This window comes from Ictalurus punctatus, chromosome 25, assembly GCF_001660625.3.
Source record: "Ictalurus punctatus breed USDA103 chromosome 25, Coco_2.0, whole genome shotgun sequence".
In the NCBI taxonomy this organism is placed as follows: Eukaryota; Metazoa; Chordata; class Actinopteri; order Siluriformes; family Ictaluridae; genus Ictalurus; species Ictalurus punctatus.
This window is the reverse complement of record NC_030440.2, coordinates 8,059,276-8,128,288: the sequence shown is the minus strand read 5'-3', so window position 1 is coordinate 8,128,288 and position 69,013 is coordinate 8,059,276. Positions and strand designations below refer to the sequence as shown.

Sequence of the window (69,013 nt, the reverse complement as noted above, 5' to 3'; positions counted from 1 at the left end):
CCTCCCTCTCCCTCTCTCTACCCCCCCCCCCTCCCCTCTCGCGCTCTCTCTCCCCTCTCGCTCTCTCCCCTCTCTCTCTCTCTCTGCGCTGTCATTTGTGATGCTTATCTGTCTGAATCGCAGGCGTCACGCAGGAGCGCAGTTTGTGCAGGATGGCGCGCGCTTTCACTCTGACCTGTGAGGATAGTGAAAGAAAAGCGACCAAAAAAGATCGCGAAGGACAAATGATGTGAGTGACGTAGCGCCTTGTGCCGCTCCGTGGGGACGCGGTGTCCGTGTGAACAGATGTCCGTCTCGCCGCTGCTCACACACAAGGATGTTCTCTCTCATGCGGGAGGGGGAGTGAGAGTGTGTGTGTGTGTGTGTGTGTGTGTGAGAGAGAGAGAGAGAGAGAGAGAGTGGAGCCAGAGAATCCTCACATGCACCTACACACGGCGATCTAACACTGTTCACTACCAGCGCACCTTTTTTTTATTTCCACCTGAGATGATGAGTGCAGGAGAAGAGCATCCCTACAGCCTCCATAAAACATGCTGCTCATTAACGATGGCGCAATCAGTGGAGAGGATCATTGCTTACAGGAGCTCCTGCATTTCATTGTCGGGCTGAGATTTATTCCAGCTGTCTATCTGTGTGTGTGTGTGTGTGTGTGTGTGTGTGTGTGTGTGTGTGTGTCTTTGAAGCATCAAATGCAAGCACTAAAATGCGTAAATGCGCAAGTGACAGGCAGGGATGGAGAACTACTAGTGTATCCACGGAGGAGCGCTTCTGCTCGCTCGGGTTAAATCAGGTGACTATATAAAAGCAATGAACAAATGAATCCAAGGCAATGTGATCAGAGGCCTCTCAGTGGAAAGAAGGCAAAACCAATACAACCAGAAGTCTGTTTAAACAGCTACTAAACTTGAAACACCTCGGCGCAGCTTACCTCCACACTTGTCCCATCTGCAGGATGTGGATGAGCGTCTGCCAGACCCAGACAGAGATGCGGCAGCACTTGCCGCGTCTGCGGGAACTCGTCGTGGCTCTCCGGCTGCTCAGCCCTTCTACAGAGCCCAAGCCGCCTCCCGTGTAATCCTGCACGAACCACCTGAAGCTCAGTATCTGCACGAGCACAGATGGCACCAGCACGAAGAAGAGCGTGAGCCCGAACCAGAGGTAGTCCTGCTTGGCGTAGTAGTCCGCCGCCAGCCACAGGTCGGTGCCCACGTCCCAGAAGTAGACGACCAGTGCCAGCACGATCCACAGGCAGTCGAGCCAGAGGCGCTCCTCCCGCGCTGGCCGCGCGCCCTCCCGCCCCTTGCCCAGCAGGTAGTGCAGGCACGCGCTCCGGCAGCCCCAGTAGCACGAGGACGTGTTGCAGCAGTGGCAGATGTGCAGCGAGCTGCCCTCCCGCGGGTAGTCCTCACTGCAGCCGCCGCCCGCCGCCTCGTCCAGGTTGTGCAGCTGGGCAAAGCCGGTGGCAGTGGCGAGCCCCCGACCGTCGGATTTCGCTGCCATCTTGCTCTCCCAAACGCCCGCCTCCGGCTTCCGCGGCTTGTGACGTCACTTCCCCGATACCTGTCTTGCGCGAGCGCGCCTAACGAGGTAGCCATCTAGGTCCGGGGTGACCGTGGCGCAGCATCGACCAATGCCAGCTCTCTGCACCGCCGCGTCCTGACACAGCACAGGACGAGCATTTTCTTTCAGCTTGAGTTGAGCCTGCTTTATGGCCTGATAGATGTACCACGACGCACCTGGTATATGGCTTTGATATGAACACAGGTTGGAGAATAAGCTCCAAGCCAACCCCCACCCCCCACCCCCCACCTCCCCACAAAACAACAACAACAACAACAACAAGCAAACCACGATGTGTTGGCAGGACGCAGTGTTCCTCACCTGCGCAAGTGTCCCTGTCGCGATGCACAGAGCACCCGGTCTTCTCCCTGAGCCGCACGACACGAATGGCAGGACTGTTCTTCACTCCAGCTCCCTTAACCAAGACGCGGTTCCCTGCCCATTGATGATGCCACACAGTGATACGCTTTAAACCCTGAAACTCTCTCTCTCTCTCTCTCTCTCTCTCTCTCTCTCTCTCTCTCACTCTATCTCTGTGTGTGTGTGTGTGTGTGTGTGTGTGTGTGTGTGTGTGTGTGGAGGGGGCGCTCTCTGAATGATGTAATGCTGTAGTGAGCACGCCGCTCGTATTTTTGTTAACCCTTTACAGATGTAGGAAGAAAATCATGAGGTTTGTGATCTCTGGCACTTTATAGGCATCTTCACCACAGAAAGCCTAATGTCTCCTTCTCATTCAGCCAGATGTGTCTTGTCCACTGACGTTTCTGGATACTCTCGTGTGTGTGTGTGTGTGTGTGTGTGTGTGTGTGAGTGTGTTTGTGTGTGAGCGCGCGCAAGCGTGTGTACTGTTATATCTCCTGGTGATGAATCAGCTGTTTAACTGAGCTGACCGTGGTGCTGAAGTCCCTCAGTGACTCTGGATTGAACAACAAGGGGAAAGTGTGTTAGTGGATAATCAGATATCAGATCTCTATGTGTTTTTGAGCACGAGGAACCGTGTGGATGACATTTGGTGCCACTGTAGTAGAGTGAAAAATAAAATAAAAAAACAGTCGTCATGATGAGTAGAGTGAGCAGCTGTGCGTGGTTTACTTACAACTCACCAAAATGTACAGGCATGTGGAGTCTTGCTGTGTTTCTGTTATACAAGGACAGTGTGTGTGTGTGTGTGTGTGTGTGTGTGTGTGTGTGTGTGTGTGTGAGAGAGAGAGAGAGAGAGAGAGAGAGAGAGAGAGACCCCAGATAAAGTAATAATGTGTCATTTATTCTCTGATTTTGAGACAAGACATGCTCTCTGTTTCCCAGTTCATCAGCCAAGAACGTGGCAACATTGTCCATTCCACTTTCTCAGTCTCGTAATTCCTCAACACCTGTGCCTCCACTGGGGAGACGTTAGCCGGATTAAAACTATATAACTGTTGCATTGCAGAGACCAGATTCATCCCTCTGACTGTCAGTAGGCTTACACCAAGCTGAGTCATAAATGCCATAAAGTAATAAGTTTAACTACAGCAGTGTTGTATTAATGAGTGTGTTGGTTCAGCCTGCAGTTCACTGGCCTCTAAATTCACTAGAAACTTTGTCACCCTTATTCATTCATACCACTGAATCAGCTATAATATGATTAAGATTAATAAGGAAATGATTCGATATTTGGTGAATGTAATACAACCCCAGTTGCAAAAAAGATGGGACGCTATATATAAACTGTCAATAAAAACAGAATGCATTGATTTGCAAATCTCGTAAACCCACGTTATTCACAACAGAACATAGAAAACATATCAAATGTTTAGACTGAGGAAATGTACCATTTAAATGAAAAAAAAAATAATGTCATTTTGAATTTGATGGCCGCAACACATCTCATAAAAGTTGGGACGGAAGCAACAAAAGGCTGGAAAAGTAAGTGTTACTGAATCACATTGCACCATTATGAAAGTTATTATATTTATTTAGCAGTTTTGTTATAGTTATTAGTTTCAATAACTTAAGAACTAGTAGGCCTATAAATAATATCAAGTTAGGCCACTTGTGTTCTGTTGGTGCGTGCATGTGTGTGTCCGTAGTGTGTGAATGGCTGCGAGTGTGTGTGCGATTGTGCCCTGTGATGGGTTGGCATCCCGTCCAGGCTGTCCCTCATCTTGTGCCCCAAGTCCTCTGGGATAGGGTACCCTTACGACCCTGTGTAAGATAAGCGGTACAGAATATGGATGGATGGATGGACTGAATGTAAATATATATATATATATATATATATATATATATATATATATATATATTAATGATTAGGTTAATTTAGCACACCATATCGATGCATATTGTAGGTGCAGATATTGCAGAAAGCTGGATACTGTAAGCAGTGGTCTGCAGTGCAGGCAGTTGCTGAGGACTGCATCACAATAGAACGGTTTAATGGAGACGGTGTGCTCACTCTGTCAGTGTCAGCTGGAGCTTTTTTGTGTGTTTCACAGCAAAGAAAATCTTGTGATGATGTTTGATTGAAAGCATTAATTAACCTGGAATAACCAGCATTGCTGGGCCATTTCAGTGATGAGGGCCTATCAAAGCCCCAAATACAGCGAAGCAGCATGTGTGAGATGAAGAGTGTCAGTTCATCACGGCAAGTCGGGTGGCCCGTCAAATGCACTCTGGCACTGCTTCATGGCCTTTGGGCTCTGACAAGACAAGAATGTTACAAAACACTTTCAAGGATCCAGCCAGGTCAACCATTTCTGGACCTCCGCATTGTCATGCTTCTGTGTAGGTAACTGATATAGTACCATGACCCAAGCTGATCTGGTTCCTGTCTGTATCTTCTGCACCCCACCTCCGCTGACATCCACCCAGCTACATCTGCTAAAATATCAGTTCTTAGTCAGGAAAATCTGTTTCCCTACCAAACTCTATAAATTTTTAATGAGAGCAAATGGATCCACATATTTTTGGGGGAGTGTTGGATTCATGACACACATGTAACTCAAGCTAAATAATGCAATGTGTGTAATTGCAGCTGGCTCCCTCGAGGCTCCAGATGCTTCTATCACTGCAATCAACAGGGCGCTTTGCCACTTATCAAATCCTGATTCGAGTGCATCAGACAACCAGGCGAGTCTCTAGACCATATTTAGGATCTATTATTCTATTATAAATATTATAAATGATAACTAATTCTATGTGTTCATTTATAATATTTTTCACCTCATTCCTTTCAAATATTCGGTCTGTCTTTCTGTAATTCAGTTTAATTGCTTAGAACAACCTACAATTCAGCGAAGTACGCATGCATTTAAAGTCCTGCTGTGTTTCTGTTATACAAGTGGTGCGTGTGTGTGTGTGAGTGAGAGAGAGAGGGAGAGAGAGAGAGAGAGAGCAAGAGAGAGAGAATCTCTTTTTTCTCTGTGTGATTGTTAACACTTTTTTTAAAGTGTAAAAATAAAAAAATAAAAAATGTCTTCTTGTTTGTGATAGCACAAACACAGAGCGGAGGAGGGAGGAGGCGAAATGAGAGAGAACAAGATGAAGAGGCTGGAATTGCATAGAAATGCATAGAAAGAGAGGAAGTACTTACACTTGTAAGTAGCCTGCCTGAAAAGTACCAGAAGCTTATCATCATAGGGAGTGTCACACACACACACACACACACACACACACACACACACACACACACACACACACACACACACACACACACAAGAAGGAAAAAACATTTCAATAATGATAATAATAATCTGAATGAATGAGAGGTTTTCACAAATGTGCCATGATCATTCATTCATCTTCAGTAACCTCTTTATCTGAGAGCACTGGGTGTAAAGGGGAATACATACTGGGTGGGACACACACTCATTCAAACCTAGGGTCAATTTAGAGACACCAATCTACCTACTAGCATGTTGGTTTGGGAGGTAGGAGGAAAATAGAGAACCCCGAGGAAACCTGTGTAATGGACAATTCAGTGGAATTGAAATTGTATGCACTTGTGAATGAGGACTTTATTAAGATTCACATTTGTTGAACAACTGATCTCTGAACACACTGCCCCTATAGGTGAGCTGCTACTGATCACCATCCACCATTATGAAAATATTTATTTTTTATAATTTTTTTTGTTATAGTTATTAGTTTCCTGGTGAATGGGTTTAATCCAAACTTCAATAACTTAAGAACAAGTAGGCAATAAATAATATGTAAAATGTAAATAATATCAACTTATGCCACTTGTGTTCTGTTGGGGTATGCGTGTGTGCGTGTGTGTGTGCGTGTGTGTGTGTGTGTGTATGTGTGTGCGTGTGTATGTGTGTGTGTGTGTGTGTGTGTGTGCGTGTGTATGTGTGTATGTGTGTGTGTGTGTGTGTGCGTGTGTGCACGTGTGTGTGTGTGTGAGTGTGTGTGTGTGTGTGTGTGTGTGTGTGTGTGTGTGTGTGTGTGTATGTGTGTGTGTGTGTGTGTCAACTTGGACCACTTGTGTTCCGTTGGTGCATGTGTGTGTGCGTGTGTGCGTGTGTGTGTGCGTGTGTATATGTGTGCGTGTGTGTGTGTATCAACTTGTGTTCTGTTGGTGAGAAGTTGAGGAAGTATAAGCTCCATGGATTTAACAAACAAACAAACAAACAAAAAATTAACCATTGTAGGCATTTAAATAATGCTCATGAAATAATTCTGTACTGAGGGAGTCTGTGGAATATTTTTAATTATTTTCATTTATTTTACAGTTAAAAAGGTTTCAGACTGCAGAATGTTTGACAGCCCTGGTGGAAAAGCAGGATAGTGCTTGTTGCAGAACCAAAAGTCCAGAGGACCTGGTCCAACTCCTCCTATTAGCCTAACTCTAATCCCTAACCCCTTATCCTAATCCAGAGGACACTGTATAACAACATCAAATCCACGTATCCAAATAAAGGTATATTCACACATACAGCGAATCGCGATAATTCATTTGCACTGAGAGCTGGTGACTTCCAGCGACATGAGCGACAGCATCCGTTGGCGACTAGATGTGTCCAGTGATGCGACAAAGTTGAGAAATGTTCAACTTTAGGCAAATTAGGAGCACCTTGGTGCCGTGACTACCAATAGGTGTGAAGACAATAGAGTGCATATTATCCTTGATCCACCGTGCTGCCTGCGAGTCTCGATCAGTTCCCTAGGTGGTGACTTAGTATGTTGTGTACATGAGTTCGGTCCCTGGTACAGACCATGGCTCACTACACATTAGGACACTAATAAGTCAATTTCCCGCGACGTGATTATGTACTCGCTGTAAAACGTCACCAAAAATGAAAAACTAAAACATACTTAAGTTTTACATGTCATATAAATTGACAGTTAAAAGTCGCTAACGTATGTAATCATTTGAAAGCTACAACAGCCATAACAAGCTGCTTACATTTGTAGACGAAGTTGGCTGAGAGTTTTCCATTTTTATTTATTTATTTATTTTCCGAGCTGAGAGGCTTCAGAAAATATGACATCATTTACAGTAAGGGAACATAGTGACCGTCGATGCTCCCTGGTTTTTGCGGGATTGTTTTAGGGAGCAAACGTTCAGTTGCACTGGAAGGATTTTGCGATTGAGACAGCCCTTAAAATGGCCAACTCATCACAATGCGCATTCAGCCAAAGCCCTCTTCGATTGACAAGCGTCAAACATGAATACAGCCAAAAGGTCTCATTTACCAATGAACATCACCGTGAAATCAATTTCATGCAACTGCAATTTCGCCAGTTCAAGAGGTTTTCCGCAAAAAAAAAATCACGCAAAAAACTCACTGATCAGTGCACTGACTACTGAACTAGGGAACTGATTGAGACATACCCCAAATTGTTTCATGATCCTAGACAGTCCAGCTTGCTCTTTCTCAGAAGATAGATGGCCTCCGTGGAAAAGAGCACACACCTTCATCTCAAAGGACATGATGCATATATATATATATATATATATATATATATATATATATATATAAAACATATATAATATAATGTTTAATTACAGCTCCAAGAAAACTGCTTTGTTGACCAAAGTGGAATGCTCATTGCATCATCTATCCTTTCTATACCGCTTATCCTACAGGGTCATGGGGAACCTGGAGACTATCCCAGGGAGCATCGGGCACAAGACGGGGTACACCCTAGACAGGGTGCCAGTCCATCGCAGGACACAATCACATATACACTCACACACCTTCACATACTACGGACACTTTGGACATGCCAATCAGCCAACCATGTATGTCTTTGGACTGGGGGAGGAAACCGGAGTACCCAGAGGAAACCCCCCCGGCATGGGGAGAACATGCAAACTCCACACACACAGAGGCAGGAATTGAACCCCCAACCCTGGAGGTGCGAGGCAAACATGCCAACCACTAAGCCACCGTGTCCCCCCTAATGCAGTATTCCAAGAGATATTTAAAATGTATGGAGTTTTGAAAGTGTTCTTTATGAGCTTCATGATTAACACACAGTATGTTGAACGGCTGATCTGGACGAGCTGCCATTGGGATAATCATTAGTTAGTTAGCAAGAAGATATGGCTTCAAGATCATAAGACATTTTCTTGACCACAGTAATCAGACTTCACAAAGGCTCACACTGGACAGCGGTGGGAATCAAACCCCCAACCCTGGCAGTGTGAGGTGAACCTGCGCCCCTCATTGCACCACCCACTGATAAATGTTACTGTGACAACCAGTAGTAGGAACACCTACTGGCGACTTCATAGTACAGCGACTGGCGACTTGTGAACTCAACTTTATCCAGTGTGAAACACGCAGAGTACGCAATGTTCCTCCATGCCCTGGACCTCTCCATGCCTCTAGGTGGCGATGTAACGCTCACTTGCTCGGTGATCCACTCCGTAAAATCCAAAAAAATAAAAAGAGCTAAGGGGAAAAAAGCAAAACAGGAAAAGGCGTCAGGTGGATGAAGCGTAAGAAATGTCATTGCTGTGTTTTATTTCTCCATTGATATTAACAGAGTTGTGTTTGACAGTACTGTAGAATCGGCTTGTTGCTTTGCTGTAGTACAAATCTGTACTCATGTCTCGGTGCTTTTTATTTACTGCATTCACCAACCAAAATACTAAATCAGGCTAACAGGCTAATCAGGATGCAGTGATATAGATTTTAAAACGCTGTATGAATAGTACCTTAAATGCGTCTTAGGGGTTTTCCCCTCTATCTCTCCGTCATAACGCTCGAGTTTTTATTTTCCTCTCTCTTAATCTGTAATTCACCGTTTTGTTTTCGTCTAGCAGCGTGCTAGTGAATGTCACAGGCCGAATGTGGAGATTTATATGCACCCAAACATGAGGCAGGATGGACTGGGAACCTGACTGTGTCTGTGTTTGATCTTTAGTTTGTGGTTTTGCTCTTATGATAGCAAGCAGCGATTATGACCAATAAAGTGATTTATTTGCTGTTGAACTGTGACATGTGATTGGTTAGGAGGTGTTAATTTTCTGTAACAGTAATAGTTGTAGACAATAGTACGGTATCAAACCTTAGGCTTCCAAACGATACGATTTAGATTCATAAAGAATCGATTCGATGTTTGACAATAGCAAATTATTTTGATTCATGAATCGTTCAATTCATATTGAAGTTTCGATTCAGTATTTGATGATGCTGTTGAGTTTGCTATGACACGAGATGATTTAGATTCATTAGGCAACGACTCCACTGAATCTACTACGATATATTATGATTTAGATTCATAAGGAAAAGATTAAATATTTGACAATACCACTGAATCTACTACGATACATTACGGTTTAGATTCATAAGGAAACAATTCGTTATTTGACAATGCCACTGAATCTACTACCATACATTACGATTTAGATTCATTAGGAAATGATTCGTTATTTGACGATGCCACAGAATCTACTACCATACATTTATGTTGAGCCTTGTTCAGCTTTATTTTTCACCTTAAACGATATTGATATGTCCTGTACAATGCACTATACTGGGTTGGGGGAGATGTAAGCCATTATTCGGTACACAATTTAGCACACTTATATAGGGATTAGACAGTAATGTTGTGCTTATATCGTATCATTTGCTTATGTTCGGCCTCTAGCGTTTACCTTCTGTTCTCCAGTGCCAGTGTTCCCTGCTCTTATCTGAGAACCAAGCCGTTTTTGTCCCCTCACCAGACTCTTCCTACAGCACAGAATGGAGTTTGCGGAATTGATAAAGACCCCCCGGGTGGATGGCGTGGTCCTACACCGGCCCTTTCTGCCCACCGTGGAGGGAACTCTGTGCTTAACTGGCCACCACCTCATCCTGTCCTCACGCCAGGACAACACAGAGGAGCTCTGGCTGCTCCATGCGAACATCGATGCTATTGAGAAGAGGTAGGCTCACTGTACACCAGGTGGGAGTCCAGTGTCTCTAGTTTGCTAGTTTCCTTGCGCTTGTATTTAAACACCTGATTCCTTTAACACAGAGGAGTGTCTTTTTGTCAGAAAGTATTTAGAACACAACCCAGACAGGGTTATTCCAATACAATTTTATTTGTCTCACACAACAATATGCAGAACAACAAGTAGGGAAATGCTTTATGGGAATAAAGCAAAAACATTTCTGCACCATTTTGAAAACGTATGATTTTTTAAAAGTAAAGGTGGCACAGTATGTTATAGGCCGAATCCAAATTTTCAGTCATCATATTTCTAGGGACATGCTATGGGTTTTCCCAAACCACTACACAAACATGTTAAACAAAGGTCCAAGAAGATGAGCCTTGCCAACAATGAATAAGAAACACTGTTTCATTAAGTAGAGCAAAAAACAAACAAACAAACTCATGTATTATTTATTGCTTTTATGAGTGGTTTACCTAAGAACAAGAAATGGAGCATTTGTCAGTGTTGTTGTTATTCCTGTGGCAGAGGAAATGAAAGTGACAGCTAAAAACAGAATTGCTGCACACCAGACTGACATCAGTACCACAGGAGAAACGTCTGAGTGCCATTTAGGATTACTGTTAGATGGGTAGAAAAGGCAGTTGTTAATGGTGACACATCCCTGAAGGGAATAATAAACTGTTAATTTTCACTTAAAGCTGCAGTACTGAACTTTTCAGTCTCTATCGCCATCTCTGTTTGAAATATAAAATTGCTAGTTACTTATAGAGTTGTTGTTGTTGTTGTTGTTTTTAATGTGGGTTGTGCTTCGGTACTCCCCCTCTCGGTTGATAAGGCTGATGGCTTGAGGTGTTCCTATGGGTTGTATATGAGCTCCAATACTTAACAATGGAGATGGCGCAGATATGGTTTTCTTGGAGTAGATGTGAGTTGCTCTCTCTCTCATAGCTTAAAAAACAACAAGTGTGCTAACGTTAGCTAGCTACCTATTGAGCCACTGAACTATCTGACCTGTATCTTCAGCAGAAGAAAAGCCATCTCTGCGTCAGTCTTCAATCCCGTCAGATCTCGGTGTTTTCACACATCTCAAAAGTCATGCCGATATTACCGGTTCCCTTTTTGACCGCAGGCTCTCCTCAGTTCGAGGCTTCTTGGTTTTGACAACAGCTAATTCTCCAGATGTTAATCATGATGATTGTGTTTAGAACGATCCAGATTAAAAGCATCCATCTAGATGACAAGTTTAAATTCTAAGCAGCCGTTGTAAGAACAAGCTTCAAACACTCCACCATCCTCAACACCCACACATGTGATATAGTAGCTGGGTCTTCTTCATTCTGTTTACGGACGTGACGTAACCACGCAAAGACGAACGACGTCAAGCTGACGTTTCCAGCTCAAATAATAAATCATTATTATAAGCTTAACGTTGAGAATGGGGGTAAGGTAAGAAGACAGTTTTGAACACTAATTTTTTATGTACTTACTTTTACATTTACATTTATTCATTTAGCAGACGCTTTTATCCAAAGCAACTTACAATTGAGGGAATACAAGCAAAGCGATATATCAATCGGAGAACAATATAAGTAGTGCTACCATACAAGATTTTTTTAATTGAGCTCTAGAAGAGCAAAGTGTGCAGAGTAGTGGTGTAAATGCCAAAGTGCCAAAGTTTTACTTGCTCAGTAAATAGATTTTTGTTCATTTGTAAGAAAAAAAAAGTTCTGTACTGCAGCTTTAACATTTGGATCATAATAAAATACAGACCTGACTGTATTACAAACATTGTACAGGGTTTTCCCCTAGGTTTTCAAAGGGCTTGGGTGCTGTTGTATAAAATGTTAAACCTAGAACTGGTAACGGATTCAGGACGAAAGTAGGGGCCTCATTTGATATCCTCTGTCTTGATTTCTCCTCTCGTAGGTTCGTCGGCTCTCTTGGCTCAATTATCGTGAAATGCAAGGACCTGCGGATTATTCAGTTGGACATACCTGGCATGGAGGAGTGTCTCAACATTGCTAGCTCCATTGAAGTGTGTTTCTTTATTTGTTTGGATACTGTGATCTCATTAGAATTCTTTTTCATGTTCAGGCATGTATGAATATGCAGCCTCAATTGAGATTGATTATTCTTAAGTTTGCTTGGTTTAAGACCTTGCACTCATTTCATTGTACATATTAGAGGTTGACCGATTTTACCGATACCAATAACTAAGTACCTGCAGATAACCGATTAATCGACCGATAGTGTTTTTTAATTGATACCGAATGAAAACACAACCCTCAAAGTGAAACATTGCTGAACTTTATTACAAAAATAAACGATACTGACTATACCATGAAAATGTCCGGTACTTTTCAAAATGAAAAATGTCAATATTAATATATATTTACTATTTATAAATATTAAAATAAATAAAAGCAATACACCCAAACTGAACCAAAAATTAACACTCCACATAACAAATAAAAATGGAGATATCCGGAATGAATAATATTAAAAAAAAACACTTCAAATAACACAAGAAAATTGGTCAGCGATAGTTTTTATTTCGCCTCTAGAGGCCGCTTTCGTACTGTATAACAGCAGCAGACTCTTCTCAGCCACTCCTGCAATGGACGCAACCGGGAAAAACTATAAGTGTGGATTTTTCCTGATAACCGATAGTTCAAAACCGATTAATCAGTCGACCTTTAGTACACGTGCTTTTAAATGTGGTTAACACTTTATGCTTAACCTTCTGTATTTAGTTTGGGTGGTTCTAGAAACAGGGACACGATAGTACATGATAGTATTTTGTGATGCCTCAATTCTCAAATGTGATTGATCAGAAGGTGTTAATGAATATTTTTTGATACATTTTTGTTAGATATTTGAAGAGGTTAATGTTCTATAGTAACAGCTAATAGGCAGGGCAGATTATATGGCTGACACTCAACATATTCTCATTCACATAAGCAATAAAGACATATAATCATTAAAATGGTAAAGTTTTCCATAATGAGACGTTTATGTAACGTTTATTAAAGTCTTGTGTGTCAGTACCTTACAGCAGTCAGTAGGTTTTCTTCTTCAGGATGTAAAAGAAGCATAAAACACTCTTTAGATATTGCTGTTATAGGAGAAGAATGGACTTTAGGTTGTTACTCACACGATTTGATTAGTTTCCTATAACAGCACACCTGTTGTGATTTATTCCTTACATAATTCTCTTTGCAGATTGTAAAGGTTTATGATTCAATATTAATACATTGGCAGTTCACAATCAGTGTGCTTTTATTTTAATTAAGCCACAACTTCCCCTTATTAAAGATGTTGAAATTATGTGAATGTCCAAGCTTTCACATTCTCAGTCATATAGTATATAGTCATATAGTCTGTTGCAATAAAAATGGCAGGTTATACCAGGAGCTTCAAGAGCAACCAAACATGGCTCATTTTAATGGGTCGAAATATCTGGTCTGTCACTGGTAAAGACATCCTTGGCATGAAAATCTGAATCTCGGAACTAACACTCCCCTTTTTTTAGGCGTTATCCACACTCGACTCAGTCTCCCTGATGTATCCTTTCTTCTACCGGCCCATGTTTGAGGTCATTGATGATGGGTGGCACTTGTTCTCACCAGATGAGGCTTTCAGAGATCTGGAATCGATGGTATGTGCTCACTTTTGTGCACAGTGACTATGCTATATTTAGAAGGTTGTAGACTGCTGGCTGAGTGTGTTTTGTTTATGGTTCTTTGACAGACAGATGAGTGGCGACTTAGTGAAGTGAATAAAACCTTCATTGTTTGCCCCTCCTACCCTTCATTGGTGGCTGTACCCAGGGAAATAGACGACGACACTCTGTGCAAAGCTGCTGCGTTTCGACACGGCGGACGCTTCCCGGTGCTCAGCTACTACCACAAGAAGAACGGCATGGTCAGCTGTTCACTTTGGGGAGTCTTGTACTGTATAATAGGTGTATTTTGATCATGATTAGGCGTGTACTTAGTGTCTGTGTCCCCAGGTGATGATGCGAGCAGGGCAGCCTCTGACTGGAACAAATGGACGCCGCTGTAAGGAAGATGAGAAGTTGATCAATGCTACACTCCGTGCAGGGAAACGTGGGTACATCATCGACACGCGCACTGTTGCGGTAGCGCAGCAGGCTAAGGCCCGCGGAGGTGGGTTTGAACAGGAGGTGAACTACCCGCAGTGGAGGAGAATCAACAAAGCTATTGAGAGGTGAGTGAATACTAGAATCCTATTTCATATGAAGACCACAATGAAAAAACGATCAGAGTCACAAAACTGTATTTTTGGAGTTGTGCATCTACGGCTGTTGATTGGGCATTGAAGAATGATCTCATAAATGTACTTGGATGATAGAAAGATCAAGGTCACAGAATTTCCCATTTAAAATAAAGCCATGCTTTGGAAAAATGTTCACAGTCCAATCACATAACTGAAATCAGCCAATAGGCTTTGAGTAATTGCGGATGCCCAACTGAGTGAATTTCATTAACTTACTGTCAAATTTATTCAACATATCACATTAGTAATTGCTCTAATATTAATTTAATAATAATAATAATAATAATAATAATTAATATTAATAATAATAATCAAGTTGAGATTGATGTATAATGTCTATTCTGTGATTCTGTGTATTAAGTGATGTTGATGATGCTCAGTTGAATAAATTAGTATAAGTTCATCACTGTATTACTGTGAATACCCACGAAAGAAAGATCAGACTCGGCGTAAGCATTTTTTCATGCTTCAATTAACACAATGTAAACAATAATGGCTAATAACTTTTGGTGTCTTCATAAAGACTATGAATGGGTCTAGTGAAAATATCATCAAGATTTTCTCTGTTCTGAACTATTATGACATAAGAAGTTTCTGAACTTTTAAATTCAAATTCTGGAATTCAAGCACAATGTGACTCTGATCGTTTTATCATTGGTGCCTTCATATGTTACAAAATTTGGACTCAATTTTAGCAGAAAAACTGAATTATGTAAACAGCAGTGAAACAATGCAGATAATAAATGTCCATAAAACATTTATAGAGAACAAGGTACTATACAAACCAATCCTGTGGCTGAGTGAAAATAGCTCACGTTTTTCATATTCTATTCAAAAAGTCTGCTTTTAATTTAAGTTAATTTCCTAGTTATCTCTTTGGAGCATTCAAGAAGGATTAAAAGCAAGAGGCAAAACATCCCTGTCCATCTGGTTTTCATAGCAAACAGACCAACAGTGCTAAACAGATTGGCAAGCTCTGTTTATCTTTAAAAATGTTCTGCCATCATCGTGATTGTTGTCATGATCTGTGTCTCAAATTGTAAACCCTCACTATACATTCAAAAGTATTTACTAATCTACAAAATCTTGAAGACTTGTACTCAAAACAGACCGTTTTGTAGGTTTTTAAACTTCAAACTCTAACTGCAATAGGAAAAACGGTTGGTGTGAGTACTTAATACTTAAGTCTACAATAGTACATACAAGTATACGAGTATTTGAGACAATGTTAATTTGTATACTCGGTTGCGGACACATTGCTTTACATTACAGAATCTTGTTTATACCAGAGTACCACGAGGGAATGGAAAATGTTGGGAAACTTCCCTGGTTCTTTATTAGATCTGTGCTGTATGCCATAGCCGTTGTTTTAACAAGTGAAATTATCTGTCCCAGATCCAACATTCTACAAGAGAGCCTGATCAAGCTGGTGGAGGCGTGTAATGACCACTCAAACAGCATGGACCGCTGGCTTAGCAAACTGGAGGCCTCTAACTGGCAGAGCCATGTAAAAGAGATCCTCACCACTGCCTGCCTGGCTGCTCAGTGCATTGACAGGTCAGTTTTTGACCTGTGTTCTTCTCTCAGTGTTTAATTCCCTGTGCTCTGTCTCACCTCTTCTTTCTCTGTCTTGGACAGATGTGCTCCCAAACCCTCTTAATCATTACAGAAGATAGCTGTGTGTAACTAGTTTACGGCTGTGTTAATTACTGTTTTCTCACTGGCTGTTGCATTCTGAGCTAATTAAAGAGCGTTTGCCTTGCTTCGTGTTACACTTGTTGCAAAGCCCATTTGAGTAATAACGGTTAGCTAGTTTCTAGCCTGCAATCATCATTAAGTTCATAAAACACTTGTACAGCTGTGTCTCATGCTGCTGTTTGTGTACAGCTCATTAATGTACTTTGTGCTGCAGTGTCTTTAAATATAGAGTCATTTCTGGGCTTGGTTATGAGCTGATTTCTCTAAATTCTACATTTTTCTATTCTTCCATGACATTTATGTGAGGAAATACGAACATCATTTGTGGCGTCAAAGAGAATATAGGCATAAAGCAATAATGTACTAAAAATCCGTCCTGTCTGTGATTTAGTAAAGAGTAATTCATTCCGATTGACTGGCAGTGGCAGGTGTGCAGTAACTCCTTATATGGCAATGCATGCAAAGAAAATCTTGTTAAAATGTAAGCACAGTTGAATTTCAACACTCCACATGCTATATACTTTATAAGCATCTTGGAACGTAACCTTCTACCACATGGCATTGTCATTTAGAAGTGGGTTTGAGGTCCCATCACACTCCTAAGTGACCTAGATTTGAACGTTTTAATTTGTATGGAAAGCACATTCACATCCCCAAAAATCCCTGTAGACTAGAATATTAAATGAATAATATAATGAATTGGCTGGGTTTTTTTTTTTTTAAGTCATTGTTATAAATAAGGAAAAAGTACACATTTTTAAATGGTGGCAAGTGACCACAGTATTCATGAGAACGCAGCAGATAAATCAATATATATTTTTAAAAATCTTGACAGAAAATACATAAAAACATATGTGTGGTTGCCTGGAAACACTCCTAGGGACATTTACCTGGTATATATTGCTCTTTATACCATGGTCTGTCTGAATACTCGATTCTGATTGGCTGGAAGGTGTGCGTTCAAACCGTATAATGCACATGTATTTCGAGTCAGTTTATTCACCGTTCAAAAAATCATGTGCTTCCTATAAACAACTGTAACCATAGTAACATACATTTACAGTAGCATACAGTAGTTAAACTCACAGCTTCATTATTGGTAGAAACGCAGCACAGATGCAGGTAATTCACACACGCACAATCTCTCTCACAATCTTAATAAATATCATAATTCATTTACATAAATGTAATCTTATTGCACTACTTTATCTCTGTGTATGATTTAGAGCAGGCGGAAGTCTAGATCTAACGACGCGTACATAAAATCACTAACGAACATTAACCGTTATTTTATCCTTTCAGTCAAATTTTGCAACGCAAACATCACTGCCTGCTTTAACGTGTCAATGCTGGCAAGTGGCCATGGTAAAAGCGGGATAATCCACTGCTAGGTGTGTGTTACACCATTTTAATGCGTGGAAGCGAAGAGCCTTATGTAAATGACTTTAGTTACCCCAAATAACTCTGGTTACCCCAAGAGCGAAAAGTGAGATTGCAACCCGAATCGATGAGGATTGTGTCTGTTTCAAGACATCTTGTATCTATCCAACAACTGGTTAAAAGCCTAACATTCACTGTGTGAATAAATCTCACGTAGCTAGCAAGGTTTTAACCGTGGTCGTTGCAGGAAGATAGCCTAGGCAAGGTTACAAAGTAAATTTTTATAAATAATAAAGTAGTAATCAAATGTCTGTTGTTTCAGTGACATTTGTGGGGGGTTTTAAAGTTGGAAAGTAAAAGTATATTAGGTAAGAAAAAGCATATTTTAGCCTAATCCTGAGTTTTATTCATAATATTTTAGCTGTGTGCCAAAATCCAGCTACAGGAACATACGATGGGTTTTCCCAGACTACCACATCTATTACTAATATATGTAAAATCGTGTTTGCCAGATTAGCTAGGCTCACTGCATTTACAAAGGAACTGTTTTTTTGTTTTTTTTTTTCTATTGCAAACCCATTATGTATATTTTAGCATTCATAAATGAACTATTTCCTTCCTGAGGTATGTACCCTTACAGTGACAAAAAAAAAAAGAACAATCAAAAAATTCTAAGCGAGTTTATTGACTTGTGTTTGTCCCAATGTTTGCCAATCTGGCTTTGTGTCTTCAGAGAGGGTGCATCAGTGCTGGTCCACGGGACAGAGGGCACTGACTCCACACTGCAGGTCACTTCTTTAGCCCAGATCATTTTGGATCCAGGCTGCAGGACAGTCCGTGGCTTCCAGGCCCTTGTGGAGCGTGAGTGGCTGCAGGTGAGACACACTGCTGGGGACACTTAAGCTGCATTTACACTGCAGGTCTTGATGCCTAATTCCGATTTGCTGACTATATCCTGATTTTTTTCATTATTATTATTTTTTATTTCTTTTTAACGAAAAGAAGTTACATCTTCTTCTTGTAAAAGTGACCCATATCCAATATCTTCATTTACACTGTACACTTCATGAAACAACCCGAGGTAGACGTCACCGGAAAAGCTTAGGCAGAAAGGGAAGTAAAAACGGCGCAATTTGCAGTGGACACAGGCGAAAATATAATACAAGCTTTTGCTTTCTGCACTATGTTTAAAGGCAAGCAAAAAAAAAGAACAAAAAAGAAGAGAGCCCTCATTGCAGCCTGGGCGTATGTAGCAGTGATTGGTGTAGCTACGTGTAGAAACGTGTAGCAACGGTTGGTGTCCATCTGAGTTGACGTCATTCGCCACCGTCGCCTTTTCAATGAGGTACGACTCACATTGACAGGAATATCAATCTGTCCACTTACATGGCAGACACAAATGCACGTATCCGATTCATATCAGATTTATTTCCACATATGAATGAGGCCTGAAACGGATATGAGAAAATCGGAATCCATGTGCTTTTTTCCTGCTTACATATTCATCGGTCATATCCGATCTGTGCTACATAGGAGGAAAAAATCTGAATTGGGTCACTTGAACCATGTAGTGTAAATGCGGCCAAGAGTTTTCAAATTTTCAGCAGTTTTAGGCCTGTGCCCACTGTAGCCTCAGCTTCTTGTTCTTGGCTGTCAGGAGTGGAACCTCATATGGTCTTCTACTGTTGCAGTCTATCGGTCTCAAGGTTTGACGTGTTGTACATTTCGAGATGCTTTTCAGCTGTTCATGGTTGTATAGAGCAGTAGTTTTCAAAGTGGGGCCAGGGGGCGCCCGGGGGGGCCTCAACAATTTGGTCAGAGCCACCTAGCCCATTCCTTCCACTAGTATGTTTTCTCTTTCTCACTCTCAGACAGCCACACATACACACAATCAATTCCTAGTGTAATATAATGTAAAAATTTAAGATGTAATTATTAATAAAAAAAAAGGGGGGGATATATTCAGAAGTCTGTATTTTTAATGTGTTTTATAGACATCTTGCAAAAGGGGGACCTCGGTCAGATTTTAATGCCATTTGGGGGGCCCTGCCCTGGAAAAGTTTGGGAACCCCTGGTATAGAGTGCTTATTTTAGTTACTGGAGCCTAGACCCCACTTATCAAAACGGCATTTCCGCCCACAGAGCTGCCACTCCCTGGCTGTTTTTTGTTTGCAACACCGTTCTGTGTAAACTCTAGAGACTTATGTGTGTATGTGCATGTGTGCATGTGTGCGTGCGTGCGTGCGTGCGTGCGTGCGTGCGTGCATGCGTGCGTGCGTGCGTGCGTGTGTGCGTGTGTGTGTGTGTAAATTCCTGGAAATCAGCAGTTTTCAGTTTCTGAAATACTTAAACCAGAACAAAGTCACTGGGATCACATTGTTCCCATTCTGATGTTTGATGTGAACATTAACTGAATCCTACCTCTTGACAACTCTGCATGATTTTATGCATTGCACTGCTGCCACATAATTGATGGATTGGTAATTGCATGAATGAGCAGTTGTTCCTATTAATGTGCCTAATTAGTGTGGATTAACCAATCATTTTTAACATTTAAAAGTGCTTATACGCCTATAATAATCATATAATTGAACCTTAAATATTGTGATTCACAGTATTGCCATGCAGTCTAACACAAGCTCCAACCCCCAACCAGTGAGGAAACTCCTCAAGTAGTAGTTTCAACAAATAGGGAGGGAAATGGATGAAGCATTTCAAATTCACCTTCAGGATATGGTTCCAGAAATTACAAGCTGTTTTTTCATCATTGTCTGACTTTTTATTTTTAAATTTTTTCTCCTTTGTGTGCAGGCGGGTCACCCGTTTCAGCAGCGCTGTGCCCAGTCTGCATACTCCAACGGGAAGCCGAGGAGTGAAGCACCTGTGTTCTTGCTCTTCCTGGACTGCGTGTGGCAGATCCTGCGCCAGTTTCCTTGCTCCTTCCAATTTAACGAACACTTTCTGGTCACGCTGTTCGAACATGCTTACGCCTCCCAGTTTGGCACTTTTCTGGGAAACAGCGCTGCAGAGAGGTCGGTATCTCACTTACACTCATCTGCTTTAACTTTTGCTGATGAAGCTGAGCTGTTTCTTGTGAAATCTATAGTATTGCAGAAATATAGCATTAATTCTGTCTTTTGTTTTCTCTTTATTGCTATACTTCACAATCCCACAGTAGCACAGTACACTTTATCCATACATGTGTGTATATATACAGACAAACTATTCAGTGAGGTCAAAACTAAATTCTCACTATTCTAAAGTATGCGTTTAGTTAATGTGTGGTGTAATAAAAATGGCTCTCAATAAATGCATATTTTTTGTCATACCTTTATTTATTATAATTGTTTTATCAGTTTTTAAAGGAAGTCAAACAAAATTCTGTTTTCGAGTGATATCACGTGTAGCTAGTTGACCATTTCCGACAGACACTTTGCTCTTTTTTTTTCTGTAGATGAAAGTGAAATTGCATTCTACTAGGCTTATAGTGTACTATCATTATCGCTTATGTAGTGAGCATATATATAGTACATATGGGATGGATATAGTATAATCTCTGCATTCACTACATATTGTAAAATCACTGCTAATGTTCACTTTGTGCATTAATGATATATACCACATATTATACCAGAAAGATATATTAATGTTAGTGATCAACCATAGCCCTTATGGGGTTACCTAGTGTAGACAATAAACATTAAATTGAAGGGTACTTGATATATGAGGATGTTCAGTGAGTGCTGACTTGGTAATGCATTTGTTGTTGCAATCTTTGCAGTCTCTGTAGAAACTGCAGTCATTGAACCTTTTGTATGTGTAATAACGGCAGGGTGACGTTGGAGCTCTGTCAGAAGACGGTGTCCCTGTGGTCATGGATGAATAGGCCTCAGGAGCTGGAGCGCTTCCTTAACCCTCTCTATGAGGCCAACAGTCTTGTGATCTGGCCATCTGTAGCTCCACAGAGTCTGCTGCTTTGGGAGGGTGAGAACACATTTAATCTCAGTGTAAACTTTTTCACCTGTTACATCTTAGTACTTCCAGTTTCCTTATGGTTTTCTTTTATGTCTGTTTTCTTCTCTCTCATCTTATTTCTGTTTGGTTTCCTTTCTTGCTCCTTCTACACGCACACCTGGATGTATTAGACTTCTCTATAGCACTGATAGTTTTAACTTTACCATTAATAACATTTCCTTCCTTCTCAACCATACCTCCTCCTTGCTAAAGCTAGTGGTTTGCCATCTATATTCTTAAGATATCACAGGAGGTCAGTACCTGCTTTTAATACCTAAAGCTTAATAACAGTATTGTATGTACACTCACGGAACATTTTATTAGGAACACCGGAGATACGGGCCACCAGCTACGGGTAATGTTCACGTCATCAGAATGGGGGGCCCTGATCTCAGTGATTTTGACTGTGGCATGATTGTTGGTGCCAGACGGGCTTGTCTGAGTATTTCTGCCACTGCTGGTCTCCTGGGCTTTTCACACACAGTAGTCTCTAGAGATTACTCAGAATGGTGCTGTTTTGAGAGCAAAAGGAGGCCCTACCCAGTATTAGTGTCATGTTACTAATAAAATGTCTGAGTGTATATGATGTATAGTGTTCTCTTGTATAACCATTAGAGGGCAGCAGTGTATTTATGCTGTGTGACTGATTTCTTTTGTGCAGTTTAATACAGGAAAGATTCTGTTCCAGAGGAAAAAGTAACCGCACCCGTGAAAAAACATGAAACACAATACGCAAACTATTAATTTTCATTAGCGTCGTGCAGAAAACATAGCGCACTAATAAGGAAAGCCTTCACTGCGTCACTTTTACATTACTCAATAATGAAGAACAAATCAGCAGGGGATTGCTTTCTAAGAATTAAATCCTGAAGTTGTGTCAAGGGAATATGATCCACTCACGCTGCTGCGTATATAGAAAACTCAAGCACACTTGTGAAAACAATGCGTAAAACAGTAAACCTAGCATTAAAGCTGCGTTGCGTTTTATTAGTTACACGTGGAAACCATTTCATGCTGAAAAGCAAAACGTGACATTATTTCACTTGTTTTTTTTGTTTGTTTGTTTGTTTTTTTAAAGTAAATTTGATTTGATGTCACCAAATCTGCTACACAGTTTAAATGCTGAAGCTGAGCTTCAGTTCTCTACATTGACATTGACAATGCTTTCATATGTTCGGTATGTAAATTAGTAGCTGCAAACCTTAAATGTGCAATAGTTTGTTGTTGTTGTTTTTCTTTTTTTTTTCAATTTTATTTCTTCCAGGTAAAATAACTTTTAAAATATGATGAAGGTTGAACTGGTGGTTTCAGAACATGTGTATTAAGTGGCATTTGGAAAATTGAATGCTTGTAAGTGTTTGGATAAGCCTTCTATTAGTCAGCCACTGTAACTTCATGAATATGGGTGGGAATGGCCTGGTGAGCTTACGGAGTGAAAAAAAAAAAAAATTCTAATGTCGATTCCACCTACTTAAGTATATCTTGAAGGAAAAAAAATGACTGACAAGAGCCAGTTCAATTGTTCAATATTACCTGGTATAATTCCAGTTAATGTTTCAAGATTTCTTTGTATTTTAGCTTGGCAGGTTTCTGAGAATATAAACCAGCAAGGTGGCTTAATATAATCCTTATTGGACGTTTTTTTCTTCTGAATATAATGGCACCGGTTCAAAGCAGGGTTACATTAGGTTGTTCAAATGGCAACAAGATTGGGGCTGCAGTAGTGCTGGCTAGAACTGGTTCTTAAAATAATGGTACCACATGCTTTAAAGCCCAGAGTATACTGTATAATGGGGCATACTCTAGTTTTAAAAAGGAGAGGTTATTAAAAACCCGTTAATGTTATGATAAACGTATTTGTATGATTAACATAATAAAAGTTGCAGACTAAGTGCACACACAAATTTTATAAGGTCCAAAGAAACAACAGTGGCATTCCTTTCGATACACACTCTTCTTAAAAATCATCTGCAACGTATACAAAGTGAAATTTTGAATTGAAAATGAAACTTGAAAATTGTGGACTAACTGATCCATTCATTCGCAAGAAATTAGATTAATTAAGGCTTTTATTCATGCTGAAATGTGATCATGTATGTTAAAACTGGGCTTTCGTGTCCTGTTCCTTTCTCTGACAAATGTCTTTCGTGGTCACTGAATTCAAGGGTTCCTGAACATACTCGGCACATGAGGAGGCTCTCTAAACACCTCTCTAAATAGCAGTCAGAGACACAGGGCAGTTTGTATCCAATACAACCATTGAATATGTTTTTGAAATGTTTTAAAGTGTATGAGCACCTGTACTTTGTGCTGTGACTCAGTGTCCTCACGGATTTGCTGGAAACGTGTAGTATTTCAAAGAAACGCATGACTAATTTTGCAATATATGCAATATGACTCATGGCTATCTGTACATGGTGTAAGAAGGGTGTCAAAACTGTATTAGCATCACGAGACTGCTGACGTGCAAGCATCTCGGACATTTTGATATATGATCCAACCAGCATGGCATGTAGCCACTCTTTCCATGCATTTAGCTTGCTTCAGCTTTGCTGCTTTAGCATCATGTAATCCCATCACCTTTAAAATTTATTTAAAGTACTCTTAATATCAGATATGCTGATCTGTTTATTTTGTTTACTCTATTAAAGGTGTGTTCCTTCGCTTTAATCGCTCAACCAAGTGTCTGGACGAGGCATATGAGGAGATGGTCCATATTATTGAATACAATAAGGAGCTACAGAATAAAGTGAACAGCCTCAGGAGACAGCTAGCTCAACTAGAGACAGAGGACGGCCCTCTTCAGAGTCCATAGAAATGCATCTTGACCTGAGAAATCTGAACAGAGCCTTTCAGAGCCTATTGAGCACTACTGAAATTTATTCTGACCCATGCATGTATGTACACACGTGCACACATTCACACACATCACGTCTGCTCAGTCAGTCATATTGTCTTAAAGTACTTCGTCTATGTGTAGTCATAGTTTTTTTTTCTCACTGCTAGTTGCCACATCAGGTGCTTAAACACTCACGAAGAAAAGCTATGATAACATAGTGTGTGTGTGTGTGTGTGTGTGTGTATGTGTGTATATATATATATATATATATATATATATATATATATATATATATAAAGCTAGCAACTTTCATACACTAAATGAAAGTTATCGAGACAAGAGGCAAGTTAATAGACATGAAGGTGGTTGGGTGTAGCCCCTATACCAAATTGTGCTGTTATTTTTTTATTTTTTATTTTTTTTTTTTTTTCCTGAATAATGATGGTCAGTGCTTGATGTGATGGTCGATGTTTGCCCAAAAACAATTTGCTCTGAAATCTTTTGTTGTAGAACAGTAGTGTATAATTTGCCAGTATAAAGAAAATGATTTTATAAGGGAAGTGATATTTCGGATCTGTACAGTAAAAAGCCTGTGTTTTTTGCACACTTTGGTTCAAAGCTTAATCGTGGTGTAACGGTAACCAGGATTTAAGCAGAGCACCACTGAAAACAAAATGTGTCGTGTATCCATTCAGGCTTCCTGTGTGTTTGTTTTCAGTTAATGTTCAATGCTTCACTGTTATTCTACTTAGAAATCCTCCTTAAAATAAAAGAAATATCGAAGAAAAATAAACATAAAGACATACCCTGCTCTTGCAATGGTATGTCTGGTAATGCTGTTGCACTAAAAATCATACTCAAGTGCTAGTACCTTGTGTCTGCTGTAATGTTGCACATTAGACACATATTTAATGTAGTGGTGGTCAATAATCCCTCTCTTGCATTCGATTACAGATAATGGGTTAAAACCATACACTTACTACAAAATACTAAGCTATTTTAGACATTTCCGTCATCACCACCTATGTGGTGGAGACATCATTTTTACAGTAAGGCCATTTTGCTTAGCATTTGGTCCCAGCATCGTGTGCCAATCTGATCCGATCCACAGCCACACGAGTGTAATCTGGGTTGAAAACTTTCACCATCTTGTCTGGCTTCAGGGCAGAATGTGGAATGAAAACTACACTGTAATGCTATTGTGAAGGCTGAGCGCAGACTCATCCCAGACATTCATCTGGCCTTAAAAAAAAAACACAAAAAAACCCAGCTTCTCTTGACACTTAGTCCTCTGCCTTCCTTATTATATCCTCTGGTGTGGATTCACATGTGTTTAAATTTACTCAGACTGCTGAGGTCATAGGGTGCAGAACACTGTCGGGACAATATACATTTCATTACATGTTTATTTGTCTGTAGTTTAGTAACTCCTCTGGTGTTCTGTAGCCAGATTATCATCATATGTCTTATGGGATTCATCATGAACACAAGGCCTTTTTGTAAATCATTGTAGTTTTAGGTGGTAACGTTGTCAGTGGCAACAGCTTGTGGAGACAGGTTTTTGGACTGGCATGTTAACCAAATAATTTGTATTGCACTATACCTGTTCACCGTTTACCCAAAACATGCTCCATGCTCTTTTTTTGGTCAGATGTAACTTTATTTTATTTTGTTTTATTTTTTATGAATGTTTCTTCAGTGCAATGCTTTACTGAGACAGTGATTTCACTGGTTGTATTTCAGTGATTGATTCATGTCACATGTTGATGTACAATAACTAGATTTATGTTCTATTCTTTGGGCATTCAAATGTTCTGTAGGTGGTTTCATACAAAACACAATTAAACAAACCCTTAATAAAGTTAGAAAACGGTATTACATGTGCAGTGAGATATTTCCCAAGGACCTTATGTAAAATGGGGAAACAATGTTAATTAACACCGAACATGTTGTAAGATCTATATATACAGATAGAAGGCAAAGGGAGAAAAACAAAGTTATTCTGTTTGATCACATTTACCTGTATGATGAGACATTTCTATGCTGATGTCCATCCACTGATGAATATGAAAGACATATGTTATATATGCATATGTAATGCAACTGTACACCTATGGGAGATTTTAAACTGTGTTAGACTTTGCTTTCTATCACCATCATCAAAACACCAACTGAGGAAATGTCTCTTAGAAGAATAATGCTCATCCCTCCAGTACAGTTTCAGAGACTTGTTCAACACTCACTGAAGCTGTTCTGGACGTGGCCGAACACTTTTTAATAAGGTTCTTTGTTGTTTTTCCCCCCTCATCATCAACAAGTGCACAAAAGGACCATGTAACATTAACAAGAACAGGATGTCTCTGTCTGAAAATCTGAAAAAACAAGATGAAAGTTTATCCGGGAGGCTTCACAAGAGATTTACACTAACATTAAAGGAGCTGCAGGAATTTCTGGCAAGTACAGGGCACTCCCTGCATGTGACGGCCATCCCTTCTATTCTTCACATGTCTGGACTATGGGGTAGGGTAGCTAGATGGAAGGCTTTTCTCATGTAGTCAGCCTATATTACCCCAAATTATGTGGCAAACTGGGTCATCATCTGATGAGACCAAGGTAGAACTTTTGGGGTATAATTCTGAACGATCTGTTTGTTGCAAAAACAAGAGAGCTTATCATCATACCCACAGTGTAGCATGGTGGTGGCAGCATCATTCTGTGGGGCTGCTTATTTTCATCTGGGACTGGGGCTGTAGTCAGGATAGACGGAAACATTAATAGCTCCAAATCCCAATCTATTTTGGCACAAAACTTATAGGCCTCTGTTAAACAGCTGAAAATGAAGAAAAGAATGTACCTTCCAGCATAATAATGACCCAAAGCACAAATCCAAGTCAACAAAGGAATGGCTTCAGAAGAAGAAGAATGACATTTTGGAATGGTCCAGAGTCCAGATCTAAATCCTATCAAAAATATGGGGAATGACTTGAAGAGAGCTGTGCACAGGAGATCCTCTAGAAATGTGATCGATCTGGAGCGTTTTTGCACGGAAGAGTGAAATAAAACTCCCGAATCAAGACGTGCTAAGTCAGCCAACTCTTACCCAAAAAGCCTTAGTGCTGTATTACAAGAAAAATGTGCTTTAACAAAGTATTAGTTAAGTGGTGTGCATACTTGAGCAAGCAGGTTATTGTCTCTTTTTTTTTTTTCTTTTTCATCCCTAAAATATTTGCATCTGTTTTTCATTTAAATTGAATGTTTTGCTATATCACATAAAATGTGGAAAAAGATCTGGTTATATTTTTTACTTCACAAATACCTGCCATTTTAACAGGGATGTGTAGAATGTTTATATCCACTGCATACACACACACCCCCATGGCCAAATATATGGCAGCAGCACAAGGCATAAAATCATGCAGATACAGGTGAGGAGCTTCACTTGAGGAGTTTATTTCAAACATCAGAATGGGGTGAAAATGTGATTTCAGTGACTTTGACTGTTGGTGGTGTCAGGTAGGCTGGTTTGAATATTTCACAAAACTACAGAGCTCTGAACTACTGATCTTACTTATGTAGAATGGTGCAAAAATACACACACACACAACATCCAGTGAGCAGCGGTTCTGTGCAGAAATGCCTTGCTGATGTCAGGTCAGAGGAGAATGGCTGGACTGTTCTGAGCTGGCAGGAAGGCTACAGTAACAGTACAGTAAGGCCAGAAGGAGGAAGAAGTGCTCAGTTTAGAACTGGCTGTTAGTTTTTCCTTTGGGGGAGGGGAGTGCGCAGTGCGAGGAACCATTTGAGCAGTGTGCGTGCTCACGTACCTCATTGTTCTTGAGGCGGTCTCCACTTTCTCACTGGCACGCGTTCACCTTGGCTGTTCTGACTACATCTTCATTCTTTTCTATTTCTTTTTTGGAATTTGAGCCGTCACGTAGCCTTTTTAATATGAGCAGGTTGAAAAAACTACCACTTGACTTCAAGCAGTAATCAATAGTATGCCCTCAGACCATGCTTCCTGTGTGAAATATGGTGGAGTGAGTCATTTAACAGTTTGTTTTTGGAAAGTTTTGTTGGCTTATTCTTGCAATTCTGTGTTTTGCAACACTTTAAAATTGTGTTTCTTCCCTAAATAACCCTGTTTACTGTACATTAAGAAGCCATTAATATACAAAATCATTTGATTCATATACGCATTATAGTGTTTAAATCAATCAGTGGCCAGTGAACTCTCTTAGAGATTTGCTTAGTGTATATCACTAACTGGCCACTTTATTAGGAACATTTGCACACCTTCTCATTGATACAATTATCCAATCAGCCAGTCATATGGCAGCAACACGTAAAATCAAGCAGATACAAGGCAGGAGTGTCACCTAATATTCACATCAAACATCAGAATGTGATCTCAGTTACGCTGAGATTTTCATGCACAACAGTCTAGGAGTTTACATAGAATAGTGTTAGGGGAAATCTCCAGTGTTTGGTAGTTCTGTGGGCAGAAACACCTTTTTGATAAGACAGGTCAATCAAAGGAGAAAGACCTTGACTGTTTTGAGCTGAAAGGAAGGCTACAGTAACTCAAATATCCACACTTTACAACCATAGTGTGCAGAAAACCATCTCAGAATGAGATGACGTCAAACCTTGAGGCAGATGGACTACAATAGCAGAATAATCCATCAACCAAGAACAGGGATCTGAGGGCACAGAGTCACCTAAACTGGACAGCTGAAAATTGGAAGAAACTTCGCCTGGTCTTTTTTTAATCTTCAACTGTCCAGTTACAATGAGGTTAGCTCTCCCCACTTCACTGGGATAAAAGCTTCTGACCACACATGATTAGATCATATCAGGTGAAAGAACCAGAACACAAAATGTAGGTCTTTGTGTTGTCTGTTTGGGGTCTATGTGTACAATAGCAGGTGTACTAAAAATAGGCCACTTTCTTCATTTTCTTTTGCTTTTATTCTTATGCTTCTTGAGATTCATGACACATACATACAGTTGCAATCAAAATGATTCAACCCCCACTGCAAATCACGTTTATTGTAAAAATTGACAGACTTTCAGCTGTTTGCAATGAACAAATCAAACAAAAGCAATTGAAATAGTTCAACACAACAAATGCTTCAAGGTCTTTCCCCAATTTCAACCAAAAATGCAACTTATAATGACACCTCCAGTTTCAAAATTATTCAACCCCTTCAGGGCAAGCATCTTTAGTACTTTGTAGAGCACCTTTTTGCTGTTATGATACTTCAATGAATCCATCTTGCCTTCCCCCATGCTGCAGGTTTCCAGTGCCAGAGGATGCAAAGCAGCCCCAGAGCATCACCGAGCCACCACCATGCTTGACAGTGGATAGAGTGTTCTTTCTTCATTCTTCTTCCTCCAGACATACTGCTGATCCGTCATGCCGAAAAGTTCCAATTTTATTTAATTGCGCCACAGAACAGAATCCCAAAACTTCTGTGGCTTATTTATATGGTTTTGAGCTGACTGTTCTCGTGCTTTTGGGTCAGTAGTAATGTATGTCTTGGAGTTCTGGCATGGAAACCTTCTGCGTTTAGTAAGTACTGTACTGTACTCCCTGAAACCTCAGTGCTTCTTGCTGCAGGTCTTTTGCAGTCACTCAAGTGTTTTTTACAACGTGCCTTCTCAGAAATCTGGTTGCAGCCATTGATAGCTTCATTTATATGCCTTGTCCAGTTATTTAATACATTTTCTGCCCCTATCCAGTTCAGGTATTTTGTGTGTTCCAGCTCAAGCACACCTGGTGCAGCTAATGAAGCCCTTGATTAGTTGCATCAGGTGTGCTTGAGACAACACCTGTTTAGCATATTTATGCTGTTGTAAGGGTTTTCTATTGTGGGGGTTGAATAATTTTGAAACTGGAGGAATCATTATAACTTGCATTTCCAGTTGAATTTGGTGAAAGCACTTGAAGCATTCGTTGCTTTTGTTTGATTTGTTCATTGCAAACAGCTGAAAGTCTGTAAATTTTTACAATAAACCTGATTTTAAATGGGGGTTGAATAATTCTTTAATAATTTGAATAACTGTAAGACAGTGAAGGTGACTTTTTTTTTTTTTTTACCACTACTACACAGCCCTAGTTATGTGTTAACCAAATAATGTTTCTTTTTTTTTTTGCTCAGATTTTTAGAATAACTTTGATAGGTTAAGAATGGGAGGATACAAAAATGTCACATTTTTACCAAAGAATTTCCCTTTCATAAATGAAACCCCTCTTTCGTTTCTTTCATTCTTTCTTTCCTTTTTTTAGGGTGGTGGTGGTGGTGGTACTTTTCAGTATGTAAAACTATGCTCAACAGTTTAAATATGGTTATCCTGCACTAAATCCAAGGACACATAAGATGACGCATGTTCGATTTAAGAAGCATTTGATTCTTCTGGGTTTGAATTGTCTTTGCATTTTCTTTCCTTTCGTCCACTTCAGCAGACAGACTCATAGTCATGTGTTTAATGGCAGAACGCATGAGAGTCAACATGTGGCACCACGTTGCTTGCTGGGCCCGACAGCAGACACGCGCGCTTACATTTCAGTGACGTCAAGTAGGTGTGGCCAGGAGTAAAGACCGCGCCTTCGCTGTGCGACCAATCAGAGCGAGAACCGGCTTCGCTTAAACCCAGCTGGCTGCTGATATATAACCTCCTCTCGCTAGCTGATGCAACTGTCGGAAGAGATAAGTCAGTACGGAGAAGTCCAGTTAAAGGAGCAGCGTGAGGAAAGCATCTGACACTCTTTATCATTTAAAACTAGCTTATTGGTAAGCAAAATACTATTTGTAGAAATCTGCTGTTTTTAAATGAGTTATATAAGGTTTAACATGATTAGGAAATACTACATGTGAATGAATTGTTTGAAATGCCTGCAGATAGCTGTGGAATCTCATTAACATCATTTCTATTTGAATGCCTGTCTTATTTCAGCTTCAGCTTTACTGTTCATATTTTTTAGTAGCCATGGCTACGAACAACATTGGGTTCGCTTAGCAAACGCATCGCGTGCCACAGCGCAGTGGTTTCTAATGATGGGTAGTTCGGATCATTGTATCTCGTTCAGCAAAATGAACGAATCTATTTTTGAATCATTTCGAAAAAAGTCATGTGGCGGTGTGCTAAGGAGGGAGGGGTTGGTCTCTCTCCCTCTCTGTGTCTGTGCGCGCGCCTATTCAGGAAGAGAAGCAAGTGAAACTGTGGCCTTGCTGTAGGATAAAATAGTGTATGGCTAACTTTGAGTGCTTGGGATGAAGATGACGCCCTGTGAACCTAGCACCGACTTGAATCTATGTGCGGGTTTCTAATCGAGTTATTTATTTATTTCCTGAATCCCACTTGAATGCTCCAACACTACTAACACTGCATGTACATTAGAATCGTAACACCGTGTGTCGCTGCTCGCATTATTTGAGTCTTTAGTACTCTTTATAGAGATGTAACTCACGTCTCTGTTTAAGACTCAAGGTGCTGTCATTTTAATGTACATCTTTGCAATAATCGCACAGAATTCGTTTCCACTCGCATGTCTCCATTTAAACTGCAGCATCGCTAAGCAGCGTAGTTGCCTCACGTGACCAGAGTCGGACACTTGACGTCACTTGCGCTGCCTAATGACGTCTGTCTTGCGCGATGATTGGTCGCTCGCGAAGGTAGGGCAGTATAGATACTTGGCCACCCCACCTCTCAGCCTTCAACTGCCAAACAGACGCGATAAGCTTTCGGTATACGGCGTCGGTTTTCTCTGTGTCAGAGTCTATCAGCAGTTTCTATCTTTTATAAGACCTGTTGAAAAATGCAGCTCTGTTTGACCTGATACACGCTCGCAAAACTGGTCAACGGGTCAACCAGCACTGCCAGAGCTGGTCAAGCGGGTAGCCATTTTGTAATTGTGCCAGCTTGTAATACCTAGTAGAACGGAAGCCACTATTTAAAAACAATAGCTTGATATTTTTAGTCACGCTATTTGAAAGAAAATAACACAACAAAATAAATAAAGTAATTAGAAAATCTCAAGACTTTCTTTTCAAGTTATAAGGAAGCTAGAAAATAACCAGTTGATAAAGATGGACTACCCGATGTGATTTGGCAGCTAGACAGACCAGACTGAATAAAAATAAAATTGTTTAGCAAGACTACCTTTTCTTAAAGTAGTTTGGTGATAACTGCTTACCTTATTCTCTAGAATTGTGTATATAAAATTATAAATAAATGTTTCATAATTTGCTGTACTAATAATGTATAGCTAGTTGTATGTGGTCCTTTACTTAACATGGCTCCCAATAACTACTTTTTTTCTTTTTTTAAAAAACGTTTTTATTCATAGTTAACTGAAGATGCCAGTAGTCCGTGCTTTGACTAAGGTGGCAAAGAAAGCCCTTCTGACCCCTGGATGTGGCTGCCAGGTTTCAGCAGTGGCTGTGCGTCATGTCAGTTTCTCCCCCCGTCAAGTGACGAATGCATCAGATGCCAGCTTTCACTCTGTGTCCTTTTCTGAAACAGATCACCCAAAGGTCCTTATTACAGGTATGACTAACACTCAGTATATTTGCCATTGCCAAATTTCATGAATCATGCTCAACCGTTCTGTTGGTTATTGGATATCAGCTTGCACAACTAGTGGCCTTTACAACTTTCCTGATATTCCTGATTGATTGTTCTGCTTTTTCATTCCCTTGTAGGTGGCCTCGGGCAACTAGGTGTTGGGCTTGCCAAATTGTTAAGGTAAGGATGGATGTGCATGCTGGGTTTGTGAGTAACAAGTGTATAATTGTCCAGGTCAATATAAAATTGTTCTCAGTTTTGGGTTCTCTGGGAAAATTAACCTGAAGCTTGGCTTTGATTAACAGGAAAAGGTTTGGAAAAAACAATGTGATCCTTTCAGATATCAGGAAGCCTCCCACCCATGTGTTTCACAGTGGTAAGTGCTGTCTTTGGTTTCTTTCTCTCATGTAACTGTAGTCTGCTAGAGTCTCAAAGCTCCGAGAGCAGGTCTTTCACTGCCTTTCTATGGTTACCAGTATAAACAAAGCAGCCTTTGCAACAATTCCTGATAGTATGACTGTTGAAAATACAGTTTATTTTTAATGTATTCTAGGTCACATTTGTCTTATTCAAAACGTAGAAAGCAGTTTGCGTGGAACATTTTAATAGCAATTATACACCTGCACTACAGGTACTTATGTTTATAGCTGTTTATTTAAAAAAACTGCCTGTGGCTTACCAGTCTAACTCATGCCTTTGTACTTCTAAGAGTTGTGTGTTTTGCCAGAAAGGCAACTTGGATAGTTTGCTACACTGGCATCTGTATTATATAAGTCATCTGACTGCTCAGCATAAAACAAGAAGACATGAGTTCTGATTATGGAAGTGGCATATTTCTTGACCTCTTTACAGGCCCCTTTATCTACTCGGACATTTTGGACTATAAAAACTTGAGAGAGATTGTTGTCAACAACCGGATCACCTGGGTGGTGCATTACAGTGCTCTTCTCAGTGCTGTTGGGGAAGCTAATGTAGCCCTGGCCCGGGCTGTCAACATAACTGGTATGTCTGGGTTTTTCACTTATAATAATCACTTATCATTTCTATCATTCAGTATAATAAGAAGCTTAAAATTGTTATTTTACATAAATGTTCATTTTTTTATTTTTATTTATTAAATGTAAGTTTAAATTTTTCTTGCTAAACATGTGCAATTGTCTATGTTCTCAGGTCTTCACAACATCTTGGACATTGCTGCTGAGCATGGGCTTCGACTGTTTGTTCCTAGCACGATTGGTGCCTTTGGCCCAACTTCCCCACGTAACCCGACTCCTGATCTTTGTGTGCAGCGACCTCGTACCATATATGGTGTTTCCAAGGTCCATGCTGAGCTAATGGGCGAGGTAATGCATACATGCATGCATTCTATATTCACCTCGTCACGATAGCTCAGAATATCGGTCAGTCAACCTTAATTCCTTCTCAACCATTCTTTCTTTCATCCATAGTATTACCATCACCGGTATGGTCTTGACTTCCGCTGTCTGCGGTACCCTGGTATAATCTCTGCAGATTCCCAGCCAGGCGGAGGCACGACAGGTACAGTAGCCTCAGTCGCAACTAGAAGTGTAATGATCTGACGATATGCATCCATTTAAAAGGCAACAACTGAAATTAATCAATGCAACAATAATAAATCACATATTACGAAAAAAGACAAACAGATGATGTGTTAAAAAAAAAAAAGATTTTTAAACTAATGTGTAAATACTTTATTAGGCTAATGTACAATATGATTTGGCTGTGATTCCAATACTTTAAAATAAATAGTCCTCTACAAATGAACTGTAGTCCTACTCTGAACAAAGTTGATCACACATTGATTGGAACCACGAGATTGAATCGTATTGTATTGTATCATAGCAGATCCAGTGTTGTCAAATATCAACTTGTTGCTTCATCAGTTAAATTTGAAATCATATCAAATGAAGATCTGATGTTTACACCCGTACTCACATTTGTGCTATATGTGTACTTTAGGCTAATGCTTATGGCTTGTGATGTATGTCTCACACAATGCTACTCCCTGCAAGTATTTTTAGCTGTGCTGATAAAATATCAGCCCAAGCATTTAGCCTATACCTTACATGTGCATCCTCAAATTTGCTGCTATGATTATCAAGGATGGGAATGCCATTGTACAAATGGCTAAGAATGTATTATGATGGAAAATGGTGCATCATTCTAAGTCTTGGTCTGTCTTTGATCTTCAGATTACGCTGTGCAGATATTCCATGATGCTGTCAAGACCGGCAAGTTTGAGTGCAACTTGAAGCCAGACACGCGGCTTCCTATGATGTACATTGACGACTGTTTGCGGGCTACGCTCGAGGTCATGGAAGCCCCAGCTGAGACGCTGTCCATGCGCACTTACAACATCAACGCCATGAGCTTCACTCCTGATGAACTGGCGCAGGAGGTCCAGAAACAGCTGCCTGACCTGCAAATCACGTACAAAATCGATCCTGTAAGACAGGCAATAGGTACGAGTCAAGCTGGCCAACATACCTGTAATTTATACAGTGTTTCATTCAAGTGTGAAACCTGAATTGAGTTTGTTTGTTTGTTTGTTTGTTTGTTTATTTATTTATTTATTTATTTATTTATTTATTTTATTTTATTTTTTTACCATTATGTTTGTCATATGAGAGATCTAGATCTATTAATCTTCTTGATGTGTGATTTATTTATTTATTTTTTTCCCTGTATAGCTGACAGTTGGCCCATGAACTTCGATGACTCTAACGCACGCAATGACTGGAGGTGGAAACATGACTACGACCTGCCGGAGTTGGTTCAGACAATGCTCAACTTCATTGGTTCAGAGTCCCAGGTTGCCCAAGTCAGCTGAATCAAGTCCAAGAAATAGGAGCTTGTACATACATATTATATACATATAAAGACTGATAGACTCGGAGAACAGAGATCCCTGGTCTGTAAATAATTATTTGCTCTCTGTCTCTTCTGTGCCTGGATTATTTGGAAGAAACTGGATAAGAGATTTTTCACTCAAATTAACGGTGAATGTCAATTCTTGTATGCCAAGAACAGTTACCAAGTGCCCACCCCCACCCCCTAAAAATCTTTTATAAATGGTAAAGGAAATGAAAACGAATAATGTTCAGTGGCAGGGTTAAGGACTGGTTTCGAGTGGAAATTTCCATGCGGTAATAGAGCAAAATGTTGTCTTGCTGCATTGCTTAAATGATCGGTCTGAACACAACCGTGTGTTAGCATGCTTTTAACTGAGAAATGCCTACTGTGAGTTAAACACGAACGCATGAAACTTTCACTTATGGCCAACCTGAACAAATAACATCCTGCAAACTAATTGTTAACCCTGCATTAAAAAAATAACAAATGGATAGATTAAAAAAAAAAAATTGTCAGATGCGGTACATTTTAATACCAGAATCAGCTAACATAGCTAGGCAAAATCTAGCTAAGTGTGTTTTATTAATTCAGATAACATTATTGGAATAATTGAAGCATCATCTTATTCCTAACTGTTCTAACTCGTAATGGACTTGTGGACTATATCAGTAATATCAACTTAACATGTTAATCTGCTTTGTGAAATGAAAAACAAGTGTTAAAAACAAGTTAGTGATGATGACTGCTACGAAATGTTAGCTTAACTATATGATTTACCACTGAAATACATGAATCACTTAAACAAATTACAAATAAGGTAATTACTGTATATTGTTTAATTATTTTTCCGTAAGTTTCCCCATCACAATAAAATCGCTATGTCCAGCCTGTTCGACATGCATGTACAAGTTATGGCTACAAGCCTAAGCATTTACATTAACAGAATTTGGAAGACTGTGTTGTCCAGAGTGACGTACGTAAGTAAAAGGACGTTACATTCATCTCTTTTTATACAACTGAGCAGTCTTTATCAAGGGCCCAGCAGGGGCAATTTGGCAGTGCTTGAGTTTGAACTCATGACCTTACCATCAATTGTCCAATGCCCTAACCACTGAGCTACCATAAGAATTGTATATATGTGTGTGTGTGTGTGTGTGTGTGTGTGTGAATGTAAAATGGAAGCAGGGGCCAGCAGGAGTAATACTAGCATTTTCTTTTCTTTTTTTTTCTCCACCTCTTCTGTAGTATTTATCTATTTATTTAGTGTTTGCTGACAAGCAATGAGCTTATTTGTCTTCGATCTCTTGCACCAATAGCTACTTAATGTAATGCATTTGTATCTCTTTCTTTCTTTCTTTTTTTTTTTAACTACATGGACATTGTTTTCCATATAAGTGCTTATCTTTTGTTTTCCATATGAGCTCGCCATATTAATCATACCTTTTTGTACTTAAAAATGTTAGGGTAACCTCTTTACTTGGCAACACAATTTTGTGATCATAAAATGTGTGATCAAAGCCTTTTCCCCCGATTATGCTTGAATGAGTTGGTTATGTCTTGACTCCGCAAATAGGCAACTTTCAGCAACTGCTGTGAATTCCCTGATGAGTGACAGTCTCCTGAGGTGCTTCTAGATTATTATTATTTTTATTTTTTTTTAAAAAGAGGTGTTTCAAGAAGCACAATAAAGCTTCTGTATGCAATCTCAATACTTCTGGGAAATTTGTGCTAGAGCTTTTGTGTTAAGATTCACAAACCACACTTTGATTGCAACAACAGCAATAATAAAGACATTTTACGACTCCATGTCTTTTTTTAATTAAAAAGGGAAAACACACACCGCAAAAAACAGGTGGTCAAATTTATTTTCTAATTTAGTTTAATAGTATGTGTTATTTTAATACTAACAAACTTAAAATCTCACATCGAGCCTGAATTCATTCAATTTAACTTTCAGAATGGCACATAAAGATGTTGACGACCCATTGTTGGACATGTTTTGCATAAATTGTCATTTTTTTTTGTAAAGAGCTAACGTTATGTAAGGATTAGACAGCCGATAACAGCACATGCTTTTTTCATATCAAGCAGGATATGAAATTGTTTAAATAGGTGTGATGTTATTGTTCCCAAGAGCAAAGACTAACTGTATGATTGTGCTTTCATTTGCACTGCACCTGTTCAAATGACTGCTAGGTTGCATAATGTTCTTATCTATAGTGTGTATATAGACTTAAATCCTTTCCCCCATCGTGATATCCAAAACAAACACTGGCTTCCAGGTTACATTTCGGTTGTGGTTTCACACATGTGCTACAAACCTACCAAATGAAATTTGTCTTACATAGCAGGCTGCATGTTTTATGTACAAGATATTGGTGGTCCCAGTAAAGTACTATATGTTTCAAACAGCAACATCATTCGTGTTTAGTCGCTGATGGCTTCTGAGTTATTGGATATGTGAGAACACGGTAGTTATTCCTTGCACTCAGGGATCCAGAGATCCCTGGGTCCACAGGATCCGGAGAACGTCTGCAGCATGTGTAACATGAGCGAGATAAGGCAGGCAAATAGTCTTAAATAATCCCGTCCAAGTGCAGTGTGACACATGACTGCAATAATTAAAGGCAGTCTTGTTTGTGTCGAGTGTTACATGAGGGCTGTGTGATTTGGATTCATTTACCCAAGACATGTTAGAAATGCTGAGCATGATTTTTTTTTTCCAAGCACAAAAAGTATACATTAATATGTAAACAGTAATAATATGAATTTATTGTTTTTATATTGTAGTATTTATCATGCCTCTGTTCTATATAACAATAAGCTTTATCCGTATTAACGTATTTAACCGTATTTAAAAGTTGTCATTTTTGGGAGACATGATCAAATTTTAACATTTCAAATGCTATAGTGATTAACAGCTTTCTTAAATTGGAAATTCTTTAATAAAATATTGCCTGTGGTGTATATTATTTGAATGGAAACACTCTAGTTAGATGGGCAAGCAGGCAGAAATGCAAAAAGATGAAAATAAACAAAATGCAGCTTTTCCCCCTTCTGTTACATAATGTTACATCCATCCATTCATTTTCTAAACTGCTTAACCGACACAGGGTCGCGGGGACGACTAGGGGCCTATCCCAAGGAACTCGGGGCACAAGGTGGGGGATACCCTAGACGGGGTGCCAACTCATCACAGGGCACAATCACACACATTCACACACACATTTACACACTACAGACAATTTAGAAATGGCAATCAGACTACAACGCATGTCTTTGGACTGGGAGACGAAACCGGGAGGCAACCCCCAAAGCACGGAGAGAACGCAAACTCCACGCAACACACACCAACATACCAACAGGGCGGCTGTGGCGCAGGTGGTAGAGCAAGTTGACCATGAATCATAGGGTTGGTGGTTTGATTACCATTTCAATTCTTTTCATTTGTAAGCTTTTTGATGATCAGTTTTTGAATGCAAGTGTGTATTGTGGAAGACTGTTAACCCTCTGTCCTTAACCCTAGAGTGAATTTAGAGCTCACTCCTAAGGAACTAATGTGTCTATTTTTAAGATTTATTTTAAATCATGCCAGACAGCATCATAGATGTGACTTCCCATACAAATTATCATTCTTCATATACTCTATTCAATTCTGTAATGGTGTAAAACCATTACAGAACTGTATTTGACCAACATATGTGAGAGGGAAACACTCACATCAATGCATAGACCAAAATGTTGCTTGCATATTTATACCGGATGCTTTTTCTGTTTTGTGTGGAAAGCTTGTCATTAGATGTCTTTCTGTGCATGGTTTATTACTTTTTTTATGCCATAACATGATTGACATACCTACCCTTCTAATCTAATCAACTGATTTTCATAGACCTGCTTTGTAGAGTCAAAACAGTAGAGTCAAAACAGTCTTGTGATAAGGGCAGGAGTAATGGTTGGATGGAGCTATTATATTTCCCAAAAGCTTCCTGGTTTGGCATGAAGTGTTATGCAAGCTGCACACACCCACTGTTTGCCCAATAGGAGAGGCAGAAACTACAGCAGGCCTATTACACAGAAGCTGGGTGTGCATAGAGCTCACTGGCTCAGACCCATGATTAGTCTGTGTGGGAAATGCCAAAACACTCTGTGGTGCAGCTGTTTGTTTTATACATGTTAACCTGTGCTATGGGAACCCCAAGTAAACCATCCTCCACCGTCATATAAAGATATTCTTTTAGATAAGTTTAAACAAGCTTAATTTCAGCATGTGGCCATTTTCCTACTCATTTAACTACACACAATATATTTAGGTAGTACATAATACAGTGGTGCTGGAAAGTTTGAAAGGTAGAATTTTCTATATTTCTCCATGAATATGACCTAAACCATAATCAGATTTTATTTAAACTAATGAGACAACATATTATACTTGAGGAAAATGATCCCAATATTACATAGCTGTGAGTGCCAAAAGTATGTGAATCTCTTGGATTAGTAGTTAATTTGAAGGTCAAATTAGTGTCAGGTGTTTCACTCCAAAGATCACTCCAAGAGCAAGCTGTGTAATAGTCCCTGAAGTCACAAAGGCACTCACGGTAACTTCTAAGCAACTTAAAGACTCTCTCACATTGGCTAATGTTAATGTTCATGAGTACACCATCAGTAGAAGACTGAACAACAATGGTGTGCATGACAAGGTTGCCAGGAGCAAGTCACTGCACTCCATAAAGAACACTGCTGCCCCTCTGCAGTTTGCTAAAGCTCACACGGATAAGCCAGAAGACTACTGGAAAAATTTTTGTGGATGGATGAGACCAAAATAGAACTTTGTGGTTTAAATGTGAAGCATTATGTTTGGAGAAAGGAAAACACTGCATTCCAGCATAAGAACCTTATCCTTATCTGTGAAACATGGTGGTGATAGTATCATGGTTTGGGCCTGTTATGGGACAGGACGACTTGCCATCAGTGATGGAACAATGAATTCTGAATTATACCAGCGATTTCTAAAGGAAAAGGTCAGGACATCTGTCATGCAGCAAGACAATGACCCTAAACACACGAGTCATTCTAACAAAGAATGGTTACAGAAGCATAAAATGTAGTTAAAGAAGTTAATGTTTTGGAATTGCCAAGTCAAAGTCCTGAGCTTAATCCAATAGAAATGTTGTGGAAGGACCTGAAGCAAGCAGTTCATATGAGGAAACCCACCAACATGCCAGAGTTGAAGCTGTTCTGTACCAAGGAATGGGGAAAAAATCCTCCAAGCTGATGTGCAGGACTGATCAACAGTTACAGAAATGTTTAGCTGCAGTTATTGCTACACAAGGGATTATTGGATATTGGAACATTTTCCTCAATAAATAAATGACCAAGTATAATATTTTTGTCTCATTTGTTTAATTTGGTTATTTTATCTACTTTTAGTACTTGCAAATCTGATGTTTTAGGTTGTATTTATGCAGAAATATAGAAACTTCTAAGGGGTTTGAAAACATTCAAGCACCACTGTACATATAGAATACTTGCTCTAGACACTTAAAAGGCATTGTAAAGTATCTGATTGCAAAACCTCTCTTTAACAGTTAATTTGCAAAGACAGCATACTGCAGCCGTTTAATGGAATTGCTCCAAATGCTGACTGCTGATGGTAACATTTTGGTGACCTTTTAGTTTTATATTCTTCAGAGTCAGTGGGAGAGTAAGTGTAACAGCAGGTTTCAGTGAGCCATCAAAAATCCATTTTTATGTTGTTGTTTTCCATTTCTCTCAGCACACACGCTATGTCACAGCAGATCCTTTTAACCTTCATTTGACAAAGCGGTTTTGGCGGGGTTGTGGGCAATAAACTCATTTTCATATGTAATATTGCAGGGTATAAAGAAAGCAAAATGCTTATTTGATGAAACTGTATCCATATAAAAGGAACATTACTGCATGCTCAACTTCTATTATCATTTGTGTGACATTGGAATGTACGTGTTATTTTGTGACACTGTTCTTTTTTAAGGACTCAGCAGTTATATTTTAAAATTTGTACAGTCATAAATAAACCCTTTGTTCTTTACTGATTAAGATTTTCTTGAGACAAGGCAAACAACTCTTATCATTCCACATTTCTCTCTAGCCAACTGTAATGAGTACAGGACTCAAGGTTACAGCTAAAATATATTTGTAGTACCAGATTTAGATACAAAACTTGGCATGGCATCCTTTTTGGCTTTAGTTACAAGATAAGTGGTATGGAAAATGGACGGATACCCTAAATTGTGACCCTGAAATACACGAGACATGTAATGTAGTAAAATGATACTTTTCCGCCATCTAGCGTTGAAAAGCTGGCAATAATTTAAAAACTCTAATAAGCCTGTCTAAATTATACAAAAACACGTATTTTGTAAACAACATATTAAAAAACATATTTCTGTAATTGCAGAAATACTATATAGAAACACAAGCAAAACCTTCCCAAAACAAACAAACAAAAAAACTTCCAATCAGGCACACGAAAGACAGCCTCTCGGATTCGGCCCATGTGTAACAGGACCCCGAGATGTCCATGCTTGCTGAGCGTGAGTTCATAGTTTATTGTACATGTATTGTTATTATTTTAAATTATATTTGTAGGGAATGTGTGTATGATGTACAGCGGCATTTGTGACCTTATATGTAATCCCCGAGTTTTCCTTTTTCTAATATTCTGCCAATGTGTTAGCATGTATGCTAACCGGTGGTATCTTTGCTCTCAAATTCTGCTTTCCTCACATCCTTCTTCTGAATCAGGGATTGTTTAATAGCGGGACATGGAGATTAAATGGAAACTGACTTTAGAATAAACTGTAATAAAAGTCGTGCTATCACACTCCGTAGTGATGAAACTGACACTGGTTTCTTGTCCTCTTGACTTGTTCAGCTCGTCGAAAGCAGAAGTGGTCTGTGGACCCGAGGAACAGCACGTGGAGCAGTGATGACTCCAAGTTCGGCCAGAAGATGCTGGAACGAATGGGCTGGTCTAAAGGGAAGGTAATTAAGCTGTTGAGTTTTTCATTCAGGTGATTAATTTCCTATAACAGCAGCTCTGACTGTAGTGTCAGTGTTCTGATTAGCTAGGCAGGGTGTTAGATTAGCTAGGCATGCGCACTTCGATTTTGCAAGCCCATATATTTACAATGTTGGAGACGTTGTTCTGATCCTCCATGCTTGGGGGGGGGGGGGGGGGGGGGGTTACAAACTCTCATAGAATTTGTAATGGTTTTAATGGTTCTACTGGGAATTGCATTGGTTTTAATAAACTGTAATGGTCTTTGTGGGTCTCTACTGATAATCTGTTGCCTTCTGTTCGTAGCATGTTATATCTAGTGGATACCATTAATGACTGGTAATGGTTTTAATGCTTAGCTAATGGTTTGTAATAGTATTTGTACCAGAGGATGGTGAGGGAATGACTGTTTATAGCTGCTGTAGTGCAAGTAATAAAACATACATTTTATTAAAAAAATGTAAATTTTATTAAATAAACGCTTAAGAAAGCATTACGGTTTAGAGGTCGACAGATTTTACCGATAACTAAGTCAGGCGGTACCTGCGGATAAACCAATTAAGTTTTGAAAATTGATACTGAACGAAAACAAAACACTCAAAGTAAAATATTGCTGAACTTTATGACAAAAATAACAATACTGACTGTACCATGAAAATGTACTGTACTTTTCATGAACTCATATATATATACTTACTCACTCACTCACTCACTCTTAGGGTCTTGGCAAAAGTGAGCAGGGTGCTACAGAGCATATCAAGGTTAAAGTGAAGAACAACAGCTTGGGTTTAGGCACCTCAATCAACCACGAGGTGAGAGCTTGCACTGATCTTCTGTAACTTTTCATTCTATTACTTTATTTAATCATTTGAACTACTGAATCATTATAATTCTTGTGATTGTGCAGGATAACTGGATCGCTCATCAGGACGATTTTAATCAGCTTCTTGCCGAACTGAACAACTGCCATGTGCAGAACAGCACTGAAGGTAACACATGCTTGCTAATTTGTTGTAATGTATTAAGGGTTGGTCTGAATCTAGTGCTTAATGGCAGTTAAAATAAATGAATAATCAAGGCTTTATGATTAACAATGTTTAACATTTACCACACAGTTTTCCTTTTTCTTTTTAAATACCACTTGATGGTGCTATTGTATGACAGGACACAGCGGACAAGCTCAACTGTCAAACGGCAGTTTGCTGTTACTACACTCCTGCGTAACTTCTGGACTGATTTAGTTAATAAACCCTCTTTTAATACCATGCGATTTCTGTCTGCTTTAAGAGTTTCAGAGCTGGACAGTGCAATGAACAGTGCATTTATTTCCTGTGACCGTCAAGATTTGATGTTGATCGCAGTTTATTCTTCAATTCTGCTGTGTGTGTGCAGAGCCGTCCCCAGAACAGACACAAGGTTTCAGCTTGGAGGAGAAATCCAAGACGTCAAAAAAAAGGGTCCATTACATGAAGTTCACCAAAGGTAACACCCGAGTCTGTGCTGCATGAGCGAACTCTCATGATCTGTTCAGCTCAAAATGACCTGACTGAAAGTCCAGCATGCGTAATAATACAAATGAAGCTGTACATGTTTGATTCAGTTTATGATGAAACTGAAGCCTTTTTAAGAATTCTGTTTCTATTATACAGATGATGTTCAGGGTCATTTGAGCTGAGAGTAACAAAGGTGAAATATTTGGTGAAAATGACAGGCATTACTGTTCTGTTACTGTTAAAAGGAAACAAAAACCATTTTAGTTGCGATCACGTTTTCTAAATATCTTAACTACACTCTGCAATCATGAGAAATTTAAAAATTGAGTTTAAAATAGATGTTAAAATGGGATTGTTTAATACACAAACAACACAGGGTTAAATCAGGGTTCTAGCTTTCCTGACTTTTGCGCATATGTATAGTGCCCTGAGAAATCCAGCCAGATGTCGCTGTGGGTGAATTCTGAATAACGGACCAAAAATAAAATCTTTGAGCAAAATTATTATTATTTTTTGTCAATAGTATATTTTAGTATGCATTTTACATAAACTACAGGGTGTCTCAGAAGACTCTGTATATCGGGGAAATGAACACTTTCTAGCAAAACATTCTTTACATGATGTCATTTCTTTGTAAACACACAGAGTCATCTCTCCCGACTTTAGCTCACGGTTTGGCAACAGTGTCGTGTGTGTGTGATGTGCTTGCCGTGTTTCCTGTTAAAGTCCATCGCAACCTGGCGACAGCTTCCCGATCCAGCCATTAGAATGATTTCAGTACGGTCTTCTTTTCTCAAACGTGTTCTCAAAGGCTATCTGGAAAAATACATATATATATCATATAAACTGAGTATGAAACATTAATAAATATAAATGAAAAAGGAAGAAAAAAAAATATAAACTAAGTATGAAACATTTTGGAAGACATTTTGATAAAGTGTTCATTTCCCCTGAGTATGAAGACTTTTGGAACACATTGTATGTGGAAATGTTTTAGTCTACTTTCTAACCTTGCCTTGGCATCAAGTCAGTTGATCATTGTTAAATTCAATCAGTGTTCTTAAAGATGTCTCAAATCTGGCAGCGCGATTACCTGACCCAGTGAACGTCACTTGATGAAGTTGCTTGACGGCTGCGTGGCATTGCGAAATGGACATAAGTGTAATAAGTTCAGTTTGAAATCAGCGCTTCCACATTCTGTACAGATGAAAGTGGTCTAAATGACCTGTTAACAAGAAATATAGGCAAGAGACCTGACTGAATGATTTAGTGGTTATTTAACCATCGATGTTGATGAGGACAGAGAGTGAAGAGACGACGACGAAGCTCATGATGAATGACTTTTCCCGCAGACAGTGAGACATACTGATGTGGATGAGGTGATAATCACTCACTTCCCCATTGATGAATTGTAATTCTTGGCAATAATGTTGTTTTTTCATTAGTGGATTGTGTTACAAATGTTCTAAGAGGTCGGTGGATTTCTCAGTGGTATTGGAACTTCTGGTTGAGATACATGCAATAGGGAAACATATTTGAGGTTCGGAGAAACCTGTTTTCCCAGAGTGATATAGAAGAAAATGTTCAAAAGGTTTTCACATGCTGCCACACACATACTGTTAGTTTATGGTCATATATGTTGTACTGTATGTTATTAATCAACTTATCTGTGTTCATAGATACTCTAAACCTTGACTAGGCTCATGCTTACACTTTACTTGTTTGTGCAATAAATGCCTGTATATTTATTAGCATGTTCCTCAGATGTTAACCTCATTTATCCCTTGCTGCCTTTGGCAGGAGTAGCAGCAGTGCTCATGGGTCAGTGCTGCAGTAGATCAGCCTGCCGGGACACTGAGGTCAACTTAACCAGGGAGGGACCTAAACCCACCTGCGCAATTAGCTTTGGACCGTGCCAGGACTTTCCCGACTTCACCAGCTTCACTTGCAAAGCTCTAAATCTTTGCTTATTTTTGACTGCATGAATCTGACGTTGAATCCGTAACGTTCAGAGCCTCCAAGGGTCTGTAACCAGAAAAGACTGACCTTGTCAGTGATCATGCTTATGTTTTTGATGAGAAACCAAAATCCCCCCTCTCAGCTTGATGTTTTTGAAAAATGCCAGGAATGTGGATGAAAGGTCTCTCATCTTTTATCACCCACAAGTCACCGTTGCTCATAGCTGAAAAGCACGACTTCCTGTTTCCTGTGAAGAGCACTGGCTGATGCATTTGCGGCTCAAAATGGCCTCAATCAGTGCCTAATGAGCGTCACAGATAACAGCGAGCCTGGGAGCATGCTGCCGTCGTCGTGATTTCAGGCACTTTATTTAGCCTTGAGACAGATGTCTGTTGTCCTTACAGACAGGATGAGAGTGGATGTTCTCAAAGGTAGATCACTTATAAGAGTACATGTCCTTAGGCAAACCTTATTTCTGAGCTTCAGGCTTGGGACAAACTCGCTGAACTCTGGGCATCTTAACTGTTCGTGGTCATGGAGTGGAAACTTTTCTCGCAGTACACGTTCAGTGCGTTTTTGAAGGTTAAAGCGCATCGGTAAGTTTAATAAACAAAGTAATGGGTCTGTTTTTCAACGCATAACTGATGCACGTTGAGGACGTTTACCCCCCTTAAAGAGCTAATGCTCAGGTTTCAAATGCATTCCTTGTTATTGGATTTGGGTGCGATCATTTTTCTGTTGCCTTCGTTGCCCCCGTCTCTCATGACATGATGTCACACCTCTTCCTGCTGTTGGGATTAAAACTACATAACAGAACCAGAACTTCAGCTTTTTGCGTCCTGGTTACCATCGATGCGAATGTGGTTCCCTAGCAATCAATTTCTAACATTTAAATTGAACTGACTGGCTAATAGCGCTATTTTATTATTTATTTATTTTTTTTTTTGAGTTAGTGTCCACTGCTTTAAGCGTTAAAGCAATCATATCCTTGAGCAACGTTACTTTGTCATCGGATTTCACTCTTTTGATGGGCACGAGGATAATGTCCAAGTCTCCAGGCACGGTTTTGTTTGCAGTGTGTTGGGTATTGTCAGGTCAGGGATTTAGCAGAGATAAACCTGTTACATATGTAGGCAGGCAGTATTCAGCAGGTGCTTATGCGATGCTATAGTTGCTGAGGCTTAGTGCTCTTCTGCAATGTGTAGACATGTTTTTGTTTGGTAGAAATAGGAACATAAAGCAGGGGGAGCATTAAGCTCTTCCCCCACCATCCTGAGTAAACCCAGAGCAATGTACAGATGGCAGTCAGAGCTGAGTTTGAGTCATGATGTGAAAATTAATGTGGGGATGCTCCAATCAGGATTTTTGCAGCTGATACTGATTACCGATTTCTTGTCATCACAATCAGCCGGTCCCGATCGTTCAAGCTTTATATAAGTGATGTGTAAGCTGTCTGTTGACCGTCACTGTTAACCTTTTTGTTCTTCCAGATAAAGTAATACCACAGATGTTGCCATGGTTATATTATTTACAGTAATGTTGTAGGTTATTGTTTTAATTGAGAATCAAATAAATATGCCCAACAAATATTCATTTTCTAATGAACATTTTAATAGGCCTTTAAAAATAGACGGCAAATGGCGAATTTTTCATTGTTTCTTGAGACCTCGTAATAATCCCACAATGATGATGACATGACTGCAGCACTAAAGCTTAACCTCATCATGTGTTTTATGTCCTCGCATGTTTTACGTCATCAAATTGCGATCGGTTCAAATTTAGAGACTACTGATTGAGTCATAGAATTCTACCGATTGGCGGCTGCTCGATCGGAGCATCCCTAAAAAAAATGTATCTAATCGCTAAATGTTAAGAATAAGAAGCAGGTGATTATTGCAAGCAACCTTCATCAGGTTTGTCATACCCTGCTCCATTTGGATCTCTTGCAGGTGATGTATTCCAGCTCTGGGGAAAGGCACTGGCATCTCCACTGCTCACCAAAGGCACTAGCAGTGTAAACCAGTAACCCAGATTTAATTGGCCGTCCATTTATCAAGAGATCTGGGAGTTTTTGATGCACGCTGAACTACAGCACTTTATCATCCATGTGACTGAGTAGGCCAATCCATTACAGAGTAGATGAATAAACCAGTTTTGGACTGTTAGCCAAATAATTGGCCTGATTTCATGTTTTTCTTTTTTCTTTATCCCCCTCAAAGGGCTTAGTAAGTGTTCATCATATGTGGCAAATGTTATTTATGTTGACTGCTCTTTCAGTTAAAGAAACGCCCCTCGTTTTACAACGATCGTTTTCTGTCAGTTCAAGAATGCACCACATGTGCAAAAGAAAGGATTTGTGTTTCAGAAAGTCTTTTCTTTGATATGTGAGAGCGAAGCCCAGATAATATCTTGGTGTCTTTTGAGGCACGCAATTAGATTGTTGGTTGTCAGATTAGCGAGTCCATCCTAAAAGGTGCGATTTGCTAATCTGGCTCGGCACTCACCACCAACTCAACTGTGCCCACATCATAGCATCATAGGACGTTGATTACCAACACACTAGTCAGTGTGGGCTTTGGTGTGTTAATGGAGGTCAGTGGAAAATGTAAAGAGTTCATTTTTGGGCTTTATTTGATTTGTTTGAGCTTGGACATTTTCTTTAGCTTGCTTACAGGATAACTTGGTTACAGGGAGGCAAGGTCTCGCCTTTGAAAGGCAGAGAGCAAAAGCGCTTAGAGCAATAAATAACGCAGTCTTATCAGGAGCTGCTTTAAGGAAGAGGATGCAGCTGGACGAACAGGCCTGCAGGCCGAGACGGGCGCCTGCACTCTCCTGGAGCCTTTGAGCTGCTGGATAGCGGGAGGCGTGAGGCGGGGGCCGCCCAAGCACCGTTTGTTTTTCTTCGTCCGTTCCATCCTCTGTGACCACGTAGCTCGCCCTCTTTTGCCTTTAAAACCTTTCCTCTCGGCAGGAGTTCAAAACTGTCCCGCGACCCTTATCCATTTAAATCAATAATTTACACAGTCGAACCTCCTTTAAAAAAATACTCATTTGTCAACAGCGTCCAGACAGAGACGTTTTCTTTTTATGTTGCAGAAAGCTCATGATGTCTATGATAAACAAAAGACTTTTAAGTAGAAGAGGTTGTTTTGTTCTGCCTCAGCTGCCACCAGTGTTTTCCATGCCCACCTCAGGATGCTTTTTCACGAAAGCTAATCAGTCGGGTTGCATCAAAGCGCAATGAAAGCAAAGCCCCGTATTTAAAATTAGCAATGGATAAAAGCATTAAAAAAGCGTGATGACCTACAGATACTATTGTAAAATTATAACATCAGCATTCCACAAATATCAATTCTTTTTCAACCTTTTCCTCATAGGGAAGGATCTGTCCAGTCGCAGTGAAACAGACCTCGCTTGCATCTTCGGTAAAAGAGCCAAACAGATGAGAAATCAGGATGAGGTAAGATAATCATGTCTCATTGATTCATTTATCAGAAAATAAGCTTTTATGTATGTTGCATCTAGCAAGAGTCCCAGCCCTAAACGTTTCTCCTGTGGAAACAGTGATTTGAGAGATGTAAAAGTCAAACTTTTGGTCACAACCTCAAGCATGAATGATTGTTGGGCAATATTCCTGATACCTGTTCACTCCAATTTAGTGTCCCCGTAAGCACAGCTGACCTGCTCTGGGTGATGAGTTGCTTGAGGCAGGCCATGAGCAGATTATTAGCCATGTCATGGCGTACAGTTCAGGGGAAAGTGCAGAAATCCCATTAACGGATTAACATCCCCACTCTCTGTTCCACCTCCTCCAGCACGGTCACATCAGGTACACTACTGCAGTCAGCATGTGACTGAGCACCATCACCGAGAACATGTTAGCGGCTGTCCTACAGGGCACAGGAAGTGATGAAATGAACAAAAAAAATCTTTTCTAAGAACTCCTTATAAATCCCTGGGTTGTTAGTTTGAAGTTGGGAGGATTAAGTTGTTTCGGGGCTTACAAAGACTTTCCGAGTTAACTTGGTGTGTTGTTGCTGCTTTTGCACGTAACCAGTAGAGGTCCTTCTGTAGAGGATGATGTATGACCTGATTACGTATTATGAACATGTCAGCATGTTTACCCTTTAGTTTTAGCATGAACCTTTTAATAATGGTGTGAATATTTTTCCTTGTGGTTTTTAATTCTTAGTTTATTTCTTCATTTGGCTTTTAATATACAGCTCCTACAGTTGGCAGTTGAAAGAAAAAAAAAGAAAAAAAGAATACAACTATTGATCTCTCAGGTTGACCTGTGACCTCGTCTTTTTTTATGATTTGCAGAGGAAAAATATAAAACATTGCCCAAACATATGGCAGTAAAATTGGGTAATCTTTTTTAGCTTGTTGTATATTACGTCAATTCTTTGGATATGCATGTTTACATTAGGTTATTTCCATTTCCTTCATTAATTTTCATTAAAGGGGAGGGTGATATGACAAAAATATCATATCATATCATATCGCGATGCTCAAAGGCATTTCTACCATGTATGTATTGCAATATACAGGTTTGCTCACAAACTGCCAGCAGTACAGTAATGATGCATTTTTCAAGAATGCAAAAGTTCAATGATACTTTATATACTGTTTATAATTTTTTCTTATATTTACGAGAGCATTTTTAGTTATAAAAAATAAACATTTAATACTGAAAAGGATAGAAAACAAATTTTACAATTTTAAAGATTAGCTGAAAACACCACATCAGCTGCTTCCGGTCAGTTTGTAATTTTCTTTATTTAAAAAAAAGGAAAGAAAAAGATATCACCATATCCACAGTAGCTCAGGAACGCATAATGTGCCATAATTTCTTCATATCAATATTATATCGTCATCTGGCTCAGTCCTACTTCGTCATAAGAAAAGGCTGTGGATTTTTCACCGAAGCACATCTGATAGTCCTTTGTGCATGAATAATTCCTTCTCCTCACCCAGCAGGTGACACACAATGGCCAGCGTTCCTGCTTTGCCCAAAATTGGAGATGTTGGCAGTGTGTTATTTTTTCCCCCAGCAATCGTTTTGTTCTGGTTTGCTATTGTGCTGGTCAGGAGGGACTTCATTGACCAGATCGAAAACCAATCTGAACATGGGCACAATGGCATCCCATGAGACTTTGCTGCAAGGGCTGGTCACAAGCCCGGGAAAAGAGCGACCAGTTAGGCCTGTTGAGGAAGTAGTGTGTGTGTGTGTGTGTGTGTGTGTGTGTGTGTGTGTGTGGGTGGGTGTGTGTGGGTGTGTGTGTGTGTGCACGCATTCATGTGTAAACGCACAAAGTACTAGATGCATTCAGGACACACAAGGATGTTTTTATACAGTGGCTACTGTACACAGGAACTCTATCATTTTTATGACTAACTTCACAGCTAGTAGTGACGTTTTGTTGAGCGGGAAAAACTTCTTGAGGTCGTGAGTCATATTTTTGGCCAGTCCATCTTCTCTGATGTCACGTTTCGCTGATAACACGTATACCGTCATGTTTATGCCTCTTGTCGAACCTCCGATGCCAAAGCGGTCCTAGAGCTGAGGACTTCTTTCCATTCTTGGTGAAGTTGATGGGACTGTGAGCTGACTGTGGGATCGCTTGGTCCTGGTCTTGGCAGCGATTTGTCCCACCTCTTGCACCAGGGGTTTTCCTTCTTCATTCAACTTCCTGCCAGGTCCTTATCTCGTTTCACAATGCTCCCTGACAAACACACATACCACGCACACGTACGCACTCACAAAAGGCTGTCCCAGCACACCCCTGCTCACCGGATACCCCTTTACCGTACTTCGCTGAGCCTGTGGGGAAAGGAGCAGCGTGTACCTCAAGGGTCCCGTACATTGCTTCTGTGTCACGTCAGTATTGACTTTAATGATGCATAAGGGCATTTCCTCATGATTTCAGAAGAAGTAGCAGGTCATGTAGCCTTTTGGATTCTCCTAATCATGCTTCCTGAGTACAACTTGAACCACAGCGGGCATCTCTATCATGAGCATTAATTTTTAAGGACAAGCCGAAATCAAACCTGACGTTTTTTTACCTTGTTGGATCATTGTGCACAATATGGCTGATCAATATGAAGATGTTATACTATCACTGTCACAACACACTTCTCTGAGAGATTACGGTATATTTATAAAATAAATTTTTTAAAGTTATATACATTAACAGTTACTTTGGATGCAGCTGATTTCACGGTAAAAATTTTGTATTACGTTTTTAAATTCAATCAAATGATTTCATTATTTTTCTCCTTTTCATTTTTAAATCATTTATTTTGTATTTATTAGCATGCATCATCGAACAGTTTTTTCAGAGGTATTTTTCAACCTTGATTATTTTCTGACAGTTTCTTAGTGAACCTGTATACTATTCAATTCAATTCAGTCTTATTTGTAGAACACTTTTAACGATGAACATTGTCCCAAAGCAGCTTTACAGAAATATATCCATTTAAACGTATGAATTTATCCCTATCTACTACACAGGTACATATCTTTAGTCGTAAAAAATGTCTTCAAGTATTCTCCTAATGCAAAACCCATCGCTATCTTGTTTTTCTCTGATCTTCAGTTTTTGAGTTCATTGTGCATGGACTGGAGGAGGGAATATAATATTAACCAATGTCATATCACAGCATCATCATTATCGTTCACGCTTTCTTATCTTTACTCCCTGTAATCATCACATAAAGACACTCGGCTCTCTCACTTGAAAATGTGTCAGGTTACAGAAGGAAAATATTTTATGAAATGTTTTATTGTATATTTTCTTATTTACTCATAGCAGTGGAATCACCAGCCTTCCAGAAAGGCCACTTTAATAGAGACACCTGCTCATTCATGCAGTTATCCAATCAGCCAGTCAAGTGGCAGCAGCGTAATGCGTACAGTGGCTACAGTTGGCACAGGCTCACTAAAACTGGACCATTTAAAATGTATTTAATTTTTTTTTTTTTTTTTTTTTTTAAAAAGCTAGGCAATGTATAGGTGAGCCTGTGTCCACTAGAGCCTCAGATTACTGTTCTTGGCTGCCAGGAGTGGAAACTGATGTGGTTTTCTGCTGTTGTAGCCCATCCAAGTTACAGTGGGCATGTTACATCTTACATAAGGGGGAAAATGTATATTATTACTAATTTTGCACCTATCTGGTAGAAAAAATAAGCTTTATCAACTTATATAGTTATATACAGACATTTTTATTTTCATAATCGCCAAATTAAACTATGTGCTGTAAAAGAAAAGTCAGTTTTGATCAAACGTAGAAGATCCGACTAAAAATTCTCTCTGTGGCTGCAATGCCACAATAAAGGAAACCTCTGGATCTTTGAATAGAGCTTTTAACTATGGACCCATATGGATTAATCTGTAGGTTACTTCTCACACTTTGTTTACCCAAAAATGTGTCCCGGGGTAAAGTGACACTTACTTTACCTCACAGTTACTTCACCTCGGAAAAGTACTTTTACCTTTCTTTTACCTTTCTTTTACTTGCTTTACCTCAGAAAAGTACTTTTACCTTACTTTTACCTTTCTTTTACCTGCTTTACCTCGGAAAAGTACTTTGACTTTTTTTTTTGCTGATATTCTCTGTAAATCCGTTCATGAGGACACATATAGTTTGCATCATTCTTTGATTTTCAAACCAAAAAAATTGGCAAATTTGTGAGATTACCTACCACTTCTTCAAACAGACTAATTTTGGAATAAATTTTAAAGATGTGACACTGTAAAAAATTTCTTTCACACCTTTCAAAAGTTTGTGCTTTTTTTGCGGATATTAACGGAAAGCTTGTGGCCAGTAAAGTGTTGAGCTTAGCTTTAGGGATTTTGATGGTTTTTATTTTTGACATTTTTTGGGGGTGGGGGTGTTTGGAGGGAGTTGAACAGCATCCCCCCCCCCCCCCCCCCCCTCTTATTTTTTTTTATGGTGGAGAATACATTTTGCTATTGCACAGCACAGGGATTTCAACATTTCACACTAGGGGTCTCTGCTCATCTCGGTAAGACACTTGGCAATGATGAATGGTCTGTATATTTGAAGCGAAGCAAGTTGATGGTTTTTGAAACAGTCATTGTTTGTGAGGATGTTTATGGGAATAAACATTGAGTTACAGATAAAGGCGGTGTGAATGAGCAGGGAGCAGTAGCAGTTACTCTTTCCATTTTCAATCTTTTTAACCATGTTTCTTTCTTCGATTCTCTTCAAGTCTCTCTCTCTCCCTCTCTCTCCCTCCCCCTTGGGGGGTTTAGTTAGGCTGCAGCATGGGGTGTAGGGATGTAGGAGTGGGTTTGATTTATCTCGCAGCCCTCTCGCACCCCCTCCACTCCAGCAGGCCTGAAAGAAAGAGCCGAGTTTGCTTGAACGTGGTGCGGTTAGCCAAGCCCCAGCATTAGCTGAAATAAAACCCTACTGCCGCTGGTGAAAAATGTCCTGTGATTGGCTAATTAATCAGTCAAAAGGAGAGCGTTGCGGCCTGTGACTTGAGGGACCCTAGCGGGCGACCGCTGAGGGCCTGCTGATAAATGGACTCCCGCCTGCTTCATACATCAACCAAACTTAGTCATTTTTTACCACTGCTGCGTGCGTCAAAGCTGGATCACCGAGGCCTACACTTTTGGCTTCTTTTTTTCTTCTCCCCTGCAATTTCATCTGTTTGCAGAATTTTTTTGTCACTTTATTTGTGTATATAAAATAGTTGTCTGGCTTATAAGGTAACTTAGTGTGAAGGCTTGTTGATTTTTAAGAAAACTGGTCAAATATTTAATTTCTTGAACATTTATTGAGGGTGCTTATTATAATAACAATAATAATAATAATAATTAAGAAAAAAAGATTTGCACACTTGCTATCACATCTACAATAGTGAGACCATGTTTGGATTAAGTTAGTGGTGCGAGTTATTTAGCCTGTTGATGTCTCTTTGTTTATTTCAAATTGTGTGTTTGGCCACCTGTTGCTGGTATCCAGGTAAAAGCTGATGTACAGGTGCACTGTTTGCGTGCCTAAGCCGTGTTTAAGATTTTTCCCCCATTACATTGGGGAGGATGTGTATTAACACTGGGTTAGCTGATGCTGATTCATTGAGACTCTTATTTATTTATACATTTATTTTTGTATTCTTGATATACTCTAAACCATTACCTCTAATACAGCTTGATGTGCTTCATTTAAATGTAGGACTTCTTCATGTTTGGCTGTACCTGGCCTTCCCACTGGCTTTCTTTTGAGTCAGTTTGATATCTCCATTGAGCTTGTTTCCAGGGGTTTGCGTAACCCTTGGCGACCTCTCTCACTCCCACACCAATGCTGACACAAAGCAGCAGGACCAGCGGGTGGCACCTGTATCCCCTCATGGTCCACCCACGCCCGTCTTCTTGAAGAATTGTCCAACAACTCACTCGTCCATTCCCCTGATGCAGCTGCATCCCCAAATGAGGAGCGATCGCGTCAGTATGGCCGCTTGGCAGATGTGGCAAAGCGATGAGGAGCAGCAGCATCACAGGATGCTAGAGGGATTTCTACTGAGTGTTTGCTGATGAGGCTAAACTTTAAACCCATGCTGCTCCCATCACCAAAGCCCCATCACAAAGCTGTGTAGAAAATTTCCTAGAACTGCCTGATTTTTGATGAAATGGGAATCTTGACGGGGTTGTGTTTTTTGGTGTAGAATTGAGTGTACGATTCTCACTTATGATTCTTTGATCAAATTTGTACTGCTTCTTTTTTTAAATCAGAATTTAGGTATATTAACATGTTAAGAATACAGCATGTCCTCCCAGTGTTAAAAGAAACCAGAAATATAAGCAACTTAAATAATTGTTGGAATGTTTCTTTTCTGAAAAACAGTCTCTCTAAACGTGCTCTTTGCTTAATGTGTCGCTGGCACGTGCCGCCATGACTCACTCGGCCCATTCACCTTTTCACACATTTTGTTTAGTAATTAAAATTGAGTACATAATATTTAATATTTTTAGGATAAATTTATTCCTTCTCAGTATGAGCGGGCATTTGGATCAATTTAAAACTCCATTCGCATCTGTTCCACGACGTTTCTCCTCTTTGTCTTCTGTAGACTTGCCTCGCTTTCAGGAGTGTGCGTGAGGTCACGTGGTACCTGGTCTACGGCCACTGGATTGGTTGCAGTGAATCACAGGAGAACAGTGACGCTGCAGAATTAACATTAACGTTTCTCGAATCAAATTGCATTGAGAAACAAATGAGGTTGCAAAGATTTTTGTGCAGCCATAAAATATCAAATAATTCAGATATTACTTAAATATCTGATGTCATGCCGGCATAATTTTAAAATTTTGATGGATTTGATACTTTTTATTTATTACCATTTCCCCACACACAGATTTCTTTCTCCCAGCTCCTGACACCCTCAACACAGTGTTCATTGACCATTTGGTAAAAGAGAGCAAAATTATGGACCATTTGTCATCTCTTTGCTTGAAATTTGTTCAAGAGATTTGTTCTCCTTGGCAGTGATTCCTGAAGTTTTGCTCAGTTGCTCATAAACACTGAACAATATAAAAAGTGAAAGTGCTGGTAGCTTAATTTTCAGTTTACTGCTTTCTTATTTGACTCATTTATAATTAGTTTTTTTTTCAGGAATTAGGAGAATAAATGCTACTTTTCCCCCCTGTATATAGTGTTTTATATGTAAATTAAACAATGTATTTAATGCCAGTATCAAAAGATAGGTTTAGCAGAAACAGATGCCCGTTCAGTTATGTGCCACGTGGCCTTATTGTGCGCTGATGAGAAGACACTAAGGTAAACGTGCACAACCATGTGAGTCGGCACATTCAGCTATAGCTGTCTGACCGCTTAACCTCAAACACTGTGTTTTGTTTGAAGTCAGGGAGCGTTAATTCATATCCGATAACATCTAATTGCCTTAAACAAAAGTGTGGCCTCCCTCGTGACTGTTGACAGGGCTCTGTTTCTGCCACCATGGAATAATAGAGAAACAAGCCAAACTGACAACTGTCCTGTCCTCGCTTTCCCTCCTCTCCATGCCCCTGAAACCCCCTCCTCCTCCACCGACGGCTCATTCTGTGGCTGTCTGGCTGTGCCAATCTGTTGACACGTACAGATTAGTGCTGCTGTGGAGGGAAACAAAAGGCAGTACGCGGTAACAGGAATAGCCGTGTGGTGCGGTAGCTGCATGCCTGGGCAGGACTGCCCTGGCAGGGTGATTACAGCACAGCGGAGGAAGCTAACTGCCTGCCACTCCTCCGAGCTGCTGCTGTTCCGGAGGCCCTGGCTCATGTTTAATCACTGCCCTTTTTTAATCGAATAAATCACAGCAGCGTGGAGAGTAAAACAGCACCTCCTCCATCTTGGGGCTGACACACCAGCTCCTTGGGGGGCATGGAAAAGGCAAGCACTTTACAATGTAAAGCAAGCAGAATTTAGTGATGATGCCCTATGCAGAGTGTTGTGGTCATTTGTTTCTGGTGGGAAGTTAATCCAGGCCTCAGGAGACGCAGCTTTAGCTTTAAGCTCTTTTGTCTTGTTTTGCTCCCTTTTTATTACTTTATTTATTTGAACCTCTTTGGCTTAATTGGGTGCTAAAGATTTCAGCCTATTGAGTTTAATTAGGTGCTAAATATGTTCAGCCAAGTCTGTTTTAAGTGTTTTAATTCCAGGTTGTGTGAGATCAAATCTTTGCTATTTTTGTTTTTCAGCCGTGAGGAGGCTGTAGCTGAGCCCCGCGTTGGGAATCTCGTTCCTCTGTTGTCATTCCTCTGTCGTATAATGTCAAATGAAATCGCTTTCCATTCATTATTCTCACAATTGTTTCATGGCACCCTAGTGAGCTTGTCCAAGGTTATTCTCTTGTGTCATTTGAATTTTTAATTTTTTCACATCCTTATGAAAGGGTGTGAAATTACGACGTAGGTAAGCTTTTCATACCACGTATTTCTATGAACGTCAGTCACATGCCATTTTCCTCTGTGGCGAAAATGTATATAGGATAAATACAGGAGTCGGATAAAGGAGTCAGTTGGTGCGTTCCAAATTATCATTTCAGGGTCATTTAGTATCTTGTAATATGAGGTGTTAAGGTCCCAATTAAGCCGGGCGAAGCTCTGTATTGCGTGGGCGCCACCTGTTTTGCTGTCCACCCACATGAGTGGTATGAAGGATGGCGCGCCAGCCTCTCCCTCCTCATCAGGGAGGGTAGTCTGGGTAATCTGGGGCCGATCCATACACCCAGACCACCACCAAATTTATAATACTGGCAGGACAATGAGAGCATGCTCACACAATCAGCCTCCTTCCCAATATTGCGCTGATAGTATCTATTGGCTTATGCCCATTATGGGCCAGTTTCAGGTTTATTTGGCGTACACCTAGTGCAACTCTCAGAGGACATAAATGCTCCTATATTTACTCCCTATAAAGCTCCTGATTGAGTGAACATACCAGCTCGGGGAAGTAAAAAGCCTGTACAAACAGAGTGACACAGATGAGTTAAAAAGTCCATTTTTTGGATTTGAGAAAAGATCTCAAGAATATGGCCAAACACATTCATCCTTTCAAAATGCCACCTTACCAATTACCGTGGCCTTTAATGTTTAATTTAATAGAGCTAGTATTATGCGTAAAAAAAAAAAATAAATAAAAAATTCATATTCTCTCATCACATCGATGCTTAGAATATACTTGTTTATTTCTTTTATTTTTTCAAAACATTTTGAAGGTGTTTTGAAGAAACACCTTGCAACATGCATGCAGTCTAATCTAAAATATGAAGACTTCTCTTGACTTGGCGATACCCCCTCTCTTAAATATAGCACTGTATCTTTGCAGTAGTTCGCCACCATATGCAGTCTTTAGTCCCTGGACACTAGAAGTTCTCATTGCTGACACAGCATTTGCAATGCTAAACTAGCATAGTCTTTATGCAGCGAGGGATATTGGTTCTCGTTTATAAATTAGGGAGACTGTGACATAGCACGGAGTGGGTGATTTTTGTTGCCGTTTTCAGCAGCAAATTAGAGCACTGTAATACTGAATTTAGATGGTATTGTAAAAAAAAAAAAAGGGAGAAAGAAAACAGTCAGTTACTTTTCAACATAATAGCATTCTGCTTTGTCGCCTGGGTCTCTCTGCTGCTGTGTGTCAGCATCCGTGGCAAGCTCCATTTTTATTTTATGAAATTTTATAAAGTTAGATTTTGTGAGGCCTTAAACAGATCTCAGCCCCATGTCTGTCCCAGATCCCTTTGCTTCTCTCTTGGGCCTGCCTGCTCCTCCTCCTCCTCCTCAGAGCAGCATGTGCTTGGGGAGCGGTGAGCAGGAAAGAGCTAGTGGCTCGCACTACTGGGGCCTTATCTGAGTGCTGCACACAGTCTAGAGAACGCATCCTCTTCCTGGGGCCTCCCTGTTGCCAAAAGGAGCGTCAAGAAGAGGGAAAGGGAGGAGAAACGGAGAGAAAGGACGAGACGGAGTGGAGGGAGATTAAAAAGGAGAAGCAGATGGCTTTTTTCCCCCTTGTAGTTGTTTCTTTGTCAGCTGGGACCTCTTAGAGACTTAAGCACAGTCATGTATGGTGGGCTTACACTGTCTGTATGTCAGCAATGCCTCTGTGTTTCTGCTTTTGTTTGTTTGTGCCGGACTCCCAGTGTGTGTATGTATCTATGTGTATGCCACAAGTCCCTGAAGGAATGCTACCAGCAGCACTTCTCTCGCCACATTAGAGAGATAAGGCTAATGGCGGTCCCCAAGCGGGCCCGAACGCCCAACCCCACACAGCTCTCTGATGAAGAGGATTTCCCTGCTCACTCCATCCCTCTTCTTCTGGCCTCTCTCCCTTTTTCCTCTTCCTCCCGAGAGTAATTTCACAGTTCACACTCTTCAAATGGCCCCCAGACATTTCACCAAGCCCAATCACTTCACCACCACACTTGTTCACTTCTCTTGTACACAAACTGGGAATTATAGATTTTTCAGGAGAAAAAAAAAAAAAGTTTGAACTTTCTTTTAATGAACCTCAAACTGTGGTTTTCCACTTTCTCTCTTTTGGACTACTTTTAAATATTTGCTAAGAAAAAACTATAAAGCAGCAGCTTTAAGCTGAAATGACTCAAGGGTCTATGACTGCTTATCCTACACAGGGTCGCCTGGGAGCCTGGAGCATGTCCCAAAGAACACCCTGTGGGGGACACCGTGGACGCGGTGCCAACCCATCGCATGCCACGATCATACACACATTCACACACCCCGTTCACACACTACGGACAGTTGTTTTTTGTTTTTTTTGGAAAATGGCAAAATTTGGACTAGCAGAGGAAACCAGAGTACCTGGAGGAAACCCCAAAGCACAGGGAGAACATGGGAACTCTGTGCACACAGGGTAGGGGCGGGATTTGAACCCCCAAACCTGGAGGAGTGAGGCAAACGTGCTAACCACTAAGTCTGGGACTTGTATAATACCGTATTACAGGTTTTTCCATAGATCCTTTTTACATTATGATCTCGTGGGGACAGGTGATATGTCTGGAGATGAAAGTTTGAAAGTGAAAAAGTTGGCTTAAAGGTGTACGGGGAAGTACGAAGGGGCATAACCTCAGCTTTAAATGTCAAAAGCCAGTCCAACACCTTGCTTAGGCAGAGCTCAAATTACGGGGTGATTTGAAAGAGTTGCGATGGCCAACAGTGTCAACAACATATGGGCATCATGCGTACGTTACCATGGGGTGGGCTTTAGAGAGGAAGTCTGTGGGAGTGCTATTACTTGCTGCACTCATTTTCACCTCAAAGTTTATTTCTTAATTAATTTATTTATTTAATTTAAGCTATAATGGCATGTACCTTTAAATGATATACCATATAACCATTATCTGTAATAGCTTTTCATTTAAATTATTCATACTCCCTCAGAGATATAGTATACACATATAATGTTAAGAGAAGGCAGAGAAATAATGAAAACAAAGCATAAGAAAGGAAAACTAAAAGAAAGAAAAAAGTGAGAAAATCACCGTGAGGCGGTCTTTAGACGGAAAGCCTGTGGGTATGGCGTTATGTGTTTTTATTTTTTCTCCAGATGGTAGAGATCACGGCTAGTCTAGAAAACTTTGTGCATCCAGAATGAGCTATGAGTTCAGGCTAGTTTTGAGCTAGCATAAATACAATACCACACATGAATGCCTTAGTATGTATTGTCTACTGAAATTAGTGCATATGCTTTAATCTGCTACAATCCATGTAGGAGTGCTAGTCTGTAAGGTGAGAGGAAGTGTTTCCATTTGTTACGTTTGTTGCTCTTTTTACAGTTGGAGCACATAAACAACCCCCCGCCCCCCAGGGTCCCTTGATGGGAGTTTTGAAAAATGCCGTTTTCATGGCTGCCTGTGACATAATGTAGAGCTCTGCTGTTGTTTAGCACAAGCTTCAGAGTGGGTATTCTTCACCCCAAATCATTATGCATTGAGCAGCCCATTAGCAAAATGAAGACGAATGGGGCAGAGGTGCTGCAGTGACTAAGCGTTGGCTGGATACAGTTTAATCTGAAGCGCACTCCTGTGGTCTCTTCAACATAGTCATTGTGTCTAGCGCTTTGTTGCCTGCTGTGATTCGGCGGCTTGTAGTGCTGCACAAAAAGAGTTTGGCGCTTATACTACTGCCAGATCGCTGTTTTTATTTTTTCTTTAATATAATGCTGACAGTTTTCAGGGTTGTCTCAAAATGTGACCTTTCTTAATTTTGGTCTTTAGAAACTGTATGTCAGAATACCATTAAGAAATACTAAGTTAGCTAAAATTGTTCTCGTACAGGGGTACACAGTGACTTGGTAGTTCGTATGTCTGCCTCACACCTCCGAGGTTGGGGCTTTGAATCCCGCTTCTCCCCTGTGTTCATGGAGTTTGCATGTTCTCCCCGTGCCTCGAGGGTTTCCTCTGGGTACTCTGGTTTCCTCTCCCGGTCCGAAAATGTGTACCGTTGGCTGATTTCCAAATTGTCCATGGTATGTGAATGTGTGTGATTGTGCTCTGTGATGGGCTAGCGCTCTGTGATGGGCTAGCGCCCTGTGATGGGCTAGCACCCTGTCCTGGGTGTCCCCTGCCTTGTGCCCCAAGTTCCCTGGGGTAGGCTCCAGGCTCCCCGTGACCATATGTAGGATAAGTGGTACGGAAAATGGATGGATGGATATATGTTCTCGTACAATTATTATTTTTAATTTAAGAAAGATTATAAAGACTAAAGAACAAAATAAAGCAATCTCTTGGGAACCAGATCCTGTTAAGTTGGGGTATTTTATTTTCAAATAAACTAATTTTGTCTAAACTAACTAGTCATTAAAATATATATATACACACACACACACATTCCAAAGATGAAAAATACCGTTCTATCAGTGTAAATTTGATTAGAGTCACAGATAATGCAGAGGTGGAACCAGATTCTCCAGTTTCCCATTTTCTTCCTCATTTCTCATGTTTTGTACTTGAATTAACATGGTGAGGTTTTTCTTTTTCGTTCGTATTTAAACTCAGGATAGTAATGTCTTGCTAATACAGAAAAAAATAGCTGATATAGTGTTTTACTAGGTAATTAAAGGGTGCTGGCAACATGTGGTATCACGTATATGTAACAACCTATAGTTTGAATAGATCATAGTGTGAACAGAGGTCATTTACTTTTGTGTTTACTGATTATATCCAGAACATTTCGGGGGTTGCGTTGGGGATAGATATTTGAGGTACAGCTCAGAATGTCATGCTCATCAGAGATACAGTCACCCTGTTGACTATAAGTTAAGGTTTAAGTTTTAATATGAACTAACTATTCTTATTCATTTATTTTCTAAGCATGACATGTGATTAGTTTAAAACTTCAAACCAGTCCTAGTAGTGAATGAACTTTTAACGCCCCTAAATTGTGCAGTACGTTCTTTGGGAGCGGTAATGCAGGCGTGTGTGAGACAGGTTAATCCTGTTGTTAACTGTCATGTCGGTCTGCATCTCTAGTTCTGCAAAACCCCGTGTTCTGTGTGAAAGGTAGTGTGTTGTGCATGTGTGGTTATGGGCAAGTTTGTCTTAAATTTCAACTTCACTTCTGCCTTAGCAGAAGACACGCAGGCGTCCCGAATAAAACGTGCACAGAAGAGTGCATTAGAATAGTCCAGGCACGAGAAAACAGCAGGGCTTCTACATTGAGATGTGTGTGGTTTGTGGTCGAGTCTATGGTGGTATTTCTATGTGCCTAATAGAAACCATTAGGGTTCAAATTTGTATCTTGTAAAATCTATATAGACACTTCGTTGTCTTAACTTCTGATGAAACATAGCACTTGTTGGGTTTTAAATCTGCTTGTAATGAGATGCCATGTCTGAGTGTTTTCAGCACAACTGACAAAATGTTAGTATCACGGTCCTCATGATCTCTCTGTAAAAACAGATCTTGGATCATCATATTGCTTAACCCTGTGCTATTAGTACGACCGCATGTTTCTACAAACGCCAACTCTGCGTCCCAGTTTGCCTACTTTGTACTAAAAGTCTTGTACCCTTTCTTTTTTTTGTGTGACGAAAAAGTACATACTTTTGAGTGTGTGTTAAGAGCATTCAAGTACTGGGACGTACTAACACGTCGTGTAACAGAAGAAAACGTTGTCTAGTTACGCTCACCGTAAACAAACTCCTCATTGCACTTCAGCTTTTCTTCATTATTCCTTATATCATTTATACTATATAATTTCATTTCATTTGATTTTATTTTTCCACATTTCATTTACAACTCTCGAAAATGCTTGAACTTGAATTCGGCGAAGCAAACTGTCACAAAACTTGTCCTCCCCCGTGCAAGGAGTTGTGGGCGATATTAGCTGAAAAAGTGTCCACGGATCCACACTTAGAAAATCTACTGGAAATAGTAAACAATACAGGTCCCTTTGGGATACTTGTTTCAATATACTACGATTTAGGACACACTAATTCTAATCTCGGATACTATTGACTGTGGACAGTAGGCCAATTGGGACGCAGGGCTAGTTTTAATGTCCGTGTAGCTACACAGGCCCAAGTCATTTCCCTGTGTAATCTCCATTGCAATGTGAATGCATAAAGAAGCGGGTTATAACTTTTGTCCAGTTGCCCATTTCTGACATTTTGTTTAGTTTCCTGTTAGTTGAGGGAAATGCAAGAAGGGTGAATTATAACTTGTTGTTGAAAAAAGGTAGTGACAGGTATTTTTTTTTTTTGTAGTTATCATCAGTGTAATACTGTGATCCCAATCAGCACGCTTAGATGAGGCAGGCCCACTAGTAATCCTGAAGTCGTATCTCAACCGGTGCGAGGTGTGTGTGTGTGTGTGTGTGTGTGTGTGTGTGTGTGTGTGTGTGTGTTTTGTTTGTTTGTTTGTTTTGAATGTATATACACATCACCCCAAAACTCTTGAACAGTGTTCCAGAGAACATTAGGGACACCAGTTTTATAGGTGTTTTTTTAAAATTGCTTATTAATGAATTATTTTTAAAGGTCTTTGGTTTTTAATCTTGATAAAAGTGTGTGTGTATATATATATATATATATATATATATATATATATATATATATATATATATATATATATATATATATATATATATATTTGTAGTAATTCTTATAGCTAATTCATTAATAACTGTAAATACTACTACTTATTATTATTATTATTATTATTATTATTATTATTATTACTATTATTAATAATAATTTATATCTGAAGTGCGTTGGGCTGAAAATGAAATGTGATGTGTGTATATATAAATAAAGAATGTGCTTTATTGTTAAAGTGGTAGAAATTCTTGCATCAGATCCAGGAGAGCACCTACATCCACAACTTATGCTTAACTTGAGGATTTATTGAATTGTTTCCACAGGCGAGCAACGGTACCGATTCTCAGGAGGAGAACGAGCAGGACGGCGATGACAAGGATGGTCCATCAAACCCCGAGGTGGAACTCAACACAGTGACCAGTGCTCTGACCATGCAGGAATACTTTGCTCAGCGGATGGCACAATTAAAGAAAGGTCGCGCTGAGAACCAGTCCTCTGTTCCCATTCCTGAAACCAACGGTGACCTGCAATCCCAGTCAGCGACACCAAAATCCACAGAGGACTCTCCCAACACCAGCGACATGGAGGAAAAAGAAAAAAAAAGAAAGAAAAAGAATAGAAAGAGTGACCAACATGGCGATGAGGAAAGGGTGGAAGAAACTGATGAAGCCCCAGTGACAGAAGAGATTACTGTTGTAGAGCAGGCTGACTCGGACAGCAAGACGAAGAAGAAGAAGAAAAAGAAGAAAGAGCGACAAGCTAGAGTGGAGGAGTGCTGTGTCCCAGCAGCAAAACACGACCCCGCTGGGGATATACTGGCCCTTTCCACAGAGAAAAAGAAGAAAAGGAAAAACAAAGAAACACCTACTCACACACCTACAGATTCAATTAACGAAGACGATAAAGCAGATAACGTCACAGACACTGAGGTTTTGGATAAAAAGCGAAAAAAGAGGAAGCGGAAAGAACAAGAGGAAGAGCAGACAGAAGTACTAGTAGAAATGAAATCCAAAAAGCACAAGAGAAGAAAGACGAATGACAATTAGGGATTTATACTTGATTGGGTTGAGGTGTGTCTGTAATTCAATAATAGTAACAGCAGCAATTGAGCTTTTTAAAAAAACATTTTTTAGCTCATTCTGATTCTTACCATGGAAACCCATTTCTAAGCAAAACATCTAATCAATTGTATTAATCTATGTATTAGCGCATTTTTATTTCATCATTGCATATGAACATTAAGTTACACCATGTGGACAAACAGCGTCACTCATTGCAAGTCGCCTTAAATGTCTCAGTAATCCCAAATGTTATTCTCAAAAGAGAAATGCAACCCCTGTTAAAGGTTTTTTTTTTTTTTAAATCATAAATCACTGCCTATGTCTTATTGAATGTCTATAGGCATATGGGAAGAGTGTCATATCAGTGCAGCGATCTGAATCAATTTTCAGTTTTCTTTGTTTTTAAAATAGTCCTGCATCCTCTTTCTTACTGTCATACTTTCCCTCTTCCTGGTGTGATGTATGAAGCTTCTGATGGATTGTAGCCCACACCTAAGTGTTTAAAAAACATACCTCACCCATGAAAAGCTGATGAGCAGTCAAATTAAAATGTAAGACTGGTGTTTTAAGTGGACATTTTTTCCGCTATGGACAGCACAAATGTGATGCTGAATTCAATCGTCTTTCCTTAATTTGACTTTAAAAATGTAGTTTCTTTGAATGATGTTGGTCAGTGATATTTATGTATTTACAGGCCCACTGTTTATAATGTCCAGGCCTTAATATCTTAATAGCTTAATATCTCTGATTTCACCAATGACGAAATAGGCCTATTTCTCATGTCAGTGGATGTCCTGGGTCTAGGATTAATTCCCTGGTTGTCCCTCAGTGACTCAACTGGGTACTTATAAGATGAACTCTGCTATGCTGTGGTGCTATGATTTTAAATTGTATGAATTTTACACATGGGCTAATAAAATGAAATGTCAACCAGTTTGCAAATTGTGCTGTGGAATTTATTTTGAAGTCTTATCGTTTTAAAACGAACCAGCATGATTTCGTTCTCCTTGATAGATTGATGATTCAGTAGAGAATGTTTGCATTTTGGATTGTTCATTGTGGTTATGAAGAGTTTTCACTGAGATAGTGTAGCAAGCATGTGAAATTATTTGCCTTATATAGTGCAGGATAATTATAAAGCCTCTCTGAAGTCTGATTACTGTCAAATGGTCAAGAAAATGTCTTATGATCCTAAAGCCATACCTGCTTGCTAACTAACTAATGATTATCCCAGTGGCAGCTCATCCATATCAACTGTTCAACATACTGTATGTTAATCATGATGCTCATAAAGAACACTTTCAAAACTTCATATATTTGAAATTCTGTTGGAATACTGAGGTAGGAGGGGCAAGGTGGCTTAGTGGTTAGCACGTTTGCCTCACACCTCCAGCGCAGGGGCTTTATTTCCCGCCTCTGCACTGTGTGTGTGGAGTTTGCATGTTTTCCTGTGTTTCAGGGGTTTCCTCTGGGTACTCTGGTTTCCTCCCCCATGTCACATTACAAAGTGATTTCGGAAGCAAGCACAGATATTCGAACATTTAATAAACAAACAAACAAAATACAAAGACACAATAACATGAGGCAAAAATACTGTGGAAAAAACTAAACATGGAAGCGTGGACAAAAGCATAGATAGACAATAACGTGAGACAAGGAAAGTAGTGCAAACAGTGGCATATATACTATAGTGCTGATTAACCGAAATGTAAATCAGGTGCAGGTGGTCATGTGACAATGATGTAGTATGGTGCAGTGGCTGCTGGGAAAAGAAGTCCAGAGTTCCGTCCCTGATACGTGACACCCCAGTCCAAAGACATGCATTTTAGACTGATTGGCATTTCCAAATTGTCCATAGTGTGTGAATGGGTGTGTGAGTGTGCAATTTGTGCCTTGCGATGGGTTGACACCCCGTCCAGGTCGTCACCTGCCTTGTGCGCCTAGTTCCCTGGCATAGGCTCTAGGCTCCCCCACAACCCTGTGTAGGCTAAATGGTATGGAAGATGGATGGATGGATGAAATGCTGAGTGACTCCCTTGAGTGACCAGTATCTGGTCATCTGCCATTTGACAGAAATGAGCTGATGTTTCATTGATCCATCCATCCATCTTCTATACCATTTATCCTTTTCAGGGTCACCGGGAACCTGGAGCCTATCCCAGGAAGCATCAGGCACAAGGCGGGGTACACCCTGGACAGGGTGCCAATCCATCACAGGGCACGATCACATACACATTCACACACCCAATCATACACTATGGACACTTTTGACATGCCAATCAGCCTACCATGCATGTCTTTGGACTGGGGGAGGAAACCGGAGTACCCGGAGGAAACCCCTGCAGCACGGAGAGAACATACAAACTCCACACACACAGGGCCATGGTGGGATGTTTCATTGATTTGATCTGATATCTAGATTCCATAGAGGAATTATTGCACCTAGTGGTAAAAAATGGGAACTGCAACAAGTGCTAACAGGTCTAGTGGGGAACGAATCATGCTGCCCCAGTAGCAGAGGAAAGGACAGTTCTTGAGTGGGCTTGCATTTTTATGCCAAATTGGTCTAGTTTAAAATACTCCATGGCCACCAAGAACTTGGTTTCTAGCAGGTAATCGAATGTAATCTAATACATTTCCGCAAACTGTAAATGCAGGCAATTTGTTTACGGTGTTCAGAATAATTTCTATTGCAAGATATATTACTATGTTTGGGAGTGGGAAATCCAAATTATGGAGTGGACGATGTCCGTATATCAGAAATTAATGCGGACCGTAGTGACCTTGTTTCCCATGCAAAGGCTGACAAAAAGAACAAAAACATTTCTCCTTTTCCCATACCCAAATTTTCTGGGGTATTTTTAGGGCTTTTGTGTTGTTTTTGAGATGTAGTTGGGCTGTAAATTTTGCTGAAACCTGGTAACCCTGGTTAATGATATTAGCTCTTTTGTGTGTGCATCACTGAAGTTGGGGTTAAACACCTGCCGTTTTGAACACAGTTGAAAGAAGGTACAACTGGACTGTGTGCTATGACTGTATGTTGTTGACTCTCAACCACTTATTACCGGGTTATTCAACTCTAATAGTCTTTGGACTTGACATAAAAAAAAAAAAACTGTCATTGTTAATGTTATTCTGCCCCACAAACATCTGTGAGACACTTGCTGAGACAAGTTCGCCTAAGTCTAGGGGAATAATTTTTAGGGACTAGTATATTATGCAATATATAATGTATGAAATAATCATACAAGACAACTGAAACTCCAACTAA

At 40.0% G+C, this 69,013-nt stretch overlaps 4 protein-coding genes across 8 annotated transcripts in view; 3 read left to right on the top strand and 1 right to left on the bottom strand.

The window, feature by feature from the left end:
* The window catches only part of xkr6b (XK, Kell blood group complex subunit-related family, member 6b), a 54,287-nt gene extending 52,500 nt beyond the window's left edge, over window positions 1-1,787 (bottom strand). The window contains exon 1 of the mRNA XM_017456346.3: window positions 929-1,787. Within this exon, the coding sequence (XP_017311835.1) occupies window positions 929-1,500 (572 nt within the window). The 5' untranslated portion in view covers window positions 1,501-1,787. The remainder of the gene's footprint in view (window positions 1-928) is intronic.
* Window positions 1,788-8,390: 6,603 nt separating this feature from the next.
* Window positions 8,391-26,039, top strand: mtmr9 (myotubularin related protein 9). Of its 3 annotated transcripts, none has more exons than XM_017456347.3 (11): window positions 8,391-8,491; window positions 9,722-9,922; window positions 11,861-11,969; window positions 13,467-13,592; window positions 13,685-13,858; window positions 13,947-14,164; window positions 15,629-15,790; window positions 18,045-18,186; window positions 20,123-20,343; window positions 21,144-21,295; window positions 23,977-26,039. In XM_017456347.3, the coding sequence occupies exons 2-11, from the start codon at window positions 9,741-9,743 to the stop codon at window positions 24,138-24,140; spliced, it is 1,650 nt and encodes a 549-aa protein (XP_017311836.2). In that variant the 5' UTR covers window positions 8,391-8,491; window positions 9,722-9,740; the 3' UTR covers window positions 24,141-26,039. The 3 variants fall into 3 exon arrangements, with proteins under 3 accessions (XP_017311836.2, XP_017311838.2, XP_017311837.2); XM_017456349.3 differs by having other exon boundaries at window positions 8,426-8,491; window positions 9,735-9,922; XM_017456348.3 differs by having other exon boundaries at window positions 8,461-8,500.
* Window positions 26,040-30,807: 4,768 nt separating this feature from the next.
* tdh (L-threonine dehydrogenase) lies at window positions 30,808-37,412 on the top strand. Of its 2 annotated transcripts, XM_017455342.3 has the most exons (9): window positions 30,808-30,958; window positions 32,515-32,714; window positions 32,870-32,912; window positions 33,038-33,108; window positions 33,585-33,734; window positions 33,903-34,075; window positions 34,181-34,271; window positions 34,946-35,215; window positions 35,444-37,412. In XM_017455342.3, exons 2-9 carry the CDS (start codon window positions 32,525-32,527, stop codon window positions 35,581-35,583), a joined length of 1,128 nt encoding a protein of 375 aa, XP_017310831.1. In that variant the 5' UTR covers window positions 30,808-30,958; window positions 32,515-32,524; the 3' UTR covers window positions 35,584-37,412.
* A 4,677-nt stretch (window positions 37,413-42,089) lies between these two features.
* On the top strand, window positions 42,090-66,675 carry pinx1 (PIN2 (TERF1) interacting telomerase inhibitor 1). Of its 2 annotated transcripts, none has more exons than XM_053675793.1 (7): window positions 42,090-42,178; window positions 42,520-42,629; window positions 43,365-43,457; window positions 43,553-43,634; window positions 44,038-44,127; window positions 49,475-49,557; window positions 65,005-66,675. In XM_053675793.1, the coding sequence occupies exons 1-7, from the start codon at window positions 42,160-42,162 to the stop codon at window positions 65,725-65,727; spliced, it is 1,200 nt and encodes a 399-aa protein (XP_053531768.1). In that variant the 5' UTR covers window positions 42,090-42,159; the 3' UTR covers window positions 65,728-66,675. The 2 variants fall into 2 exon arrangements, with proteins under 2 accessions (XP_053531768.1, XP_053531767.1); XM_053675792.1 differs by lacking the exon at window positions 42,090-42,178 and adding an exon at window positions 42,233-42,275.
* The last annotated feature ends 2,338 nt before the right edge of the window (window positions 66,676-69,013 follow it).

Bases quoted from the DNA above. Each gene is read 5' to 3' on its own strand.
- mtmr9 (XM_017456347.3), top strand. From the start codon at position 9,741: ATGGAGTTTGCGGAATTGATAAAGACCCCCCGGGTGGATGGCGTGGTC. The intron at 15,791-18,044 runs GTCAGTTTTTGA...TTGTGTCTTCAG, and splicing joins GCTGCTCAGTGCATTGACAG to AGAGGGTGCATCAGTGCTGG. The intron at 20,344-21,143 runs GTCGGTATCTCA...TAATAACGGCAG, and splicing joins GGAAACAGCGCTGCAGAGAG to GGTGACGTTGGAGCTCTGTC.
- tdh (XM_017455342.3), top strand. From the start codon at position 32,525: ATGCCAGTAGTCCGTGCTTTGACTAAGGTGGCAAAGAAAGCCCTTCTG. The intron at 32,913-33,037 runs GTAAGGATGGAT...TTTGATTAACAG, and splicing joins GGGCTTGCCAAATTGTTAAG to GAAAAGGTTTGGAAAAAACA. The intron at 33,735-33,902 runs GTATGTCTGGGT...CTATGTTCTCAG, and splicing joins CCGGGCTGTCAACATAACTG to GTCTTCACAACATCTTGGAC.
- pinx1 (XM_053675792.1), top strand. From the start codon at position 42,245: ATGATGTACAGCGGCATTTGTGACCTTATAT. The intron at 42,276-42,519 runs GTAATCCCCGAG...TGACTTGTTCAG, and splicing joins CGGCATTTGTGACCTTATAT to CTCGTCGAAAGCAGAAGTGG. The intron at 42,630-43,364 runs GTAATTAAGCTG...ACTCACTCTTAG, and splicing joins TGGGCTGGTCTAAAGGGAAG to GGTCTTGGCAAAAGTGAGCA.